The sequence below is a fragment of the Cricetulus griseus genome, chromosome 2, assembly GCF_003668045.3.
Source record: "Cricetulus griseus strain 17A/GY chromosome 2, alternate assembly CriGri-PICRH-1.0, whole genome shotgun sequence".
Classification (NCBI taxonomy): Eukaryota; Metazoa; Chordata; class Mammalia; order Rodentia; family Cricetidae; genus Cricetulus; species Cricetulus griseus.
In genome coordinates, this window is record NC_048595.1 from 411,752,071 (window position 1) to 411,824,159 (window position 72,089).

Here is a 72,089-nt window from a genome sequence, read left to right on the forward strand (position 1 = left end):
GAAGGAGTGAGGGTTTTGAGATGAAAACAAAAAAATGACAGGGACAAGAAGGACAAGGACAAGAAAAAGAGAAGGACAAGTCAGGTCTCTCCATTTGACTCTCCATTCTTCTCTGACTGAAGAAGATATATGCCTTTTTCTACTTAGCCATTTAGATTTTACTGGATAATTCCAGAGAACTTGTCAGGGTCTGGAGTGTTTCTGCACTGTGTGCCCCTGAACTGACCAGACTCAGGCCATCTGGGCTAAGATGGCACTTACCCAAACAAGCAGGCTTTTTGATGATGGGAGGCCCTAAATCTTCCCTCCGAAGTCTCTGTTGGGGCAGGGAGAAGTTGATTAGAGCCAGGCTGTTGTTGAGAAAAGACATTCTGTAACTGAGGAGAAAAGAATTGGATGGGCTTATGTTCAACCCCAAACTTAGTGATAGTAGCAGAAAAGAGCCCAGGAATTGGGCGAAAGTTATTGGTGAGAGCTTGTTTCAATGACATAGCCAACATATGACTCTGTGCTTCAGCAAAGAGGATGGAATGAAACCATACTTGGATCTGGAAAGGACCTGACTTGATCTAGATCTAGGCTTCTGTGCATGACAATTTCCCTAAGACTCCATGGTCTTGTGAGGTAGGTTTTCTCTGTCCCTTGTATCTTGTAGGTAGCCAGACTTAAGAAGCTCATGTCTAAGGCTGCCTAACTAGTAAATAGATATCTGGAATTTTAACTTGAATCTACCTGACACCATGTTTCATGTGTTAGAATGGTGTGCTCCAGGGTGGGCTATGAATGAGTGGTCACTGGTCCTTCAATGGGTTAAAAAAACAGGTGACCTAAGGCTGGAGAGATGGCTCAGCCATTAAAGGCTAGGCTCACAACCAAAACCAGGTGAGCTGTAGTGGAAAATTGTTCTGTAAAACAGTTTCCTAGGTGAGGTATGCTGTGCTAAGATTCAGCCTGAGTAGTGTGGTAGCTTGCTCCCTCTGTGAAAGAGCTGTGATGATGTTTTTCTTCACCTGGTTTGCTATGTGATAGAGTTCATAGACTCCTTGATGAGGTCCCGGGGAGTCCTTGAATTGTAGGACTAAAGAGGAGAAAGAGTGGAGAATCCCATTAGAAGGACCTGATGTGGTGGCCACTCTTGATTGTCAACTTGATTACATCTGGTATTAACTAAACTCCAAAAATTGAAGGCATACCTGTGAGGGATTTTTGATTAATTTAAAATAGGAAGAGCCACTTTAGTTCAGATCTCGAGACAAGAAGACACATGTGTTTAACCTGGATCTTGAGGCAGGAAGACACACCTTAAATCTGGACCTTGCCTTATGCTTGAAGCCTATGTAAGAACATGGAAGAAGGAAGACTTTGCTCTTTGCATGGAAGAGGAAGCTTCTGCTCTTCACCTGCTTGCCTTTGCCTGGCTACCAAGTCCATTCCTTCACTGGCATTACAGCCTATTTCTTTGGGATTCTGGCATATACTCAAGTCTAACTGAGACACCCAACCTAGTGGACTGAGTAACTACTCGGTCCCTAGAATTTTCATTCACAGGCATCCATTTTTAGATTAACTGGACTGCAACTTGCAAGTCATTCTAATAAATCACACACACACACACACACACACACACACACACACACACACACACACACACGTTCTGTAAGTTCTGTTACTCTAGAGAACTTGCCTATGGACAATACACACCTTGCTGATTATTTCTTTCTCCATCCCATTTAAATGCCTTCTACCTCCCTAGCTTTGTCACCTTGTGTTGACAGGATGCACAGCCACCCTTCCGGCCAGCTGGGCTAGGTTAAAGGCCTCTCAGGAGTCACCACGCTTCACAGGACTTAGCCATGCAGAGCACATCCTCCAGTGTTTACGTGTTGAATAGTTTATGATTTGCTCTACATCTGATCAGGCAGTCAACAACCAAAACTGCTGATCCGTGGAAACTTCACAGCCTTTCCGGGCATAATAATGGCTACAGCTACGGCTTATTCAAAGAGAGAAATAGCCTTTGATGAGCTGTGCAAGGACAAATTAAGACATGAATCTCACCCAATATCTAGAGTGGTCTGCTGCTGCAGGCTGTACCTGAGAAGAAAGGGGGCCAGATGGGGGCTTCAGCCACACCCTCCTAAATAGCAGTGAAGGGCCAGGACTAAAGCCAGGCATTGCCAAGGGCGGTTCATTTCAGGAGCAAAAGAGCATTCTGCAGTGGCGACTCTGCCAACTCTTTGCCTCCAACCTTTGGCACAGGCAAAGAATAGCCCCTCAAATTTCCATTGTTTCTTTAATATTAATGGAGAAATCCTTCATTCTTAAGGGGAGTAATGGTTAATTGGAATAATTCTATATTTTATACCTCTTCTAGTTGGATGTTGTCACGTGTCTAAGTTCAGGGTGATAAGACAGAAGTAGGACTGCCAAGAGAAAGTTCTGAGAAAATGTCTTAATTTTTTTCCTGCTGACTGGAATGTGGATGAGATGATTGTAACTTGGGCAACTGTATTGAACCATAAGGAGGAATCCATTATTCAAAATACATAGAGGATATCATTCAGACAGAAGGAGACTGGGTTATTAAAGTTTGTGGCATCAGGCTGTAGTTGAAAGTGCTATTACATGAGCACTCACTAATATATTTTATATATAATGTTGTCTAGGTACCTTCAAATGTCCTTAATGACCTCTAGCAAGCCAGCTGTTTAGTAAATAAGCCTTACCAATAGATGAAGCAACAACCTTTCCACCATTAGACACAGTGATTTGGGGGCACCGTGAGGCCCTGCTGTCTTTAATAACTTTCTTCCATCCATCAGCTGGTATGGGAAATCTCATTTAGTCCTTTGCTTTCTCTCAGCAATGCTCAGATTTGATCAAACCACAGTCCTGTTTGTAAGGGCCTGCAGTTCATCCGCTCATGGGTTTCTCTTGCTTCTTGCTCTCTACATGTCTGAAAGTCAGCTCCCTTCCCCTATCCTGCTGGAGCAAATTACAGAGTATCACCCACACCCTACTTTGGTACTCCAACCCCTGACCCCAAAGCAAGAAGTCCAGAAGAAAGAGGATGTCCCTGTCTGGATGTCCACAGCCTCTGGAGGTACCTGTCAGATGGTTTCCTGCTTGCTTCACTTCCAGAATTGGGGTACAAGGGGTGAGCTGTCAAGACTTGCTATTGCCTATCCTTGCAAGGTCCCTCACCAAAGACTGGGGCTGATTCTGCTGCCTACACAATCTGACATAAAACCCAGAGGAATCCAATAAATTACAATTTTAACTTGGGCCTCAAGGACACGATGAAGGTGTATTTGTCAAAGTGAAAGAGTAGGATATGTTTTATTTAACATTATCTTGGTTGAATGTATACCTTTAAAATATTTAGACTCATGGTATGTGAGCTTCTGTTTGGGCTTCTACCCAGAATGCTCCATATGTCACTGTCTGGGGCACAGGGGCTTGTTTGCCATGTGTTTATGTGCATATGTGTATATGCAATGTGTGTGTGTGTGTGTGTGTGTGTGTGTGTGTGTGTGTGTGTGTGTGTGTGTGTGTGTTGTGTGTGTGTGTGTGTGTGTGTGTGTGTGTGTGTGTGTGTGTGTGTAAGACCAACTGAGCTATGACTGGAAGATGACTGGCCAGATGTTCCAAGTGTGTATCCTAAGTACAGACTAAATGAAGCCAGAGGACAGAGGAGAGCCTCTGCTAGAAGTGGAGAGAAGCCAATGTGGTGATCAGGAGAGGATCAGGAGTTACCAGATGTAGGATTCCATGTGAGAGTGATGGAATTCAGGAGCTTCTGGTCACAAAAGCTGAGCACAGTGAACATCAATGCTGAAGACTGCAAGGGCAGAGGCCCCACTGCAGGGTCTATTTACACCAGAGCCTGTCTTCCCATTGTTCTGTTTGCACCTTGTCTGTCTCAATCCAGCAGGCCCAATTGCTGTCCAGTGACCAGGGCTGGAATCAGTGGAAGAACTCCAGAGTACACCCTGATCTTGCTAGGGAATGGGGAGCAGCTGTGTAAGACACCCATTGGGTCAGAGTAACACTGCTATAGAAAATATTTATCAGTGGACCGTTCTATTGATAAACACTGATAGGAAGGAAACTTGGAAGTATGTGAATGAATCTGTGAGATTGCCCCAGTTAAAGACACTGGGGTCTGGAAAGGGTTTCAATCCTAGTAAGTTAACTGAGGCATAGAGGTCACATGAGCTTTGCCAGTATAGCAGGGAGGGAGAGTTGCTAAAGATAAATACCAGCCTTCTACATGCCAGCATCCAGTTATGCCAGCACCATTTGCTGAAGATGCTTTCTTTTTTCCTGCAGATAAATCCATATCCATAGACATGCACAAAACTTAAGTCCAAATGGATCAAAGACCTCAACATAAACCCAGCCACACTGAACCTCTTAGAAGAGAAAGTAGGTGGTACCCTTGAATGGATTGGTACAGGAGACGGCTTCCTGAACAGAAATAACACCAGTAGCACAGACACTGAGATTGACAATTACTAAATGGGACCTTCTGAAACTGAGAAGATTTTGTGAGGCAAATGACACAGTCAACAAGACAAAGCGGCAGCACACAGAATGGGAAAAGATCTTCACCAACCCCACGTCTGACAGAGGGCTGATCTCCAAAATATACAAAGAACTCAAGAATCACCAAAATACCAACTAATCAAATTAAAAAGTGGGTTACAGAACTAAACAGAATTTTCAATGGAGGAATCTAAAATGGTTGAAAGACACATAAGAAAGTATTCAACATCCTTAGCCATCAGGGAAATGCAAATCAAAACAACTCTGAGATACCATCTTACTCTTGTCAGAATGGCTAAAATCAAAAACACCAATGACAGTTTATGCTAGAGGATGTGGAGATAGGGGAACATTTCTCCACTGCTGGGGGGAGGGCAAACTCATACAGTCACTTTGGAAATCAGTATGGTGGTTCCTCAGGAAAATGGGAATCAGTATACTATAAGATCCAAGAATTCCACTCTTGGGTATATACTCAAAAGATGCACATTCATACAACAAAGACATCCGTTCAATCATGTTCATAGCAGCATTATTTGTAGTAGTCAGAAACTGGAAGCAACCTAGATGCCCCTCAACTGAAGAATGGATGGAGAAAATGTGGTACATTTACACAATGGAGTACTACTCAGCAGAAAAAAACAATGGAATCTTAAAATTTGCAGGAAAATGGATGGAACTAGAAGAAACAATCCTGAGTGAGGTAACCCAAATCACAAAAAGACAAAAATGGTATGTACTCACTCATATATGGATTTTAGACATAGAACAAAGGATTACTAGCCTACAATTCATACCACCAGAGAAGCTAGGAAACAAGGAGGACCCTAGGAGAGACATACATGGACCCCCAGAGAAGGGGGAAGGGACAAGATCTCCTGAACTAATTGGGAGCATGGGGGGAGTGGAGAGGTAGCTAGAAGAAAGAGAAGGGGAGAAGAGGAGGGGAGAGGAGGGCATGAGAGAGCAGGAAGATTTAGTCAGGAGAAGAATAGAGGAGAGCAAGAAAAGAGATTCCATAATAGAGGGAGCCATTACAGATTTACAGAGAATTCTGGCACTAGGGAAATGTCCAGATCTAAAAGGTTGACCCCAATTAACAATCTAAGCAATAGTTGAGAGGCTATCTTAAATGCCCTTCCCCAATACTGAGATTGATGACTACATTATATGCCATCCTAGAACCTTCATCCAGTAGCTGTTAGAAGCAGAAGCAGACCCCCACAGCTAAACACTGAGTTGAACTCTGGAATCCAGTTGCAGAGAGAGAGGAGTGATGAGCAAAGGGGTCAAGACCAGGCTGGAGAACCCCAGAGAAACAGCTGACCTGAACAAGGGGTTGCTCATGGACCCCAGGCTGATAGCTGGGAACCCAGCATAGGACTGTTCTAGACCCCCTAAACGAGAGTATCAGTTTGGAGGTTTCTTGTAGTAGATCAGTATTTATCCCTAGTATACGAATGGACTTTGGGAGCCCATTCCACATAGAGGGATACTCTCTCAGCCTAGACACACGGGGAGGGTCTAGTCCCTGCTCCTAATGATATGGCAGACTCTGAAGATCCCTCATGGAATGCCTCACCCTCCATTAGGAACAGAAAGGGGTTGGGATAGAGGATGGGGGTCAGGGGAGGAGGGGAAGGAGACGGAACTGGGGTTGACATGCAAAAGAAACTTGTTTCTAGTTTAAAATTGGTCTAATTACAATTATAAAAATAAAATAAAAAATAAAGATAAATACCAGATTCAAGGCAATGGCAGCTAGAGGTGGGTTATGGCCATGGATGTTGTTCCTAAACCTGAGTCTGTTGTTACTCGTAGAATATCGTCAGGTGACTGGATGGCACACACTTCATGCTTATTTAAAAATATCTTTTAATGTCAGGCTGGAGGGATGGCTCAGCCGTTAAAGGCTAGGCTCACAACCAAAAATATCTTTTAATGTCACCCCTAGTTGTCAACTACATTGTGGTCATGACTTGCTTTGAATCTGGAAGGAGAGGGGAGAATCTGAGAGCTATAGTCTTGGGAACCCTGTCAGAGTGAAGGAGTTGGCAACACGAAGGGCACATGGTCACTGGCTTCCCTGTCCTCTTTTGGAGTCACACTCCACTGTACAGAGCCTTGGGAGCCTCTGCCCAGATGGTGTTGATCCACTTCTAGGGCTGGTATTTGGAACATACCTCTCTGCAATGTACTCTCCAGTGTGACCAGTGACAAAAGAAGGCATGTATTTGTGGGGCCTATGGACCTGGCAAAAGAAGTGTCCAACAGGTGAGCTTCTCATGGCGTGGTACAGAATAGAAAGGATGGACCATGAGCCACCACATCATGAGGGAGACAAAGAATTCTGAGAAGTCCTCAGTTGGAAATGACTTTTCCAAGTCGATGTGAAGGTAAATCTCCCGATGCAAGGCTATGATATGTTAGCCTCCTTAATATTTTCCCATACTGAGAAGTAAAAGGACATGGATTTTCATTTGTCTTCTTGCCCTGGGTGTCACAATCATTTATTATTGCTATAAAAGGAGCACGGGAGGCCTTTGGGTCCAGGTACGTCCTGTAGGTGTAGAACTGCTGTTTTCGGGCCCAACGTGACAAGTGTACACAATGCATACCGAGGAGTCCCTCCATAGCCCGTTCAGGGGCTGGGTGGGAGAGAAGTGCTTCAGCCGCCAGAGCACCAGGACGCGAGGGCATTGTGCCAGGGCCTTTGGCATCCTTTCTCCACGGTAAGCACCGCAGTTGCTGCTGGACCACCACATCCCCACAGCGAACCAGTGTATTTTGAAGCATGTGTGTCGGGGATAGGCAGCACCTGCTAGTGCTGACCTGTGCAGACCTTCCTGCTCTTCCACGAGCCTGTGAGAAGTGCTACCTGGCTTTTCCTCACATTTAGCCTTTGAGGAGAGGCAAGGCAGGTCCCATTATTTCATCTACAGACAGGAAAAGGCAGGCTTAGGGAGACAAAAGAATTCCAAGATCCCCCAGCAAGTAGAAGGGTCTGGGTGGGAACCCCAGTCGTCTAATTCCCTTTTCAGTGTCTCGTCGCTCCACATAGCCCCATCTAGTTGGAGAACAGAAATGTGGAAATAAACTCCCAGCCTCCCGTTTTTTGAAAGCGCCTGAGGCCTGTGCCTGGTCAAAGGTTGACATATCTATTTGTGTGGCTTATTTAGCTCTGGTTGGCTAATGATACTTAATCACACGTACCTTGCAGTTGGTGGGGAGAAATGCAGAGGGATCAACTAGAAACATGTAATTTTCTAACATCCCCAAGCTCCCACAGAGCACAAATGATCCATTACCAAAGATTTCAGAAACCAGACATAAAAATTAAAGTTATGGAAACTGCTAAAACTGTCAGGTGGTGCACAGGACTATGAAGAGCCTTTTTGTCAGGTGGTTTATGAATCTGATAACCCAAGCAAATTTGGAGACCCACTGTGTGAAAGTTACATGCACTAAATACATCACTAGTCAAAAAAATACATCACTAGTCAGAGGGGCTTTTTCTCAGGTTAAACTAGCACCTTAGATGTCTCCAGAGAATGAGAAGATGAAGCCTTATGTGGTCCTCACAGGGAACTTCCCTCTGATTGGGCTGTCCAGTTACTGTGGCAGAGTGCCTATCCTGTGTAACAAACCAATTTCTCCCTTTAGTTACTAAAACTGTAACAACCTGAAAGCCAGAGATTAAGAGCACTTGCTGCTCTTCCAGGGGACTGGGTTGCATTCCCAGCTCACAACCATCTGTAACTCCAGTTCCAGGACATCAGAAACCCTCTTCTGGTTTCCAAGAGCACTTCATGCATTTGCTACACAGACATACAGGAGGCAAACACCTATGCACATTAAAAACAAAAAAAAACCAGCATAGTAACAACCTCCTGTATTGCTAGTAATGTTTTGTGGAGATGTGAACAGACATGTATTTATTCCAGATAGGGCACCAAGGACAGACCAAAGTCATGATTCTATTCAAGTCCATTTTGATAAGCCATTGAATCTATTGAGTTTACATACAGGAGAATGGATGAGGAGTTATTTACATGAGTGTGCCCCAAACAGTTTCATTATTGAAAAGTTCAACTCTAACACTGGTGGTAACATCTCAAAGGCCACCTTCCCCTTCAAAGACACATCCTGGGAGAGCAGACTCGATGTGCAGGATTTTGTTGTCTCACTCAGGTTCCAGTGCATTGAGGAACCACAAGGGAGGTTTCCCAGTTACCACTTTTCAAAAAATAGCTCCCCATGTGCTGGCTGTCTATGAGCTAGAAGGATAAAATGCTCCCTACACACACACACACACACACACACACACACACACACACACACCATGCATTAGTATGACACAGGGAAAGAAGAAAGCAAGCACTCTCAGTTATTAGGAGGAGAACAGAAAGTGCATAGTAGTCACCCATTTACAGCAGTATTTCAATCTACCTGGGCACATGCTGCCATCCTTTCCATCTTAGAGACAGCAGACAGTCCTGAGAAGGGTCTGGTTTTGTTCCCTGGTTCTCCCACCCACTGTTATTCATTGGTATTGCTTACTTTCCTCACAGCTGTGACACAACACCTTACAAAAAAGCAGCTTCAGAAAGAGAGGGTCTGTTTCAGCTTACAGCTTGAAAGGATGAAGGACATCCTGGTGCAGAAGGCATGGTACTGGGAAGCAGGGGTCACATGGATCCACACCTGGTAGGGGAGGCAGGGCAGCTGTGAATCAGGAGTCCCATGGATCCACAGTCAGGAAGCAGAGAGTGATGAATGATTGTACTCAGGCAACTTTCTTCTTGTTTTCAGTCCAAGATCCCAGCCCATAGGGTGTTGCCACCCACAATTAGGGTAAGTCTTCTCGCCTCAATTTAACTCAATCTAGAAACTCCCTCCAGACTTGTCCAGAAGTCTGTTTCCATGGTGATTTCAAACCTCATAAAGCTAACAATTGGATCAACCACCAGCCCATTGCTTCCTGGAAGTATTTAATAGTCCATGGCCTTTTATCAGCTACTGATACATTAGATAAACTCTACTTACTACTTAGTCATGTAGAGATGAGAAATATCAGTAAATGTTTTGCAGAAGTGACATTATTTTGAGAGGACAGAAATGACATGTGTGACACATTAACACCAGATGGCATGTTAGTGGCTTATTAGGAAGATCAGGCAACTCCAATGATTGGTTATGCTCCATTCTTGGATTTTGGTTAAAAAAAAATCTGGTTGTTTGTATGTTTTCAGGATTGACCATTTGGTACTGATAACCAATTGATGTGCCCTTCCCTGAAGAGGATGTTGTCTCCCACTCAGTGTTTCCTGGTTGCCTATAGCTCTTTGTGTAGGGTTGAGGTCTTGATTCACATTGGCAAATCTATTGATGCTGTCCTTGTTCAGCTTATGTTTTGGCAGTCATGTATGTGAGACTTTATGGATGCAGCATCTGACATTCCTAGAAGACACAATCTCACAAGAGAATTCTCTGATATAATGGATTTTTCTGTAAAGATGGTTTTGTAGTCTTTCAGTCCCCTCTTGCTCAATGATCCCTGAGCCTTAAAAACAAGAGTTGTATTGTAGGTGTATCCAATGGGACTGGGAACTACAATTCTGTCTTGATTTGTTGCGATTTTCAGTAATGGTCTGTGTCTATTGTAAAGAGAAACTTTCCTAATGAGGGCTGAGGACTACACTTATCTTTTAGTACAAAGACAAATATTTAGAGTGTATTTATGGAGTATGCTGATTTAGTAATGTGGTGGTGTAGGCTTTCCTCCAAAATCCATGACTTGACTAGCCCTGGGTAGTAGGCTTGATTTCCATTTTTTGTTGGATCGTCTTGGACTCTTGGAGGGAGTATTGTCAACCCATATGGGAAATTTCTATTTAATTATATGTATGTTTATATACAGAATTACATATATTTAGGGATTTTAGATAGTTGATGGTATAATTCCTTTTGGCTTTTTCAGACTTCCTTATCTTCCTCTGTCCTCCATTTTCCCCTCCTCCATCCTTCTTGTGTGTGTTTCTCACTCTCTCCACTCTAGAGCCCTCTGTCTTTTCTATTTCCTTGGTCAGATCACTTGTTCCCTCAGATTCCTCTCTATTCCATGTCCCAGAAATGATCTCTTTTTATATTCCTGTTCTGTACTTACTGAAGAATATGTGCTCACATCTGAAGATCTGGAGCCAGAAGCCTGCACTGAGAAAGAACATGAGGTCTTTCTTTCTGGGTTTAGGTTACCTCATACACATGATCTTTTCCAGCTCCATCCATTTACCTGCAAAGTTCATGATTTCTTTTTCATTTACATCAGAATAGTGTCCTATAGTGTACATGTACCACATTTTCATTACCCATTTGTCAGTTGAAGGACATTTGGATCATTTCTATTTCCTAACTTGTGAACAGAGCAGCAGTGAATATAGCTGAGCCAGTATCACTGAGTGGTGTAAGATGCTGATTCCTTTGGGCATATGCCAAAGAGTGGTATGGCTGGGCCATACGGTAGATTTACTTTCAGATTTTTGAGAATTCCCCACACTGATTTCCAGAATAGCTAGATAAATTTACAATCCCACCAACAGTGAATGGGGCCTTACCTTTTCCCAACACCCCCTCTAGCATCTGTTGTAGGTTGCTTTATTGATCTTTATCAGTTTGACTAGAGTAATATAAAATATCAAAGTTTCTTTGATTTGCATTTCCCTCATTGATAGGAGAAAAGAACATATTTTTGGGGGGATTTTTCTTAGTCATTTTTTTCTTCTTTTGAGAACTCTCTATTCAGGTCCCAGGCACATTTTTTTTAATTCAAATGGGTCAATCATTTGTTTGTTTTGATTCTTTTTTGGGTTCTTTATATGTTATGGATATTAATCTTCTGACAAAATTTTCTCCAGTTCTGAGGGCTGCTTCTTCACCTGGATGATTGGTTCTTTATCTGTGCAGAAGCGTTTGGTTTTATGAAGATCCTCTTGCTAATTGTATGTCTTAATTCTTGGATAAGTAGAGTCCTCTTTGGAAAATTCTTTTCCTACACCTATATCCTGTAGAATACCACCCATGTTTTTCCCCAGCAGGTTCAGGTTTCATATTTAGGCCTCTGGTCTCATTTGGAATTAATTTTGTGCAAGACAATAGATACAGATCTAACTTCATTCTTCTCTCTGTGTACATCCAATTTCCCCAGCACCATTTGTTGAAGATGCTGTCTTTTCCCCTGCATATGGCTTTGGAATTTTTGTCAAATATTAAATGGCTTAAGTTACAAATACTCATGTTTGGGTCATCAAGTTTATTACATTGATCTACACATCTGTTTTGGTGTCAACACCATATTGTTTTTATTGCTATGGCCTTTTATTATATTCCTCCAGTATTATTCTTTTTGCTAGAATTGCTTTGATTAGCCCAGATCTTTTTTGCCTCCATATGCATTTTAAGATAGTTTTCTTTTTTCTACTTCTGTGAAAAATAAGACAGGAGTTTTGGTTGGGATTGCATTGGATCTGTAAATAGCTTTAAGTATAAAATGATAATTTTTTACAACATTAATTCTACCACTCAATGAGCATGGGGTAACTTTCCATTTTCTAATGTCTTTCTCTCTCTTTCTTGAGAGGTTTGGTGTTTTTATTATAGATGCCTTTAATTTCCTTGATTAGGTTTATTACTATATTTTTGAGGCTATTTTGAATAGGAGTATGTACAGGATCTCCTCTGCATTCTCTGTTGTTGGTGTATAGAAAATCTATTGATTTGGGCAATTGATTTCTGTATCCTGACATGTTGCTTAATTTGTGTATCATTTCAAGAAGCTATCGGGTAAAATTTTTGGAATCTCTAATGTATACTATTCTGCTATCTGCAAATGGGGATAGTTTGACCTATTTTCCTATTTGTATCGTTTTAATTTCCTTCTTTTGCCTTATTGCTCCTGCTAGTACTTCAAACACAATATTGAAAAGGAACAGGGAGAGTGGACAACTGTTTCCTTCCTGACTTCAGTGAGGTTGCTTCAAGGTCTTCTCCATTTAAGATGGTGTTGGCTGTGAACTTCTCATACACAGCCTCTCTTATGTTGAGTATGTTCCCTCTAGTCAAAGTCTCAGTGACTTTTACCATGAATACATGTTGGATTTTTGCAAAAGACTTTTTTCTGCATCTATTGAGATGATCATGTCCCCAAGTTTGTCCCCAGAAGACATCTATTTCAGTGAAAAAGCTGTTTGTCATGATCTAGGCTTGAATCCCAACTCTAAGTCTATATAAACATAAACAATGTTAAGTATAGCTTAAATATATGCAGAGTTTCTGTGAGTGTAATATAAATAGAGAGAAGATTATTTTTACTTTGTTGGGAGTTAACCAAAATTTGTTAGCCATGTATCTTAGTCACTATTCTATTGCTGTAAAGAGACACCATGACCACAGCAACTCTCATAAGAGAAAGCATTTAACTGGAGTCCGGCTCATAGTTTCAAAGGTCTGGCCCTTTATAACTATGGCAGGAGCATGGAGGAACTCATGGTGTTGGAGCAGTAGCTGAAAACTGCACCCTAATCCTCAGGCCAAGAGAGTAACACTGGGCCTTGTGTGGACTACTGAAACCCCAAAGCCCACTCCCAGTGATAACCTTCCTCCAACAAGGTCACACCCCCTAATCTCCTAATCTCATGTGGGATCCTGGACTTGCTGGCACTATGGCCCCCTCCCCCATCAATTGACTCAGCTAGAGAAATCATTACAGTTCTACTCACCAACTCAGACTTTTGACTTCATTCTTTCTTCAAATATTGTCATGTTTGGATCCTAGAATGCATTGTTATTTTGTTATAAATTTCCTTCATTTTATTTATTCTTTAAACAAAAGTTATGACACTGCATTGCTTAAAAATATATTACATGTGAAGGCAAGGTATGCCATCTGTGTGTGACTTTAATCAGAAAATAGTAAAGGAGGCACTATCAAACACTTTAAAAGGTGACGTGTCTTATAAAGACAGGATATACTAACTCTCAAAGGTAGAAGCAGAGCAGCTGGAGTGGAAGAAAGACTACTTATCCCATGAACTTGCTCCCAAGGTCATTGGTAGAAAGAAAGATGGACTTAATACCCAAGGACAGACGCCTGGTTTGCTAGAAAGTAGATGAGATTGAGACTTTCATAGGGCACTAATAAAGAAGGTGATCTCAGGCTTTATGGCTTTAGAAAGACCTTTCCTTGTTAATTTTTGCTCTACTCTGCTCTAGAGTTTAGTCATGTATTTATGACCTCCTCAGATTATTTCAGTCAATGGCCTTGAAGCTGGATGTGTGAGGCAGTTGTGCTATGCTCAATTCTTAACCTCTGGCTTGCCTTCAATTTTGGCCACTGTTCAATTGCTGTGAAGAGACACAATGAACAAGGTAACTCTTATAAAAGAAAGCATTTAATTGCTTACAGTTTCAGAGATTTAGTCCATTATTATCACGGCAGGGAGCATGGTAGCAATGCATGGACTGGAGCAGTAGCTGAGAGCTACATCCTATCTGCAGGCTGGGAGAGTAACACTAGGTCTGGGGTGGGCTTCTGAAACCTCAAAGCCCACCCCCAGTGACACACTTCCTAAAACAAGGCCACACCTATTAACATTTCTCAAATAGGTTCACTCCCTGATGACTAAGCATTCAAATATACGGGCCTATGGAGGTCATTCTTATTCAAACTGCCACACTGGGTTTGGTCTTACCAACTCTACTGGTGCTTGCCTTCACCAAAGTCCAACTTCTGAATATTTTGACATCGTCTTCTGCATAAAAGGAAACTTAAATAAATCCTTTAGGAGACAGATGATCAGTGCTATCTCTAGTATTGACCAGAGGAAACAATTTGGTTGCTTCCATTGGTAAAGAGGGAACCCCAGGCAATCTGAGTCCTCACATGCCTCCCTTGCCTGATGAGACTCTGTCATGATGGACAGCAGAAAGAAGCTGGTCAATGTGCTCACCCAGCCCCTTTTCATCAGTGTGAGTCCAAGGGGAACATTTTGCTCTGCTCTCCCTCCATTCTCATCCTGGCCCGGCAGAGCTGTTAATCTTTTGCAGATAGTAAATCTGCTATTTGACTTTCCTGACGCCTCCTTTCTCCATCTCTGTGGTGCTGATAGAGGCCGTAAACTAACCAGTTGGCATTTTAAAAGCACCCTTTTTTCTTACATCCTAAATTATATCTTTTCTGAAATGGATCTATCTTTCTTGGCTATAGAAGCTTTCCTTTTCAAAACTTTGCTGTCACATACATAGGTATATTTTAGCCCACTGAGAGACAGTGGCACAGTCAGACCTTTTCATCACTGTCACCAAACACCTTAGGAAAACACCTTAGGAGGAGGAGTCACTTTGGCTGACAGTTCTGAGTGTTTCAGGGTATGGTTTGCTCTGTTGTCTTAAGGTTATAAAAGGCCAGAACACCCTGTGTAAAGGAATCTCCAAGGAAAGCTGCTCACCACAGGGAAGCCAGGAATCAGAGAGCTAGGAGAAGTGGCCAGGACAAGACACCCTTTAAAATCACATCCCAAGTGACTTCTTTCCTCCAATGAAGCCATGCATCCCAATTCCCACCAACTCCCAATAATGTCTCAATGAGGGTCCATTCATGGATTAGTCCATGGGTGAAGTCCAGGTCTGTAACATCCAATCCCTTCACCAAAGCCTTACCTCTGAACCTTGTGATGAGGACTATACATTCACCACACGAGCCTTCAGGGGCATTTCATACCCCAAACACAACCCTTGTCTTTGCATTCACTCTACCATTTCAGGACAAGAGCCTCCTGATGTCTTTTAAGCCATACAAATACTTGGACTTAAGAACATGCCTTTTGGGGGGATGAAGAGAAACCATCCGCAGCCATTGATGAAAGTATCGCGGCAAAATATAAAGGAAATGCTTTCCATGCATGATTCTGCTCAAAGCAACAGACACAGAGAAAAGTTTCATCTTTAGATGTCACCTTCAGTTACTGGCCATTTCTCCTTTGGTGACAGGGCACTGCCCCAGTGAAACAAAGGAGAGATCCTGTGTGGCCATGTCTCACCCTATGACTTTGGACACCTCATTTAAGCAAGCATTCAGATTCCCTCCACAGTGTCCAGTTTGGACTTGTGACTTGAGGCATGCACAGTAGGTATCACTTGGAGCTGATCAGCGTCCCTGCCACTACCCAGCTTACTCCGGCCTCTGAGGCTTCGCTGGCTCCTCCCCCATCGGTGTTTCTGCAGGATGCCTCTGCTGCCCTTCGATAAATTGCATCTTTTGCTTAACATAGCAAGAGATCCCTTCTATCACTTGCAACCAGAAGAATGTGAACTAACATAGGGACCACACAGAGAGTATCAATGTCATGCCACAATTAATAGCAGGGGAAGGAAGACAGAAAGTCCACGGAGAAGACATATGGGTCTACTGGTGACCTTGGCTCTCAAGTTAAAAATGAGGAACCCAATCTGACTGATAGGAATGTGAGACTGGGGGAAGTGGCAGGGCCTATTTGAAAACAGTGTGTCTACATATATGTATGATGCTTGGTGACATCACATGGAAGTGTACACAAAGCACAGAGGGAAGCATTATGATAGGGGCACATAGAGCAGAAGAGTAATACAGGTCTTAACCAGCCACTCGAAAGTTGAAACAAAACAGAAAAGCCATGTGGCCTCCCCATGAGATAGTGCTGTCTTTTCCTGGTAACCCCAAATTCTGTTTGCTCTCAGAAGCAAATCGAGAACAGCATATTAACAAGGGTTCAACTTTACATTCTCATGGACACCACCAACTGCCTAATGTTGTCTCCAGCATGCAGGCTTACTTTCCAATGCCATTTATTTGTTGTAAATGCACCAGACAAGCTGCTTTGTGGCCACTTCTGGAGTCACTGGCTCCAGCAGCGGCAGGGAGGGGAGGATGAAGGAGACCCCACATCCTGCAATGACTTGGGATGCACCTTTGCAGTGTGAAGGCAGCATGGTTCTCCATGGCTAATGGTACAGAGTCCTATCCAGGAGAACACTGCTGCCTATTTTCCAGGTCACCAAAAAGAGTTAACTTTTCTCCCAATAACTCAGTGCAATGGAGTGCCAATAAGTAAGTGTTGTGGCAGTATTTATGATTTGCTAGGCGATCCATTTGTGTTTGTACGTTTACTGTTTCCAGTTCGATAGGTGATAATTCTGATTGGATTTATGCATCCAATAATCAACTGAGAAATACAGGTGATTCAATAAGATGCATTATACAGCAGCATCCATTTCAGTAAGTAATGGCTTTGGGCTGCTGCAGACTACAAGGGAATTCATCACATTTTAAAAAAGAGGTCTATATCAAATTTTTAGGACAGAGTGTTTATCTCAGAACAAAGACAAACTATTGCCAGTAACGCAAGCTGGCTAGGTTAATCTAGTTTGCTGTAATGCAGTCATTTTGAAGTCTAATTCATGGGTGTGTTGGTAAAATCTACAGTGAAATGAAGATGCTCATACCCTTTGATCAAATGAGGGACCGACCGATGAGTGCAGATGGGCTGTTCGGTATTGCCCTCACATCCTGACTACTCGTACTTTACATAACTGAGGGGAAATAAGCAGATACAGTAGCAGCCATAGTTGGTTAATGGAATGCTCATTTTGTAAGCATTGGTATGAGAAGAAAGCTACAAGAGAACCTTTACCACCTGACTTCGGTAGGCATGACAATGGAACCTTTTCTAGAATGTGCAACCTCATGATTCCCTGAAAACAGCCTCATTGAGTTCAGAGCTGCTTCTTCCTTGAATAGAAATCATCACTGCTGGATCCTCACAAAAGTGCCAATGACATTTTCAGAGAAGTGTAAGGCAGATTCAAGTTTTCAAAGTCTTTCTCTTCTTGGTTATCTTGGCACTTGCACAATAGCAAACCTCTGCACTTTGGAGTTCTTACCCACTTTTCTGCAAGAGAACTCCAAGATATTAATAGTTATGTGTGCATCAAACATGTCAAAGAGCTTTGCATGTTAAGTCATTTAATCCTCAAGGTAGCCCCCACTATTGGATGATATTATTAGTACTCCCACTTTACACCTGAGAGGAAAACTGACTTGCCTAAGGTCTCACAAACAGGGGTGGAGCTATACATTGACCAAATAACTCACAGAGTAGCTATTGGGATGTTTAAAACATACATCAGAGAAAAAAAGCTCTGCACAACAGAATAAATATCATGTAGTTATACATAGGTGACATTCAGTGTCCTCAGATTCATAAGAACAGAGGTAGAAGAACAGCTTCCTTCTGTCTTAGACTGTGGTGCATTCTGTGATAATAAAAAGCACTGGAAAACCTTCAATTCATTGGGAAAAAAGAAAATAATCAACCGTGCTAAAGAGCTAGAAACATTACCCCAAAACAAAACAGAGGAAAAACAAAAGGACGAGTGGCAACTGGATCATTCAGCAAGGTCAAATTCAAGTTGAAAGGGATTAAATGAAGGAAAATGACAAAAGCAGCAAATTAGAAAAAGCTTTAAGCACACTGATCTATAAGCCTTGGAATACTCAAGACATATTGATTTGGAGCTATTCAGATTTGAATAGATTCAAGAGATTGAGATGGGAGGTGGATTTTTGGCAAAAAGAAATGATACAGTTAGTGGTCACAAAGGGAAATAGCAAGCCATTTTGACAAAAACTGAGTTGTGTTTGTGTGGAGGGAAGCTGAGGATGAAATAAGATTGTAATGATGGAGTAGTTTGGCTATTAGAAAAGGACATCTAGGTCTCACCCCCAGGAAAGGTGATGAAGAACAGGAGAGATGTGATCCAAGATGCTATCTGAGGAGATCATCAGATCACAGCTCTCAAGGCTGATTGGGGAAGAAGGGAGTGTCAGCAGAGCTGGCCAAATGGGTCCTCACGTCCTGAACCACTACACATTCTTAGGTCATCCTCATGATATAAGATGAGACCCTGACAAAGGAGGGTTCGTAAGTTGAACCCAATGATGTATATTGTATTGCCTTCTGAAAATGGAAGTGCTATAACTATGCGGTGTCCTATTAATTATTCTCATTTGTTGTATAGTATTACATTTAAATACTCAGAGTTCTAAATTATGATCATAAATTGATGTCTGTAATTCTTATCCCGAGGTAATTGGAGGCTTTGAAGTTGATCAAAGTGAATTCTTTCACCAAGGAGCTGAGAACAGCCATGGTATGAGCAATTACAGAACCTATGCAAGCATATTTACTTTCTCTCTTTGCTTTGAACTGCATCCACTTTTCTAAGTAGAGTTTGATCTGGGGACCATGGAAAAGCCAGAATGATATTGTCTGTTATAGGAGAATCTGTCTTTTCAATGATATTAAATTAGTTTTATACTTTTAAGACAGTTTTGATAACTTAAAATTTTGAGGAAATGGGAGTCTTCTCTATGTGGTTCTTAGAATATGCAATGGAGTAAACTGAAGAGAATGGATTTCCCTGGTTGTTGGAATTGCTGTTAGTCTGCAGTCCCCAGTCACCCGCACCAGTACAAGAGAGCCAAGATACAGATAATCCCATAGCTGACCAGGGAAGAACACATTGCTCTTTAGTTTGAGACTGCCTTCAATTAGCTTTTCCCAGAAGCCATGCCTTCCTAATTGTGTGCTCTCTAAGCTGGTGTTCAGAGCAGTTGACTGTCCTTGGCCACACTAATTTGTAATGGGAGAAATGGCCCAGGTATGCTGATGGGTAGTGGATCACCAACCTGAGATGAACCAGTAGCAGTAGGAAATTACTAGTGGGTAATGTATAGACAGATCATTGAGGTTTGTGTGTTAAGAGCTAACTGTACAATAATTTTTATGACTGTGTGTGTGTGTGTGTGTGTGTGTGTGTGAGAGAGAGAGAGAGAGAGAGAGAGAGGAGAGAGAGAGAGAGAGAGAGAGAGAGAGAGAGAGAGATTCTGTGATAATTTTATGGTAATTTGTTAAAACCCTGAAAAAAATCACAAAGGTGTTGCTTTTAGGAACTGAAGTCTCTTTAGTCCCTTTCTAGCTTTTAATATGTGAGAATTTTACTTCTAATGGGGAAAAATCAATCCTGTAGGTTCAGTAAGTGATTTGAATGTCACATAACAAGAAGAGAGCATATAAAGGTAAGACTTATCATTTCTATAAGATGCATGAAGAATTATGATATTTAACTGAGAGAGTCTGGGAAAAGACATCCAGATGAAGTTGTCTTAGTTTTAAACACTATGATCAAAAGCAAGGAATAAATTCAGTTGTAGGTAGTGATCTTTCTGGCTTCACCAAGCACCCTCTTGAGGTAGTGAGGACACCTCAGAGACAGAGATGCCATTGCCATGAAGGTTGCCTTCCAAAGGTGAGGCCCATTCAGCGTGCTCTGTCTGTCCTGACCCTGGCAGTCTGCAAATGTGGGAAACTTCAGTGCATAATCTGTGGTAGTTAGTACTGTGTTTACTCAGGCTCCCCCTCTTTTTAAAAATGAAAAGAGAGACCAGAGAAATAGCTAAGATTTCCAATTGCTCCCACAGAAGATGCAAGTTTGGTTCCCATCTCCCACATGGTGGTTCACAACTGTCTGTAACTCTAGTTCCTGGGGACCTGACACCTTCTTCAGACCTCTGTAGGCATCAACAGTACACACAGTGCATATACATACATGCATGCAAAACACCCATATACATAAAATAAAATTTAAAAATCTTAAAAAAGAAAAAATTACAAAAAGAGGGAGACATAGATTTTTATAGATGAAAGGAACCTACTTATATTCCATAACATCAATAAAATAAAGTAGAGGAAATAAAACAGAATGTATGAACATTACCTCTCTCTTAATAGACAGGGGAGAGACCGAGTGGTCTATTTGTAGGTAATTCTGTCCTACTTTACAAAACCAAGGATTAGGTTACTATTGATACTTGGTAATAGCAATAGTAGGTAAGTCAGCTTGCCAAAACCTTGTATTAGAGATGAGTGCCATTCTGTCCAGCTGTCTCTTGAGGCCTGTATCCCCTCATACAAGGGCATACTTGGCATTAACTGGCATCTGAAATAACATGTTCTTGCCTACTCAATACTAGGAGCTGATTATAGCAAAGCTGAAATCTTACCCTAATCTCCCATTTTCTTTCCTGGTTAAAGGTATGCAGGGTGAAAGAGCACCTGTAAACAGAGCTAGCAATACTTGAAAGATGTGTGTTCTCCAAGACAAAAGAGTGGGCAGTTGCAGCAGAAACTAGGGATCTTAGGGCCAGAAGGACAAGGATGGGAGAGAAGTAGGAGCAGAAAGAGGGTATTGGTAACATTCTGGTTCTGCAAATTTCCCCTGTCCTTGCTAAAACTGGATTCCTTTGGGATGCTTTAAGTCCTCACAACAACCCTCTCTTTAATTAGTCCATGCCACATGGATATTTTTCCCTTGTAGCCACGCATAATTAAACTGTTCACAATGTTAATTTTCAATAATTCTGAAGAAGGAACAGCTTATATTTCCCTGCCAGTTTCAAAGGTGACATCAGAAGTGCCATTGCCACACCTTTGGCCTAAATTCCAAGACAGTTTAGACAAACAGCACAGACTTGGTTTGTCCCACCCAATGGATGTGGTTAAGAAACTAAATTATGCTCTTTTTTAAAGCTTTAGATTCTACATAAAATAATTAGTAAATAAAAGTCCTTTGATCAATTATGATTTTGATTGACCAGTAGAGAATGAGGAAGGCAGTCGACCAAGAAAGTAAACACATTGTCCACAGCATTAAGGAAAGTGAGAAGCTTCTTGGACCCAAAAGATGGTCTGTTACTGTAATTATATTACTGGCTGCTGTGTAAGAGCCACAGATCTTTCATTTGACCTGTTAAGACAAAGTTTTAAAGAAAATAGTGAATGGTTCAAGGCATGAACAGTTAAGCAAACCTTGAATAATGAAAACAATTAGGAGTTGTGTGTATAATAAGCAAGTTAATGTGTAAAAACTGGTTAGTTATATTGTCAACCTGATACCACCTAAAGCCAATTGGGAAGAGAAAACCTCAACTGAAGAATTGTCTTGATCAGACTGGCCTGTGACCATGTCTGTGAGAAATTGTCTATTGATGATTGTTGTGGGCTGGTCCAGTCCACTGTGAGCAGCACTATGCCTAGGCAAGTGAGCCTGGCCTATATAAGAAAGCAAGAAGACAGTAAATGAGACACACACACACACACACACACACACACACACACACACACACACACACACACAGAGAGAGAGAGAGAGAGAGAGAGAGAGAGAGAGAGAGAGAGAGACAGACAGAGACAGAGACAGAGACACAGAGACAGAGACAGAGACAGAGACAGAGAGAGTTTGAGAGAGAGAGAGCAAAATGTTTGTCCATAGTTCCCACTCTGAGTTTCCTCAGGGATAAACTATTCCCTGGAAATACAAGCTGAAATAAACCCTTTCCGCCTAAGTTGCCCTTGGTCATGGTCTTTATCACAGCAACAGAGAGCAAACTAGAACTGAAAGACCCCAACTCAAACCCAACCTGATACCCACCAACATGAATTTGAAAATCACTCTGGCCACACACACACAGCTCTGGGAAAAAGAGCACATGAAATGGTCAGTCATGATGACCAGTCTCTGGAAATTGTTATTATTACTAGTTTCCAAGGAATGTTATTATCCTCAGCAACTGTCTGGTTTCTAAAAATTGTTATGGGTTACCCTGCTCCAGAGCACCCAAGTTTTGAAAATAAGTACAAGTCACTCTGTTCCCAGAAAAACCACTAGGTGTCCCATGGCCTAGCAGGTATAAAAACCAAAATAACATTCCAAACCCCGCTTGGGCAAAATTGTAAGTTTAGTTCCCAACCAATCAGTAAATGACTCATGTATGTTATAGCCAATCAATATGTTGTCACACTCCTGCCTATGACCAAAAAGATATAAAAACTGTTTGCTTTAGAAACTCAGGGTCATTCTCTTCTCAGAGAAAGACCCTGACGCATTGGAATAAAATCCTTTTGCTTTTGCATCGAACTTGCATCCTGTGAGTGACTCTGTGGGGTGCGTCTCCAGAAGTTGGTCCCCCTTTCGGGCCCAACAGAACACACTGAGTGTGAGGGAAATTGGGAAGGAAGAGAATAATACAAATAACCCAAGGGGAGAGAGTTAAGATACAAAGGGCTCAGATGACTCCTCAAGACAATACCAGCAATGTTCAACTCATGTGAAAGTCAGACAAAGGGAATGATAGAGGAGTGTTGGCACAAGGAAACCCCAATAAATAAATGTCTTACACAGAACTTCACAGGTGAATAGTAGTTCCAGAGGCTTCCAGAGTAAATCCTGAATTTGGATACTTGCAGGCTGAGAAGACCCAAGCGAAACTTGATAGATTTATTTGAGGAAGGGCCAGCTAGGCTATTGAAAATGGTGGAAGGCCAGCATTACAACCTGTAGCCCGAAAGGCCCTTGGAAACAACGTGAATTTGTGGGTGGGAAGTGACAGTTTTCTTTTCTCCCTCCTCCCACAGTTGGTCTGAGGAAAGTTAGACATATCCCATTAGGTTATGGAAGGGGGTAAATAGGATAGTAACCTGAGAATCTGTGACAATCTGGCATTTGAACCATTTAATGTTTGCTGGAGGCGTAGCCATTCCTCTTGCATTTCTGTTGTTCTTTCTCACCTTGACTTTAGATGATCACAAATACTTCTTTTCAAGGAGAACTTTGTGTCCCGCGCGCTGTATGTTCTCGCCGGCAAGAAATACACGCAGGACATTCGGATCCTTCTGCAGACAAGCTTTAATGCATCTTGAGAGTTGGGAGAGCATAAGTTTACCAGAGCGGAGACCCTAAATCAAGAAACCCATCCCTTAATAAAGGCTGGCAAGCAGCCGCCTGGGACGTGTTACCCTATGAATGGCTTTAGCTCCTCAGGCCAAATGAGCCACGGGATAGGCAGAGATCAAAGGAATGGAGATTACCCAGCACCTGTGAAGTAATCTACATTTTGGTGTCTTCAGGCACCATTATTGTAATGGAGAATGCAGGAACGGCTCCCTACAACTTTGTGTTACACTCTTAAGGCTGTGGTACACTATTGTTATACTAGAAACCTGGTAGTGGTGGTCAACTGTTTCTGGAAAAGTCTCTTCCCTGGCTAACAGGCCATCATTGTAGGGAAACTTCTGGATGATTTTCACAGCAATTATCCTTTCTCTCCTCCCTTCACAGCCACCAGGAGATGTTTCTTAGCTTTCCACTGTTAAGAGTTCCAGGAGACAGCATCTACCAAGGCGGAAGGTCCCTCTCAGACTGTGGATCCCAGGAATTGCTCTGCTAGTCCACACTCAGCTCTAGCAATTTATCAAAGTGCTATTTAAGTGGTTTCTTCTAGCTTGTACCTTGGGTGACTTCTGTTTCAAACATGCAGATCTATGCTGTGCATCAGGAAATCTGAAACACCTAGGAATGAAGTTAATAAAGATACACAAGACTGCTACCCTGACAGCTATAAAACACTGTAGAGAGGAATTGGGTAACACCTAAATAAATGGAGAGCCACACCATGGTCATAGATTGGAAACTTCAATATCACGAAGATATCAATTATGTCGGTTCCTGTGACTGTCGTGACAAATCACCACAAGCTTAGAGGTTTGAAATAACACAAATTTATTTTCTTACAGCTCTGTAGGTTGGAATTCTGATCTGGGCCTCATCAGATCAGGACTACATTCCTTTTGTGGCTCTGAGGAAGAATCAGTTTCCTTACCTTTCCCAGCTCCCATAGACCACCCACTCATTCTCTTTCACAAGTACCTATCCACCTTCAAAGACAGTGACAGCTTGCCAAGTTCCTTTTGCATTGTATCATTCTGACTGCCTCTTTTCTCACCTTCTTCTACATTTAAGGAACCTAAATGTCAACCCTGAGCCCAACCAGATGAGCCAGGTCAACCACCATGTTTCAAAGCTGTCTGAGTAACAAGCTGATTTTGCTCTTTGCCATATACTCTAGCATATTTATAAATCTAAGAATTAGGGCATGGATAGCTTTACAGAAGGAAGGAGAAAAATCAGTTCCACTTTCCTAAATGGTATACAGATTTAATGTAATTTCATCACAAGATACCAGCATGTCTTGTGTAGAAAGAATGTTAAACATTTTAGAATAATAGATGACAGAATCTTTTAAAGGATCCTAAACTGACAAATTTACACTATTTGATTATAAAATTGTTTATAAAGCCAGAGTTATCAAGACAATGAGTATTACTTTCAGAATAGACTGAGTGATCAATAAATGGTGTTGGAACATCTGAATACATGTATATAGAAAAATACTGAACCATGATGAACACCTCACAACATATTCAAAACCAACAGAAGACTTACATACTTACAAAGGAAAGAATAGAGGTTTGGGGAGATGGCTCAAGTAGGTAGAGGATCCTCTGTGCAAGCATGAAGACATGCCTGAGTTGGGAACTGGAGCACCCACATTAAAAAGGGGGTGGGGCAGGCTGCATGCATTCATGCATCTGTAAACCTATCGGGCAGGACAGAGACCAATGGATGGATCCTGAGACTCACTGGCCAGCAAGTTTCACCCAAACAGCATCCTCTTGGTTCAGTAATACCCTCTGGGAAAAGTGGGGTAAACAGCAATAGGAAAAAGATATCAATGTCAACCTCTAGCTTCCACACAGGCAAGCATACTGGTGTGTGTGTGTGTGTGTGTGTGTGTGTGTGTGTGTGTGAGAGAGAGAGAGAGAGAGAGAGAGAGAGAGAGAGAGAGAGAGAGAGAGACAGAGACAGAGAGACAGAGAGAGACAGAGAGAGAGACAGAGAGACAGAGACAGAGACAAACTACAGAAACAGAAAGGGAAAAACTAGGCTATTAAATTTCTAGAAAAAAAAACTACAGAGGCATATCTTTGTGACCTTGGGAATTGTCTTAGGATACAAAAACTGTCATGTATAAGGGAAAATGATAAACTGGAATCAATTTTCAGTCTGCTTATCAAAAACCTCATGATGAGGTTGGAGTTACAGCTCAGGGAACTCGTTCAAGCACATGTACAAAGGGTGAAGAGGAAGAGCTAAAACATAGACCTGGAGAAAATCTTTGAATTATACATATTCAACCATCATGGATACATTGTGCACTCACAGACTTCTTTCAGACATTCATGTTTGTAACATATATCAGATATTTATTTCTTTATTAAATTTAAGTAAATATCCTTTTAATTTCTCTGTATGGGTAACCACATGTTGAGTACATGTTCAGCCATCTGTGGACACTTAGACTCTGCACCTTTTGGTTACCATAAAATGAGTGCTTGCATCCTTTGCCTTTAATTCTTTTATTTATATGCATCAATGGAATGTCTGGCTTCCATGATAATGTTTAATTTCTGAGTAACTGTGGTGGTTTGAATGAGAGTGGCCCCCATACTCATATATTTGAATGCTTGGCCCCTAGTTGGTGGAACTGTTTAGGAAGGATAAGGAGAGACGGCCTTGTAGGAAGAGGTGTCACTGGGTGTGAGCTTTGAGGTTTCAAAAACCCATGCCAGACCCAGTCTCCCTACATCCCCTCATTTGTTGCTGCCCATGGATCAGGACATACAGTTCTCAGCTACTGCTCTGGCACTGGGCTTCCCACCATGGACTAACCCTCTAAAATTGCAAGCAGGCTCCCAATTAAATGGTTTCAAAAAAAGTTGCCTTGGTCATGGTGTCTCTTCACAGCTATAGAACCATTACTAAGACGAAAACACACCATTGTCCTCAATGGTGGTACTGATATTCCCAGCATGCCCAAGGTAACAATTTCTTCATGCCCTCCCTAACACTTCCTATTTTATATTTTTGATTTTGTTTTTTTTTGAAATAGCAGCCCATCCCAGCTACCCTAACGCTGTATGGAACGGTGTCTCTGGGATTTTGATTCATGGTTCCCTAATGATTGGTGAGTCTGAGCATTTTCCTCCTCGTCTAGAACTCCAATTAGTTGGGTGTTGGACCTCCTGCATCTCTCTTTTCTGTCTCGATTCTGTATGTATTTTCAGCTCATTATTTTTTACTATACCCTAGGAGAATTCTTTGGCCACATATTTTAATTTACTACTTCAATCTTATGTTATTTAAATTTTGATCTTTAGGCCATCTGTTATTTAATTTGGGTGTTTTTTTTTTTAATTTGCAAGGATTCTAGTAGATTGTCCCCCACAGCCATCTGTTCATCTTGTGAAGTGAAAGCTCTTGACTCTTGACTATTAACTCCATTTCTTCAAGAATTAGTTCTTCTGCTCTTGGAGTTTGTTTCCTTGGTTTTCTTAAAATGATTGGCGTTTGCTGGTTATATATCCATACACTTCAGAGGTCTGTGTTGAATTGGATTGGTTGCTGAGTGCATTTTCTTAGTCCAGCTGAAAATCCCCTGCTTTTCTGGCTACAGTAGATTTTGAACCTTTTGTGGTCAACTTGATGAAGCAGGAAACACATATCACAGTAATTAGTCAAGTTTCTTGTTTTTCCAATGGGATCTTGAAGGACCACATATTACCTGGGGTTCTTTGTTTTTCTGATGCCAACAACCATCCTAAAGAAGCTCCATGTTCAAGTTTCCATTGATTTGGAAATGGAAGACTGATCTTTCAGTCAGACAGCAGTTCTGAAAGCAGGGCTGGAGTAGCTGCTCTCATCCAGCCAGGACTGTTGTTCATGCCTGCTGCCCTTGAACCTACTGCTTAAAAAGTCACTCCTTTTCTGTTTTCCCTTCCCTCTTCTTCCTTGTTTCCAGCCTTTTTAGTGCCTCCTTCCTTCCTTCCTTCCTTTCTTCTTCCCTCCCTCCCTCCCTCCCTCCCTTCCTCCCTCCCTCCCTCCATTCTTTCCTTCCTTCCCTGCCTCCCTCCTTTTCTTTTTCATCTAAAATGTTTTAATACTTGTGTGTGTCTGTGTCTGTCTATTTGTGTGTGTGCATGTGCCTGTGAGTGCCGGAGGAGGCCAGAAGAGGGAGTATTGGATCCTCTGGGGATAAACAGGCCAGTGTGTGTCACCAATATTGGTGCTAGGAACCCAATTTGGATATTCTGCAAAAGAAGGAGGCTGCAATCCATATCTGTAGCTCTCTTTTCTTTTCAGAGAAACAGCCAGAGGGAGGAAAAGCTAGAGGGGGAGCACAGAGTCCTCTTTGCTCTGTTCGGCTGTGTAAAATGATGTGTCTGGACAACATGGTGTGGGGTGGCTGCCTGCTTGTATCTCTCCACCCTCCTTTACTTGCTTGGAGGGACTGCATCTGATTGTTTTCCAGTACTGCAATGGATATTTTTCTTATTTAGAAATTATGTATGACATTTTAGGTGACTTATAAAATAGAAACATTTTTATTTGGTTAGAGACTCCTAATCTGAAGTTTTTGATTTACAATCGACACTTGCATTAAAGTCACCTCCATGATTCCAATCTTGTCCTTTTCCCAAAGTCTTTCTCATCAGTTGAGCCCATAGTCTCTGCCCCCTCGTGAGCCTTCCAGACTAGTTATAACAGAAGGAAAAATGTTATTGAAATGCAAGCTAATCATAGCAATTTCTCCTGTTTGTAAGCCTCTGGTGATAGATGGCAAGGTCAATATTAGAGAAAAAATATTTATATTGGTTCAGTGCTCGAGATCGATAAGAAAGTAGATGACCTAGAGTCTAACAGCTAGAGAGTGCTTGCATGTGTCCAGCAAAGGCAGGAGCCACACTGAGGAGAGCTGAATTGCTCTGTATGATCACATGGTGCAAACTAAATGGCTCGGAATGAAAGCAGAAAAGTAAAATACGTGGTAGTAGGCAAGGGCCTGAACTGCCTGGAATTGCTATAAGAATAATAAATAAATAAATAAACAAACCACATAACTTTGTATTTTTTTATTAGTTCAAATTAGGAACAAGCTCTTCTCACATGTCAATCCCTTTTCCCTCTCCCTCCCCTCCCTTCCACCCCTCCCCCTCTATCCCTGACCTACCTCCACCCCATCCACCCTCCATTCCCCAGCCAGGGTAGGGCCCTCGAGGGGGACTCCCCAAAGTCCACCACATCATCCTGAGCCAGGCCTAGGCCCTCTCCCATGTGTCTAGGCTGAGAGTGCATCCCTTCAGGTGGGATGGACTCTCAAAGAACCTTCTTACACCAGGGAAAAATCCTAATCCACTACCAGGGGCCCACTAGAGTGCAGAGGCCTCCTAATTGACATCCATGTTCAGGGGTGTGGATCAGCATTGTTTGTAATAGCCAGAACCTGGAAGCAACCTAGATGCCCCTCAACTGAAGAATGGATAAAGAAAATGTGGTACATTTATACAATGGAGTACTACTCAGCAGAAAAAAGCAATAGAATCCTGAAATTTTCAGGCAAATGGATGGAACTAGAAGAAACCATTCTGAGTGAGGTAACCCAGTCACAAAAAGACAAACATGGTATGTACTCACTCATATATGGATTTTAGACAGAGAGCAAAGGATTACCAGCCTACAATCCTCTTCACCAAAGAAATTAGGAAACAAGAAGAGCTCTAAGGGAAAAATGCATGGACCCCAGGAATGGGAAGGGGCAGGAACTCCTGAGCTAATTGGGGGCATGAGGGTAGGGGAAAGCTGCCAGAATGAGAGGAGAAGAGGAGGGAGAGGAGGAAATGGAGGAGCAGAAATATTGAGTTGGGGGACGAATAGAGGAGAGCAGGATGAGAGATACCATATATGAGTGAGCCATTATAGGTCCAAGGAGAGATCTGGCACTAGGGAGATTTCCAGAGACCTACAAGAATGACACAAACTGACAATCTAGGCAGTGGTGGAGAGGATAACCTAAATGCCCTTCCCCTATAATGAGACTGATGACTACTACTTTTTATGCTGTCCTAGAGCCCTCATCCAGTGGCTGATGGAAGCAGAGGCAGACACCCTCAGATATACACTGAACTGAACTCTGGAACCTAGTTGCAGAGAGGGAGGAATGAAGAGCGAAGGGGTTGGTACCAGGCTGGTGAAACCCAGAGAAACAGCTGGCCTGAACAAGGGGGAGCACATGGACCCCAGACTGCTGTCTGGGAGGCCAGTACAGGACTGATCCAGACCCCTGAACATATATATATATATATATATATATATATATTATATATATATATATTTTACCTGCTATCTTTTCTTTGCTGTGAAACTCCTCTCTGAAGTCTGAGCGAGGGTTGCTGTGTTCAGGGAGGGTGTTGCTAGTTTGGGACAGAGCAAAAGCAACAATTGTGAGGAAGAAAGAAAAAATGAAAATAAAACTCCAGGGGTAGCATAATCTACTATTCAAAAGTGACAACAGGAATAGAAATCTTTGGAATTCTTCAGGAAACTTTAGGAGGGAGAGGAATGTGAAGTTTCCTGTAACATCTGAATTACATATTTGTTCTTTGAACTGTCAGTCATCTTTATGCGTATGTGTGTTCATTACAAACTTCTTAGGTGTGGGAAGTGTTATTTCTGTGTGTGTATCTGTCTTTTTACTGTCCACAAATCTAGCACAGCTGTGTCCAGATCACATACTTTCAATAAATGGTCTTTAAATTGCTTAACATATTTAGTTGTCATGGGTCCATTTACACCTCTGCCTCTTTGTGAAAAAGACCCATCCTTTTGGGATACGTGGTTGGGATGGAAACTGAGGCTTCACAGTACCTCACTTGTCTGACTATTAAATCCACAAGAAATCCACCCTACAGCCAGGTGTTAGGGCATTGAAAACACCCCATTTTAATGGCATGGGAAAACGTACACTAAAATAACAAGTACAAACATTCACAGCAGAAAACACAACTAAGTGAGTCAGAGAAAATGTGATTTACTTGTGTTTAATAATTGTTGGTTCTAAGTATTGTAAGGCAATGAAATCTCTCTCTCTCTCACCCCCCCCACATGCACACACGTGAATACACACACACAAGCACTCTTGCACACACACACCAAGTCCCTCTTTTCTTTGTCTAAATAGCCATTTGATTTCCTTTGAGAAGCCATCTATCATCAGTTGCAGAGTTACTAGGATTTTCAATCAGTGGCACCTGTCTTTCTTTGGCCAGTACTAAAGCCAAGAGTCATATACTTTCTGAAATTTGAGTCTTAATCCTCCAAAATTCAGGGTTTAGAGTTAACTTATTTCTTCTAAGCTGCCCTCGATACAGTATTCATTAAATGCCAGAACTATAATCTGCATATTGTCCTGAGTGAGTTTTCATTCTTTTTTTTTAAACAATTTATTTATTTTGCATGCTGACTGCAGTTTCCTCTCTCTTCTCTCCTCCCATTCCCCCTTCCCACCTTGCACCCCCCCCAAAAAAAGTACTTCTCCTCTGTTTATATTCAGAAAGGACAAGTCTCCCGTGGGTATTAACAAAGCATAGCACATCAAATTGAGGTAAGACTAAGCATCTCCCCTTATATTTAGGTTGGACAAGACATGAGGAATAGGTTTCCAAGAGCCAGCCAAATCATAGAGCCAGCCCCAGCTCCTATTGTTAGAAGTCCCACAAATAGGCCAAGCTACACCATTGTCACATATATGGAGAGCTTAGGTCATCCCATGCAGGCTCTCTGGTTGTTGGTTCAGACTCTGTGTGTTCCTATTAGACAGACTAGTTGTTTCTGTAGGTTTTCTTGTGATGTCCTTGACCTTTCTGACTCCTACAATTTTTCTTCCCTTTCTTCAGCAGGATTCCCCAAGCTCAGCCTAATGTTTGGCTGTGTGTCTGATTCTGTTTCCATTAGTTACTGGATGAAGGCTCTCTGATGACAATTGAGATAGTCACCAATCTGATCACAGGAGATGGTCAGTTCAGGCCATGTATCCACTATTGCTAAGAGTCTTAGCTGGGGTCATCCTTGCAGATTCATGGAATTTCCCTTGCATCAGGTTTCTCCATGACCCCCAAAGCACCCCATTTCCAGTCATCTCTTTCAGTACTCCCCCCTCCACTGACCCCTACCCCAATCCTTCAGGTTCCCATCCCTACTGGCCCCTAGTCCACCCAGGAAATCTCTTTTATTTCCTATTCCCAAGGAGATCCATGCACCCCCACCTTAGGCCATCTTTGTTACTTAGCCTTTCTGTGTCTATGGATTCATAGTTATCCTTTTCTTTACAGCTAGCATCCATGTATGAATGAGTACATACCATGTTTTTCTTTCTGGGTCTGTGTTGCCTCACTCAGGATGATTTTTTCTATTTCCATCCATTTGCCTTCAATTTTCCTGATGTCATTGTTTTTGTCAGCTGAGTAATACTTCATTGTGTAAATGTAGCACATTTTCTCTATCCAATCTTTGGTTGAGAAACATCTAGGTAGTTTCCAGATTCTGGTATTACAAATAAAGCTACTATGAACAGAGTAGAGCAAGTGTCCTTGTGGTATGATTGAGTATCCTTTGCGTATATGCCCAAAAATGCTATTACTGAATCTTGAGGTAGATTGATTCCAATTTTCTGATAGACCACTATAGAGGCTGTACAAGTTTGCACTCCCACCAGCAACTGAGGAGTGTTCCCTTTGCTCCACATCCTCTCCAGCATGAGGTGTTATTTGTGTTTTTGATCTTAGCCATTCTGACAGGTGTGGAATCTCAGAGTCATTTTGATTTGCATTTCCCCCTGGTGGTTGAGGATGTTGAACATTTCTTTGACGGTTTCTTGGCCATTTGAGATTCTTTTGTTAAGAATTCTTTGTTTATGACAGAAACAGCTGACCTGAACAAGGGGGAGCTCATGGTCTCCAGACTGATAGCTGGGAAACCAGCATAGGACCAATCTAAACCCTATGAACATGGATGTCAGTGAGGAGGCCTCAGAAATCTATGGGGCCTCTTGTAGTAGATCAGTACTTATCCCTAGCATAGGAATGGACTTTGAGGGCCCATTCCACATAGAGGGATACTCCCTCAGCCTAGACACATGGGGAGGGCCTAGGCCCTATCCCAAAGGTTATGACAGACTCTGAAGACCCCCCATGAGGCCTCACCCTCCCTGAGGAGCAGAACGGGTATGAGATAGGAAGGGTGTTAGTGGGGGGCAGGGGAGGAGGGGAGAGAGAGGGAACTGGATTGTCATGCAAAACAATCCTGTTTCTAATTTAAATAAAAAAATTGAAAAGGAAAAAACAGAATTGTTTGTTTAGATCTGCACCCCATTTCTTTTCAATTGGACTTTTTTGGATGTTTAGTTTCTTGAGTTCTTTATATTTTTGGAGATCAGCCCTCTGTCAGATGTGGGGTTGATGAGGATCTTTTCCCATTCTGTAGGCTGCCATTTTGTCCTATTGATGATGCCCTTTGCTTTACAGAAGCTTTTAAGTTCCATGGAGTCCCAACTATCAATTGTCAATCTCAGTGTCTGTGCTACTGGTGTTATATGCAGGAAGTTGTCTCCTGTGCCGATGCATTTAAGGATGCTTCCAAATTTCTCATCTTTCAGGTTCAGTGTAACTAGACTTATGTTGAGATCTTTGATTCAGTTGGATTGAGTTTTATGTAGGGCTATAAATACAGATATATGTGCATTCTTCTACCTGCTGACATTCAGTTAGATCAGCACCACTTATTGAAGATGCTTTCTTTTCTCTGTTGTATAATTTTGGCTTTTTTTTGTCAAAAATAAGGTGTTCAGAGGTGTGTGGATTTATGTCAGAGTCTTTGATTCAATTCCATTTATCCACCTGTCTATTTTTATGCCCAAACCATACTGTTTTTATTACTATGGCTCTGTAGTAGAACTTGAGATCAGGGATGGTGATACATCCAGAAGTTCTTTTATTGTACAAGATTGTTTTAGCTATCCTGGGTTTTTGTTTTTCCATAAAGTTGAGTATTGTTCTTTCAACATCTGTAAAGAATTGTGTTGGAATGGGGATTGCATTGAATCTGTAGATTGCTTTTGGTAATGTGGCCATTTTTACTATATCAATCCTACCAACCCATGGATATGGCACATCTTTCCATCTTGTGATAATCTTCTCCAGTTTCTTTCTTCAAAGACTTGAAGTTTTTTCATACAGATCTTTCACTTGTTTGGTTAGAGTTACTCCAAGATATTTCATATTGTTTGTGGCTATCATGAAGGGCTACTTTTTTGAGTTAATCTTGTATTCAGTCACTTCACTAAAGGTGTTTATCAGCTGTCAGAGTTCCCTGGTAGAGTCTTGGGGGTCACTTATGTATACTATCATGTCATCTGCAACTAGTGATACTTTGCCTTCTTTTCTAATCTGTATCCTCTTGATCTCCTTTTGCTGTCTTATTGCTCTAGCTAGAACCTTGAGTACTATATTGAACAGATATGAAGAGGGTGACAGCTTTGTCTTGTTCCTGATTTTAGTGAAATTTCTTTGAGTTTCTCTCCATTTAATTTGATGTTGGCCATCATCTTGATGTATACTGTTTTTATTATGTAGTGTGAGGACATTCTTTTCTGGTCCAATCTATTTGGTGTTCTGTAAGCTTCTTGTACTTTATAGGCATGTTCTTCTTTAGGTTAGGAAAATTTTCTTCTGTGATCTTGTTGAATACATTTTTAGTGCCTTTGATCTGGGATTATTCTCCTTCTTCTATTCTTACTATTTTTAGGTTTGTCTTTTTATAGTGTCCAAGATTTGTGTTAAGAATTTGTGTTTTGTGTTAAGAATTTTTTAAATTTAATATTTTCTTTGATGGATGAATTCATTCCCTCTATCATATTTTCAATGCCTGAGATTCTCTCTTCCAACTCTTTTATTCTATTGGTGATGCTTGCATCTGTAGTTCCTATTCTGTTACGATAAATCTTTCAGCCAAAAGCCGCCGAGCCCCACTGCCACATGTGCAATTTATGCCAGCCGCCCGCCCAAGTTAGGCCCAAATGAATACATAGAAACTTGTATTAGGTTCAAAGCTGCTTGGCCAATGACTAGGATTCGTCATCTGTTAGCTCAGTCTTAATTATCATAAATCTATATATTTTATAAGACTTATCTTTTCGGACACCTTATTGGCGTCCCTCCTTGCTGGTGGATCACATCCTGCCGCTGGAGCAAGAGCGGAGGGGAAAAGGAAGCCCTTCCTGTTTCTCCTTCACTTAAATATGAGTCTCCTTGCTATGTCATTTCCTGCCTGGATCAGCACTTCTCTACTACATTTCCCAGAATCCTCTTTGACTCCTAGTTCTGTCTAACTTGCTGTCTCATTGGCCAAACAATATTTTATTTAACAATCAATGATAAACATACACAGTACATTCCCCATCACTATTCTCTTACCCAGGTTTTCCATTTCCAGAATTCCCTCAGTTTGTGTTTTCTTTATTGCTCCTATTTCCACTTTCAGGTATGAACAGTTTTATTTGTATCTGTCAGCTGTTTTTGTTTTTCATTCTTTAAGAGATTTATTGATTTCCTCCAATGTTTTGGCTGTCTTTTCCCCCATCTCTTTAAGGTTTTTTGTTTTCAATTTCCTCTTTAAGGACCTCTATCATCTTCATAAAGTTATTTTTAGGTCATTTTCCTGTGCTTCAGCTGCATTGGAGTTCATGTCTTGCTGTCGGAGGATAGTTGGGTTCTGGTGGTGACATATTACCCTTTCAGTTATTGATTGTGTTCTTACACTGGTGTCTAGGCATCTGGATTTTATAGGTCTAGGTATTGATTCTGGTGTTTGTCTTTGTTGGAATGATGTTTTGTTCCTTGATTTCTGTTTCCTCTCTGGTCTTCTGGCCTAAGTGACCAAGGTTCTGGTGACTGTCATGTCTTCAGGTCCAGTAGGGTGTCTCCACTGGGGTTTTTGGGTCTTGTGTCTCTGGATCATGTCTGGCCTCTGTAAAGCAGAAGTCTTCTTCTGGGGTGCCTAGCCTAGCCCCTGGTAGAGCTGTTGGTGATGTTCCTCCAAGGGTTGTGGACTGTGTCTGGGCCTATGGTTTTCACTGGAGTTCTACTTGTTAACTGGTGAGGCTGGTTGTGACTGGTGTGGTCTATGCCTAGGAGTTGGAAGTCTGCTGGGCTGGGGGCAACGCCCAGCAGATAAAAGGTCCAGCTGTGATGGCCTGGAGAAGGGGGGCACAGAATCCAGGGAGGGGTACATTTCTACTAGCAGTTAGGTCATTCACCCATTCTCAGAGGTGTGATCTGTGCCTTACTGACAGAAGCTTGCTGGGGTTGGGGGGCAGGGTTCCAGCAGCAGAAGGGCAAGGGACAATCTTAGATGGCATTGTCCTGGGGAAGGGCCACAGGGGACAGAATCCAAGGAGGGGTACAGTTCCACTGCAATGAGGATCACTGGCCCATTCTGGCTTGCATGTCCTGGGCCTGCTTGATGGGTTTTGAGGAGAGCCTAGCAGTGAGGCCAGGGACTAGGTGGGGCGGTGTGGGTTTGGGGAAGGGTCACTGGGGTCAGAATCCAATTGAGTTTTCATTCTTTAAGCTCCCCCTATCTTCAATTTTCAAGGTTTCTCAAATATGGCCCAACAATTTCCTGTTCTGCTAAAGATAAACAGACCCAATATCTGTTGCTTGCAACCAAAGAACTCTGACAAATTCAGTTTCTATACATATGCTCTGCATTTAGATTTTCTACAATACATGATAAATTAATAAAAAATGTTAGATGCAACATTTTCCCAAAGAAAACTTGGCTTTCTCAGTTAATAAACATCAAGTTACTGTGGAACTCATCAAAATGGACAGTGTTTCTCAAAGCATCAGGAAAGCTTTTATTAAAGAGGAGGAACATGTAGATTAGAATATGATTGGGACATAGAAAAGTCAAAACTAATGGGGATCCCTCCCTCCTTTTGTTTGTTCTGTTGATGAATGTGCTACTGTGGTATAATGTAAAGACTAGAAAAGCAAAGGCTCAAATGCTATGTTTGCTTTGACATCTCAAGCAAGTCAGGAAGCCTTAAATAGTCTAAGAAAGCAGCTGTCACTGTGGGTGAGGTGCCCTAGCCAAGACACCCTTGTGTAGGGCACTAGGTTCTTTCTCACCCCCAAGTCTTCAGTTCCCGCTCAACCTGTGGAATAATCCAAACGCGTCTATGGCATCCTTCCCTGGACCAAAGGGAATGCTTTTGTCTTAATTCTGAGAAGCTGCTTCCAATAACCCTTAAAGTTCACACCCCTCCCGCTGCAGCACCCATGTGTCCGTGCATGTTTGTTATGCAGTACCCATGTGTCCAGGCATGTTATGCAGCGTCCTTCTTTATGGGGCCATAGTCATAAGTGATGGGTAAGCTGTTGTCGTCTTCATCTGTGCCTTGTAAAGTAGTCCTGATCACTCCCATAACTCTAAGGAGGGAACGCCACTTTCAGCAAATGGTGACTAGGAGACAAATGAGACATTGGCCACAGGAGGAGCTCTCAATTTGCCCTTGAATGTGAGATGAAGTTACAACCTGAGTATGGTCATCCTTGTGCACTCGTTCCTTCATGCAGAAAACCATGCTGAGGGTTAAAGCAAAGCTACACCGGGGGAGACAGAGGCCTATGTTCTCGCTGTTTGTTGGCAGAGCTGAAGCGGCTGAATCTCCAACATGGCAGTGGGGAAGCACAGTGTTGCTAGCGGTCCTTAGAAAGGCAGAGCGAATGAAGGCTCGCAGGGCCCACACCGCCTCACCAGGAGAGACCACCTTAGCCTTTAAGGTTAGTCGGGTTAGGCAAACTGATTTGATTGGGGATCATAAGGAACAGTAAATCATACCTCTGAGCAATCTGTGAGAGTGTTTCCAGGCAGAATTAGTAGTGGGACTACAAAAGGTGGGGCTAGTGGAGGAAGTGGGTTGCTGGGGCATGTCTTTGAAGAACAAGTCTTAAACTGGTCTTTCTCCTCATCTGTCCACTTGCTTCCTGACCACTGAAACAGGCCGCTGCCTCCCTCACTTGCCCCCGCCTTACCTACTCCAGCCTTAGAGCCGTGTGACCATGTCCTGAAATTTCTGAAATTCTGAGATGAAGACATCTTTCTTATCATGTATTTTGTCTTAGTGACTTAGTTTGACTACTTCAGGAGAAAGCACCTTTCTTGTTTTATTAATGTTTTACATTCCAATCCTAGTTCCCCTCCATCCTCTCCACCCACTCCCCCCATTCTCCCCTCCTCCCATCTGCTCCACAGAGAAGGTAAGGCCTCCCTTAGGAAGTCTACTAAGTCTGTTCCATCATCTGGTTGAGGCAGGACCAAGGTACCTCTTCACCCCCACACCCCTATATTTATATCTCCATATAGAATGGGTTCCACTAAGTCAGTTACACCTTTATTTTCAATGAGACCTGTGCCTGTGTGTCGAATGAAGAGTCAGCACCCAACCCATCTTTCTGTTGATCCTGGCAAGCATGTGGCATTTCAAATGGTCTAGAAAGAGGGACTAATTTCTTTTTACTAACACTTTCACTGATTTCCCCATTATTATCCCTCCGATTTCCTTTCCATTGGGTGCTAAGATGTACAAGAGACATGAACTCCCTTACTTTTCTCCTTTGAGTATTGTTTTGACTTCAATACAGTATGTCTTCTTAGGCACTTTAGTGGTTAAAAATGTAAATTGGAGCATGGAGATGGGTTTGAATCTTGGCTTGAAGGCCATAGGGAGGCTTAGGACACAGGCTTTCTCTCCTATAAACCAGGGATAATACACTTTCCTGGGGAAGCTCATGTGGGGATTTAATAATATCTTGTATAACAAGCTTGGCCAGCTCTTGTTGCACAGCAATCTCTAGCTAGAGCTACTCCCCAACCCATCCATCTCTTTAATTTGTAAATGGGCTGTTTACTCATCAAGGATCATTGAATGAAGATGAGTGAGATGACTGGGTATTAATGGCATGTTAGACTCAAAGAAGAATGTGGATGAGTTCATAAGGACCTTCTACAAGTACCAGTGGCATTAATCACGCTATAAAAGAATAAGACAGTGAATAGCATATCCTATATGGGTATAGATGCCTGGCAGGGGCGGGGGCAGAGTGTGATGCCTCCCCATCTCTTCAACCAGGATCTTGGTTGCACTACAGCTTCTCTTCAACCTCATTGTCTTTCTTCACCTCTCCCATCTCCTTTCCCCTGTTGTCAGGAAACCCTTCCTCTCCATTTTCTGACACGGTTTAAAGAGTCTGAAGATCTTAATGTCACTGGAATTGGTGTCTGGTCATAACATGCCACACTTTCCAGCGGAGAAACATATATAGCAAGAGGCTGGTGTTTTATTCAAAACGATGACTCTGATGGTAAAGAAGAATGAACGACTGAACATATGGTTTGGAGTTTAGAATCTGTAATTATGCATGCTGGCTTATATCCTGGATCCATCACTTAAAAGCTGTGAAATCCTGAGGAGGTTATTTCCCCTGTCTCAGCCTCACTGTCTCATCTGCAAAAACAGAGAGCACCACCTCCCTTATAGGGTTATCACGAAGAGCAAGGATATAACCCCACGGGGAGCAGAGCCCTGTGCCAGCACTTAGTAAATGTCAGTTGTTATTGTTACAATTGTTTGTGCTACTTGTTTTGTACCAGATCATTATAGACAGGCAGCCCAGTATCTGGGAACAGGAAGGCTCTGCTTCTTCTTTGCCGTTAGCTGGACAAAGTGGCAGATCTGGTCATGTGGGTCTCTGCCTGCCCTGGGCTCAATTCACAGCCCTTACAATGGATCCAGAACATTTCCTGCCTTCTCCGAAGTAGAGAAGCTTCATGCTTCACTCTTGAGGAATTTAAATTCTAAGATGAAATGTTTAACCTATTTAGCATATTGTTAAATTGGCCTGGCTCCCTATCTTCTGAAATGCACATTTTGGGATTGATGGATTTAGAATTTTTTCAAGTTTTTTTTCCACCCCAAGTTTAAGTCATTAAGTCGTTTCATCTTCTCTTCTATGGATAAACATTGGCAAAATAAAAGCAGTGAGTGTCTCATTTAAATAAAATGAAACAGTCAGAAAAGGGAGTAGTTCTTGGTTTGTTCTGTTTTTTTCAGGTTGTAGACAGCTGGATATTGGGGGTGCCAAATTTGGAATTTGCCCTTTGCAAATGAATAGACACATGGCCTTGCACTTGGCCAGGGGCTAATCATGTTGGTTAAGAAAGGGAGTGAAGCAACAATCCTTTGGGGCAGCTGTTCTGCAGCTTATGGGGAAGAAGGATTTCTGGCAACTCTTTAGTGTCAGCTTCAGCCTTTGTAGACTCCCTGCTCAGCTCCAGTTGGCGTTAATGCATTCCTGATTGTCTGTGGTCATTGCATGGCTCTCTTCATTAGGAGAATAGACATCTGGATCAATTTCCAAAGTCATGGACATCCAAATGTGTTCAGAATTTAGCTATTTTAAATACAAATACCTAAGCTAAAATAAAACCATCTTGATTGCCATATATCGGGGTAAAAATACCTAAGCTAAAACAAAACAATCCTGATTGCCAAATATCGTTGTGAACCTCAGAGCAGACAGTACAATTTCCAGGTATAGAGAAACCTCTTTTAAAGGGTCACCTTCAAGAACAAGCAAGGCCTCAACCAAGGGAGAATCCCAGATTCCAAGCATACATTAGAATAACTAATCACTGATGACCATTCCTGTTTCTTTGTCTGTAACATAAGGATAATGGTTCAAGCCAGAATCCCCAGCTAGTTGGGAGAATTCCATCAAATACATAATTTCATCCTATTGTACTTGAATTTTTAGAAGTTGAAAACAAATCTGGGCATTTACTCAAAGAAACAAAATCTTGCATTCTTTACAAAGATATCTATACAAATGCTCATAGTGGGTTTATTTGTAAGAATAAACTCAAACACTAGAAAAATCCCAGCTCGACCTCAGTGAACAATGGAAGAATAGCATGGTGTGTGGGTCAGAGATTTGTTACACACACCTGGGATGGTTTGCAAATGAATTACACTAAATTTAAAAGTCAAATTCTGCTAAGCCCATGCCATCAGGGCCAGCTCTCCCAAACCTATGGTTTGAGGCAGGGCCATTTCTCTTGAGTGCTGGGATCAGCTCTCCCATAGGGGAAGGACAGAACCAGCTCTCCTGATATAGTGACCAGTGAGGTACAGGGCTGGCTCAGCAAGGCCCTTGGATCTCAACACACATGGTTCCTATGACCCCCTGTGGCAGCTTGAGCCATGGATATCAGCCCAGCCCCTAGCTGCTCTTGAGCCATAAACACAGACATGGCCCATAGCATCAGCCTAGGCCTGGCCTCGTGTGGCTGTGCAGGCCACTGGGATTGGCCTGACCCCATGATAGGGAGGCCCTCAGACAAACCATGCTTTGCTCCTCACCTAACCCTAACCCTCAGGTATGGACCGACCAGCTCAACTACCACCCACACCTTGGGCCTTGGGTTGGCCCACCCTAACAGCCACTCCATCTGCTGGAGTGTGTGAAAGAACTGGTCCTGCAGAACAATAACTGTAGAATCTCCATGACTTGGGGCAACAACAGGATATCCAAGAGGAGTTTCAATGTGGACCCAGCCCAATGATGGTGTGCCAGAAACCAGAGGCCTTGAATCAGACCAATGACTCATTGTAATGAACATTTTTCGAGTAGGGCTGATTGGACAAAATGGGTATACTTTGTGACACACCACAGTTCCTAATGTCACTGGGATGAATGAAGAGGTGTTGGAAAGATGGAGAATCAAGGTGTTTTTTGTTTCTTTTTTGGTTATTTTGTTTTTAATTAATTTGGGGGCATACTGCAGGGGTGGGGGGCAGATAGGGAGGAGAGCAGGATTGTGGTGCATGATGTGAAATTTCCAATGAATCAATAAAAAATTTTGCTTAAAATGAAAACAAAAGTCAAACTCGGGAAGCTTAGGTACTGTATAATTCTTCCAGTACATCTTTGTGCAAATCATTCTTGTTTTATGGGAAAACTTTGAAAGGAATCAAATATGCAAAAGTAAAAGATAAAATTCAAAGGACTCAACTAATTTCTACTATGAATTTGGTTAGGTAAAGTTGTCATTTGGATCCCTGAGCCAAGTCATAATTATCCAGGTTTTCTGTTAAAAGCAGGACCTTTATCAAGCAATAATATGAGGGTCAACTTTACTTTTATTTGCATTTATTTACTTGTGTGTGTGCCCACACAACTGTGTGCACACTCATGAGCTCACAAGTGCCTGTGTGCACGTGAACACATGCCAGCAGAAGTCATTGAGTATCCTGCCCTATCACTTTCTGCTGTATTTCTTTGACAGAAACTGAAACTAGACTGGTAGCCAACAAGTCCTGGTGACTTTCCTGTCTCTGCCACCATAGAGCTCGGCATGCCCAGGGACATGCTGGCTTTTTCTGTAAACCCTGGGGATTTGAATGCAAGTGAGTCTGCCCACTGAGCCATCTCCCCAGTCCCCGGACTCAGCTTTTAATCTGCAATTAATTATTTGCTTTTCTGTCTTTGTTTTGACCCTCAAGCCCTCGAAAGTGACTAAAAGGAAGAATTTCCATACATCTAATGAAAATTAGTTCATATTCTATGAGAAAGGGCACAGAAATGTAAGCAATGGGAAGACGGTGGGACTAAATTTTTAGCGTGGAGAAATGTACAAAGGATCAGACATTTCTGCTGAGCCTCCTTCAGCTCTCTGAGCCTTGGCTTCCTCTACATAAGAAGAGCTGTTGGGCTTAAGGCGTGTGATCATATGGTGTTAGTTCCGAGGAAGCCCTGTGTTGACAACTAAGAAAGAGGTCAAAGACTATTAAAGATTTAAATGAGATAATCATTCCTTAATAAGTTCTTCTAAGACTGAAACATTAGGCCACTGGAAAAGAATCTGGCAAGCAACTGTCAGGTTTCCAAAACATTCACCAGTATTTATGCTAGAAGCAATCAAGTATGTGTCCAAACTCATCCTCACATGAGTGTGGGGACTAAAATGGCACACACAGTTTTGGCTAAAGGACAGATCATCACCCTGTGATAATGAGGTTGAAGTTAATGCTGATTAATGCAGATATATTTGGAAACTGAAGCAGGTGTTTCAGAAAAGGCTGCCCTATGATAAATCACTGGTCTCCCTGAGGGACACAAAGAGATGACCCAGCTTATTCCCTGAATGGTTGCTGGTATGCGGGCAACTGGTTCTTCAGGCATGTGCATGCAAGAGCTGTGTCAGGCAGCATTCCAACAGTCACCTTGTGTTTAGGTTCAAGATCCTCTAACATCTAACAGTGGTATAGTGGGTTGACAGCTGGAAGTTATCTCCTTTGTCTTTACTTACTTAAGGTCTAGGTCAGCAGTTCTCAAGCTGTGGGTTGCCAACTTTTGAGGGTCAAATGACCTTTTCACAGGGGTGGCTTATCCCATATCCTGAATATCAGATATTTATATTACAATTCACAGCAGTAGCAAAATTACAGTTATGACCTAGCAATGAAATAATTTTATGTTTGGGGATCACCACAACATGAGGAACTGTAATAAAGGGTCACAGTATTAGGAAGGGTGAGAACCATTGATCTAGATGCACAGAACTGCCAGTTAGCTCTTTTTCCCAGACCCCAGAATCTTGTTGATTGGGCCTTTGAGATGGGACGAAGAACTTCCTCAGCCAACCTTATATCCACTTTAAGGTGCCCAGGGCAGAGAAGGCTGGAGAGAACCAAAGAGAAGTCTGAACTAGGCTTTGCTGTCCCTTAGTCCTTTTTGATACTCTTAGAACAGATGAACTCTTATGTTTTCTTGAAAGCACTGTTTTGTATTTGTCCAAGAACAGTGGATTTGAAGGAAATAAGTCAGAACATTCTAGGATGCAGTATTTGACCAAGAGTGTTTGGGGAGGCAAAGTCTCCTCCATGTCCTTGCTGTATATCAACACTCAGAAGCAGGACCAGTCAGAATGCGATGCTCACTAGGCCTCCAGTGCCACAGTTGAAGTGCCAATCACTCTTCTTCAATGGCTCACTCATTGTCCTTTTGGACTTGCCTGGCTTCAGATGGAGCCACTACCTTAGATTTCAGCTTCAGGGAGAGTCTTCATTTGTCCAACTGGCTAATCTTACTGCTAGGTAAAATCAAATTGGAAGAGGAGATATAGTATCTCTGTGATGGGGGATGTCTTTCTGTAAATACATTTCTCTTATTGGTTGATGAATAAAACACTGTTTGGCCAATAGAGTCAGGAAGATAGGTCGTAATAGACGAGGAGAATTCTGGGAAAGGTAGTCAGAAGACACTGTCAAGAGACACCATGTAGAGACCAGGAAGATAGGACATGTCAGGTGTTCTCTGTAAGATAAGGCCATGTAGAAACACATAGATTAGTAGTTATTGGTTAATAATTAAGACAGAGCTAGCCAATAAGAAGCCCTAGCCATCATCCAACAGTTTTATAATTAATAGAGCATCTGTGTGCTTATTTGGGGCTGAAATGGTGGTGGGACCTGGTGGGGAAGAAACTTCAGCAACATCTCTGTACACCTCCCACACCAACTCTGCCAGCAACTTTGTTTCCCCCTTGACACCATGAGTCTATTTGTAAACCTATTAGGAACAGATAAATAAAGAGTGAATAATTAGCCTCCCCCCTCAGTTTTCAATGGTGGTGTCATTGAGTCCCAAATTTATTATTCAGTTTTTAGAAGAGAAATGGCCAGTCCAACTGGCGGAGGAAATTAATCTGGCTGAAAAATAAAAAAGGAGAGCATACACACACACTAGTGTGGTAGCTAAATTTTGAGAACGGTACGTAGATGGAACACCACAGTTAGGATGTTGGGGAATGAATTGGATGGGCTACCATCTCCCTATGACTCTTTATTTAAATGACTCTGAGGATATGAGGGAAAATTCATGCTAGAAGGAGGACTCAAGGCCTTTACTTTCAATCAGCTTGTGAATTCTTATACATGGACAGGAGGGACTCTGAGTACAGTGGGATGCTTGACCACTTAGGTTTGTCCCTTGGATGTATGGCTGAGTTTTTTACACCACTGCAGTACTTTACTTCAAAATAGTTTGGTATGGACCACCTGCTATGTGTGCACAAAGCTGGAGTTTAACCTTCACCAATGCTTACTGTATTCGTTACTTAGCAGTCACAATTCCACAGAGTTCAATCCACAATCTGGAAACGAACAAGGAAGAATTTCAGACACCCTTATTACAATCTAGCCAAGCACATATCTTGAAAAAACATGAATTTTACTACTGAAAAACTATGCCCAGGGTTTTGTTTGCCAATTAAAAAAGGTCAATATTGCTTTAGCATCCCTCTGAGTGAGCTTATACCAAAAGGCAAAAGGCATTCTTTCTCACTTCCCTAGCAGAGTGTAGGAACAAGACCCCTTTGAGCAAACACTGGACACCTGGGTGGGGTGGAACAGCAGAGCTTTTGGAATGGGTGAGACACTCAAAGTGGTGGTTGTTTCTGATTCAGGTGCCCAACCTAAGGAACAGAAACAATAGATCCCCTGGAAGCCCTGATGAAGGCCAACAGGCTTGATGGAGTTTAATGAACATAGCATCATCCAGAGAGGAAAGATAGCACAAGAAAAAAAAATCAGAAATCACTAATGAGTCACTTGAGAATTCTCAAAAATACTTAGAACAGATTTTGTTGAAATATGAGGGTCAAACCTGCAAACAGAGTGGGAAGTTGGATATTAAAATGCTTAGTTAGCATAGAAAGTGTAAAGGATCTTCCAAACGATGGTGCTAATTATATCCTTCACTCAAGCCGTAATGCTTGGCCTGAATCCATAGCTACATTTAAAGGTGACTGGTAGACACAGGCTTCCATAGGGGTACCAGGCTAAGATGACCACTAAAGGATGTGGCTATAACCTCAGGTTTCTTGTGAGTAGCTTTGAAATTGACCCGAGGAACACACATAGGTTCAAAGTAGTGATTTCATTTGGTAGGCATGAGGGAGTGGACCCTGTGAACACTTGAACCAGCTGGAGAATATTTCCACAGCAGAGCTCCCTGGGGACCCACTGCAGCTTACTGGATCAGAACTTTTGGTAATGGGATTGAGAGTGACTGTGGGACCCCAGATAGTTCTAATATGCCCAGCATGACTACTTCTTTACCTCAGTGGAGAACGAGTTTTATTTATAATTCACTGATATCCAAGGAGAAAAGGCTGTAACAATAGGGCACGGGAGAGAACAGTTTACAAGGAAAAAGTCAAATCATGTCAATGAAGGGCGAAAGTTTATAAGTCTATTATAAACAATCTCTAGAAAGCCTCTTATAAATGTGTTTGCCAAAAAGATTTTGTTTTTCTTCTTTCTTTCTTACCTTTTTGTTTTGTTTTGTTTTGGTAAAATAACTTGGCTGAATTTGTTTATTTTTTGATGCTTTTTCATTAGTCCTGAAATCAAAGTAGGAACTGTTTTCTCAGACTTATAAACAATAACAACAAAAAACTGAACTGACATAGAGGGATTAAAACGTGTTAATGCTCATGCAGCTTGTGAATGGTAAATTAGGATTGAACACAAATCTTCTTGGTTTTTATGATTGGAGAGGTATGAAAAATAATAAGTTACTGGATTTAAAGCACTTATCCAGACACTATTCAGAGAAGTGTTCCACAATCAGGAGAAAAGTGGAGGGTGAAGAACTTGTAAAGAAGAAATACAGTATTTGTTCATGTAAGTGGCACATGGGAAGGAAACTGGAGCTTTGAAGGGAACAAAAGAACGGACCCTTTATCCTTTAGAAGCAAGCAAGCAAAGATGTGACTTAGCTAAGTCCTGCATTAGCAAGAAGACTCAGCCCACCGTCTGAGGGTTATCATTTTCTCAACAATTCGACCATAAGGTGGGATGATTTGGGGAGTGACAGGAGTGGGCCTGGGGAAGGAAAGATTTCTCAGGCATCTCTCAGTGCACACTGAGGTCTGTCTCGGTCCAAAGTCAGGGCTTTATGTGGCTGGGGAGTCGACATTCTGCCTCTTCCCCTCCCACCACACTGTCTAACGAAACCCTGATATTATGCCTTTCTAGTTAAGTGCCCTCCTTGAAAAGTAATTTTTGTTGCAATTAATGTGATGGATGCTAGAGACATGACAGCTTTTTGCATTAAACTAAATTGTTTTCACTTCTTTGCAACCATTTCTTTGCTTTCTGGATGCACCCGGGATTCTCTGATTGGATAGGATCTCCTCAGCTATCTTTTTAGAGAGAGAGCTTATTTTCTCTTCTTCTGGGAGTCAGTCTGTTATTTGATTCTGACAGAATGCAACATGGAGAACAAAATTTCTGTTTCTGTCATCCTAGGCCTTCATCACACAAGGCATAGGCTCTCTAATCTGGGCCATCTTGTATCCAAAGACTCTGCTAGACTTCTGAATGCTGAGTTGCTATGCCCAGTCAGAGTTACTGTCTGCATGCCATCTGTGTGACAGTAACACTGCTTTCACAGCCACAATCCCATAAGAGACACGCCATCCAAAACACACTAAAGAAAGAGCCCACAGGTGGTCAGGACAGCATGCAATAATCCTTGGTTGATTAATTTAGTATCCTTTGGAGACCTCTCTAGATCTCTGGGCTACTGTTTCATTCTGGAAGCTACAGTTTCCACCACAGAAGCCCCTATGATGTCTCATTTTAATTCATCTCAGCAAAAAATAGAAGTATTGCTGCCTCCCCAATAGAAAGTTTCAGTATCTAGGAAAGAAGTCTTTGAGAGCAAAGCTGGAGTGATGTATAAAAGAATGAGTATTTGGAAAATTGAAAAGTGCTTCACATTTTGAAAGCTTTTGTGTATCTGTGAATATTTTAAATGATTACACCTGTTTTTAGTCTTATGTTATACATTTACGGAGAAAACAGACCTTCTGACTTTATTTCCTGATAAACAAAACAGATGTTTATCTAAAATGTGGTGTTACTTCATCAAGGAAGAGTATCTATCTCAGGAATTAACCTTTTGATAAAAATTCAAAGAATAGATAATTTAGGCTTTTTAGGCCACATGTTTATTTTTTTATTTTTTAAAATTTATTTATTAGTTCTAGTTAGGGAACAAGCTTGTTTGACATATAAGTCCCTTCTCCCTCTGCCTCCCCTCACCCCCATTCCTCCTCCCCACCCCCAGCCTACCCCCACCCCATCCACCCACCACTCCCCAGGCAGGGTAGGGCCCTCAACGGGGGCTCTGCAAAGTCCACCAAATCTTCCTGTGCTGGTCCTGGGCCCTTCCCCATGTGTCCAGGGCCAGAGTGTAACCCTTCACATGGGATGGGCTCTCAAAGTCCCTTCTTGCACCAGGGAAAAATACTAATCCACCACCAGAGGCTCCCTGGAGTGCAGAGGCCTCCTTATTGACATCCATGTTCAGGGGTCTGGATCAGTCTTGTACTGGCCTCCCCGACAGCATCTGGGGTCGATGTGCTCTCCCTTGTTCAGGCCAACTGTTCCTGTGGGTTTCTCCAACCTGGTACAGACCCCTTCGCTCTTCATTCCTCCCTCTCTTCAACTAAATTCCCGATTTCAGCTCAGTGTATATCTGTGGATGTCTGTCTCTGCTTCCATCAGCCACTGGATGAGGGCTCTAGGATGGCATAAAGAGAAGTCATCAATCTCATTTTAGGGGAAGGGCTTTTAGGTTATCCTCTCCACCATTGCCTGGATTGTCAGATCATGTCATCCTTGTAGGTCTCTGGAGATCTCCCTGGTTCCAGATCTCTTCTCGGACCTATAGTGGCTCCCTCTGATATGGTATCTCTCATCCTGCTCTCTCTCCTCTATTCTTCCCCCAACTCAATATTTCTGCCCCTCCATTTCCTCTCCTCTACTCCTCTTCTCTTGCTCTTATTGTAGCAGCTCCCTCCCCCCCTCATGCTCCCAATTAGTTCAGGAGTTCATGCCACTTCCATTCCTGGGGACCATTTATCCCTTAGAGTCCTTCATGTTTCCTAGTTTCTTTGGTGAAGAGGATTATAGGCTGGTAATCCTTTGCTCTATGTCTAAAATTCATATATGAGTGAGTACATACCATGTTTGTCTTTTTGTGACTGGGTTACCTCACTCAGGATGGTTTCTTCTAGTTCCATCCATTTGCCTGCAAATTTCAAGATTCCATTGTTTTTTTCTGCTGAGTAGTACTCCATTGTATAAATGTACCACATTTTCTTTATCCATTATTCAGTTGAGGGGCATCTAGGTTGCTTCCAGGTTCTGGCTATTACAAACAATGCTGCTATGAACATGGTTGAACATATGTCCTTGTTGTATGATCATGCACTATTTGGGTATATACCCAAGAGAGGAATGGCTGGATCTTGAGGTAGACTGATTCCCATTTTTCTGAGCAACCACCATACTGATTTCCAGAGTGGTCTTACAAGTTCGCACTCCCACCAGCAATGGAGGAGTGTTCCTTTTTCTCCACATCCTCTCCAGCATAGATTGTCATTGGTATTTTTGATTTTAGCCATTCTGACAGGTGTGAGGTGGTATCTCAGAGTTGTTTTGAGTTGCATTTCTCTGATGGCCAATGATTTTGAGCACTTTCTTAAGTGTCTTTCAGCCATTTCAGATTCCTCTGTTGAGAATTCTCTATTTAGTTCTGCACCCCACTTTTTAATTTCATTGTTTGGTGTTTTGGTGGCTAGCTTCTTGAGCTCCTTATATATTTTGGAAATCAGTCCTCTGTCAGATGTGGGATCGGTGAAGATCTTTTCCCATTCTGTGGGTGGTCGTTTTGTCCTACTGACTGTTTCCTTTGCCTTGCAGAAGCTTCTCAGTTTCAGGAGGTCCCATTTATTAATTGCAGACCTCAATGTCTGTACTACTGGCGTAATGTTCAGGAAGTGGTCTCCTGTGCCAATTTGTTCAAGGGTAATTCCCACTTTCTCTTCTAGAAGATTCAGTGTGAGATCTTTGATCCATTTGCACTTAAGTTTTGTGCATGGTGACAGACAGGTATGGATCTATCTGCAATTTTCTGCATGCCCGAATCCAATTGTACCAGCACCATTTGTTTGAAGATGCTATCTTTTTTCCATTGTATAGATTTAGCACCTTTGTCAAAAATAAGGTATTTGTAGGTGTGTGGGTCAATATGAGGGTTTTCAGTTCGATTCCATTGGTCTATCTGTCTATTTTTGTGCCAATACCAGGCTATTTTCAGAACTATGGCTCTATAGTAGAGCTTGAAGTCGGGGATGGTGATGCTTCCAGAAGATCCTTTATTGTAAAGAGATGTTTTGGCTATCCTGGGTTTTTTATTTTTCCATATAAAGTTGAGTATTGTTCTTTCAATGTCTTGAAAGAACATTGTTCTTTGAATATTTGAAAAGAATATTGTTCAGTGAAAAACTGTGTTGGGATTTTGATGGGGATTGCATTGAATCTATAGATTGCTTTTGGCAGGATTGCCATTTTTACTATGTTAATTCTACCTATCCAAGAGCATGGGAGATCTTTCCATTTTCTGGTATCTTCTTTAATTTCTTTCTTTAAAGTCTCAAAGTTCTTATTGTACAGGTCTTTCACTTTTTTGGTTAGTGTTACCCCAAGATATTTTATGTTGCTTGTGGATATTGTGAAAGGTGATGTTTCCCTGATTTCTTTCTCATTGGATTTATCATCTGTATATAGTAGGGCTACTGATTTTTTTTGAGTTAATTTTGTATCCTGCTACCTTGCTGAAGGTGTTTATCAGCTGTAGGAGTTCCCTGGTAGAGTTTTTCGGGTCACTAATGTAGACTATCATGTCGTCTGCAAATAGTGAAAGTTTGACTTCATCCTTTCCAATTTGTATCCCTTTGATCCCCTTTTTCTTGTCTTATTGCTATAGTCAGAACTTCAAGTACAATATTGAAGAGATATGGAGAGAGTGGACAGCCTTGTCTTGTTCCTGATTTTAGAGGAAACACTTTGAGTTTCTCTCCATTTAGTTTGATGTTGGCTATTGGTTTGGTGTATATTGCATTTATCATGTTTAGATATGTTCCTGTTATTCCTGTTCTCTCCAAGATTTTTATCATGAAGGGATGTTGGATTTTGTCAAAGGCTTTTTCAGCGTCTAGTGAGATGATCAGGTGGATTTTCTTTTTCAGTTCGTTTATATGATGGATTACATTGATGGATTTTCGTATGTTGAACCATCCTTGCATCCCTGGGATGAAGCCTACTTGATCGTGGTGGATGATTTTTCTGATATGTTCTTGGATTCGGTTCGCCAATATTTTATTGAGTATTTTAGCATCGATATTTGTGAGGGATATTGGTCTGTAGTTCTCTTTCTTAGTCTTATCTTTGTGTGGCTTGGGCATCAAAGTGGTTGTAGCCTTGTAGAAAGAGTTTGGCAATATCCTATCTGCTTCTATTGTGTGGAATAGTTTGAGGAGTACTGGAATTTCTTGTTTGAATTTCTGGTAGAATTATGCAGTGAAGCCATCTGGCCCTGGGCTTTTTTTGGTTGGGAGGCTTTTGATGACTGCTTCTATTTCATTAGGGGTTATAGGTCAATTTAAACTGTTTATCTGATCTTGATTTAATTTTGGTAAGTGATATTTATCCAGAAAGCTGTCCATTTCCTTTAGATTTTCCAATTTTGTGGAGTACAGGTTTTCAAAGTATGACCTGAAGATTCTCTGGATTTCCTCAGTGTCTGTTGTTATATCCCCCTTTTCATTTCTGATTTTGCTAATTAGCATGCTCTCTCTGCCTTTTGGTTAGTTTGGCTAGAGGTTTGTCTATCTTATTGATCTTCTCAAAGAACCAACTCTTTGTTTCATTGATTCTTTGTACTATTTTCCTAGTTTCTGCTTTGTTGATTTCAGCTCTCAGGTTGATCATTTCCTGGCGTCTACTACTCCTTGGTGTGTTTGCTCCTTTTTGCTCTAAAGCTTTCAGTTGTTCTGTCAATTTTCTAATGTGACTTTCCTCCAGTTTCTTCATCTGGGCACTTAGTGCTATGAACTTCCCTCTTAGCACTGCTTTCAGAGTGTCCCATAAGTTTGGGTATGTTGTGTCTACATTCTCATTAAATTCTAGGAAGTCTTTAATTTCTTTTTTTATTTCTTCTTCAACCCAGGAATGGTGCTATTGGGTATTATTCATTTTCCACGTGAATGTAGGTTTTCTGCAATTCGTATTGCTGTTGAATTCTAGCTTTAATGCATGGTGGTCTGATAAGATACAGGGTGTTATTTCAATTCTTTTGCAACTGTGGAGGTTTGCTTTGCTGCCAACTATGTGGTCAATTTTTGAGAAGGTTCCATGTGGCGCTGAGAAGAAGGTATATTCTTTTGTGTTTGGATGGAATGTTCTATAGATATCTGTTAAACCCAGTTGGGCCATAACTTCTGTCAGATCCTTTGTTTCTTTGTTAAGTTTCTGTCTGGTGGTCCTGTCTAGTGGTATAAGGGGGGTGTTGAAGTCTCCTACTATAAATGTGTGTGGTTTGAGCTTTAATAATGTTTCTTTTACAAATGTGAGTGCTTTCGTATTTGGGGCATAGATGTTCAGGATTGAGACTTCATCTTGATGGACTTTTCCTGTGATGAGTATGAAATGCCCTTCTTCATCTCTTTTGATTGCTTTTAGTTTAAAGTCTAATTTGTTAGATATTAGGATTGCTACACCAACTTGTTTCTTGAGCCCATTTGATTGGAAAATTTTTTCCCATCCTTTTACTCTGAGGTATCGCCTGTCTTTAAAATTGAGTTGTGTTTCTTGTAAACAGCAGAAGGATGAATTCTGTCTTTGTATCCATTTTGTTAGCCTATATCTTTTCATGGGTAAGTTAAGACCATTGACATTTAGGGATATTAATGTCCATTGTTCGTTGGTTCTTCTTTGTTTTGGATTTATTGTTGGTGGTGTCACTGTGTGTGGATTTCATCCTCCTGTTTCTTTTTGTGTTTGGTAAACTTAGATTATCTATTGCCAGTGTTTTTGTGAGTGTAGTTATGTTCGTTGGGTTGGAGTTTTCCTTCCAGAACCTTCTGTAGTGCTGGATTTGTGGATATGTATTGTTTAAATCTGTTTTTGTCATGGAATATCTTGTTTTCTCCATCTATAGTGATTGAAAGTTTTGCTGGGTACAGTAGTCTGGGTTGACATCCATGCTCCCTTAGTGCTTGTAGGGTATCTATCCAAGACCTTCTGGCTTTCAGAGTTTCCATTGAGAAGTCGGGTGTGATTCTGATTGGTTTGCCTTTATATGTTACTTGGCCTTTTTCCTTTGCTGCTCTTAATATTTTCTCTTTATTCTGTAGATTTGGTGTTTTGATTATTATGTGTCGGGGGGGGGATTTCTTTTTGTGATCCAGTCTGTTTGGTGTCCTGTAAGCTTCTTGTACTTTCAAAGGCATATCCTTCTGTAGGTTGGGGAAGTTTTCTTCTATGATTTTGTTGAATATGTTTTCTGTACCTTTGAGCAGTGTTTCTTCACCTTCTTCTACACCTATTATTCTTAGGTTTGGTCTTTTTACGGTGTCCCATATTTCCTGGATATTTTGTGTTAGGGATTTGTTGGACTTGAGGTTTTCTTTGGTTGATGAATGTATATCCTCTAGCAAGTCTTCAATAGCTGAGATTCTCTCTTCCATCTCTTGAATTCTATTGGTTATACTCACATCTTTAGTTCCTGATCACTTATCCAGCCTTTCCATTTCCAGCATCGCCTCATTCTGTGCTTTCTTTATTGTGTCTATTTCAGCTTTCATGCTTTGAACTGTTTCAAGAACTTCCTTCACTTGTTTGGATGTTTTTTCTTGGGTTTCTTTAGATTCTTTAAGAGATTTGTTTATTTCTTGAATTTTTTGGTTTGTCTTTTCCTCCATTTCATGTAATTTTTTGTTTGCTTTTTCTTCTATTTCTTTAAGGGATTTTCTTGTTTCCTCTTTAAAGGTCTCTATCATCTTGCTGAGATAATTTTTGAGGTCCATCTCATCTTCATGCTCTGTGTTGGGCTTTTCAGATCTTGCTGGAGTGGAGTCCCTAGATTCTGGTGGTGTCATATTGGTCTTTCTGTTGTTGAGTGAAATTTTATTCTGTCTTCTTCCCATATCTTCTTTTAGTGGGTGCTGGTGGGGTCTCTCTATCTCCTCTTGTGACCCAGTGGTGTGTGGGGGCCAGGAATTCCATGTCCACAACTCTGGATAGTCTTGCCTCTCCTGGTAGTCTCCTCACTCATTGTGGATCGGTTGGCGGAAAGAGATGGAAGAGTGGGATGCTTCCAGATTCAGGGAGCTCCTCCTTGTCTGTGTGTGTCTACCCCAAGCAGGCAGGCACAGGCCTGGGGTGGTCGGGGTGAATGATATTTTGGGCAGGAGTTGGGTAAATGCAGAGACTCACTCACCTGGTTCCTGGGTCGGTCGGCGGAATGCTGGCCACATGTTTTTTTGTTGCAATTAGTTAACTCTGGTATTATAACATGAAACATGAAGATGACGTAAATTAATGAGAATGGTGGTGTTCAAATAAAACTTTATTTACAAAAACAAATAGTGGGCCAGATTCAATTTATGGGCTATAGTTTGCTTTCCCTTGGTATAAAGTATTTACAGTCTAATCTATGGACAAATGTATTTACAGCCTAATAATGGACAAATGAATTCCTGAACATAAAATATTTGCTTATGATCGATAGGGGAAGATACAGAACACAATATCTGGCAGGTATTGGGCTAAAGATAAGGAGCATTGTCTAATTTTCTAATGTCTAATTAGATCTCTGTTTTGTGGCTGGAGAAACTAGACTCAGAAAATTGAGTAACCTACTCAAGAACACAGAATAAAATTAATTGAGCCCTACAGCCTGTTTTCCCAATAGTTACCATGTGCAATGATTGTTGGCTACAAGGCCCTGACATACTAAATCAGTGTTTCTCAACCTGTGGGTTTTGACTCCCATGGGGGTTCAAACAGCACTTTCACAGGGGTTTCCTAAGACTATCAAAAAACCTCAGATATTTACATTATGATTCATAACAGTAGCAAAATTACAGTTATGAAGTAGCAATGAAAATAATTTTATGGTTCTGGGTCACCACAACACGAGGAACTGCACTAAAGGGTTGCAGCATTAGGAAGGCAGAGAACCACTGTTCTAAGTGATGATAGTGCTCAGACTCCTGACATCCTTTATGCCCCCCTCAGAGTTGAGTTGTGAGTATTCACAAGCTCCAGGTGCCTGAAATCAGACCTCAGTCCTGCTATTTGCTCAGGGTCTAGACAGGTCTGTGTACATCACATCTACTAAACAAACATAATGATTTTTCTACCTGGTAAAGCTGTGTGCAGATGATGCGACATGCTGGACCAGTGTATGATGTATGTCATTGATCCAAAGCAAAAGAGACATCCTGGCAAAAAGATGTGATGCCTTATGCAAAAGCTGGCTGACAGGACCTGTCCTCAGGACAAAGATGGAGAAAATAAGGGAAGAAAACATGAATGTCGACAGGAAAGTTGATCAAGGAGATAAAGTATAGAGGAATAAAATGAATAACATGAACATGATAAAGGAAGTGTTTTGTGTGCATGGTTGTATGAATTCATGTGTGTTCAGATGCTCCCGTGTGAAGGTGCATGTGTACATGTGTATGTATACACACAGAAGCCAGAGGTGAGCACTGAATGTTGTTCATTGGGATTCAGCCACATTGTTTTTGAGACAAGGTCTTTCTAGCTGCCCAGTAGGCTATGCTGATTGGCCAGAGACACCCAGAGATCCTCCTGACTCTGACCCCTCCCTGCTTCTGGGATTACATGTATGTGTCGTTATTTCTAGCTTTTTAATGTGTGTTAAGGATCGAACTCAGGTCCTCATGCTTTTACAGCAAACACATTACAAATTGAGCCATTCCCCAGCTTCAGAACAGGGCTTTAATGATAATGTATACACATTAAAGAAAGAATGTCTTCTCTTATAACCACATTTATCTTGAAGCAATTTTGGCTTCCTCTTTCCCATTATTTTGCATCTGTCTTTTTCCTTCTGTGTGCTTTGGAGACATGGCATGTGTCTCCCAGCTTTCTCTTTAGTATTGAAATAATAATCATTCGAACAACACCAAGGTCAGTGAAAGGAGACCAGTTCTGTCTTACTACTTCCAAGTGGCTTGTTGAAAGACCACCAGCTCCCATTCCCCCAACAAGCTGCTCCAACAAAGGCAAAAATGGCCTTAGTCAGCATGGTAACAACACCTAACAACTCTATGAGGGCAGAACTGCATCTGTGTTGCTTACTACTGCCCCTTCTTCACCTGTCACAGTGCTTCAGCACACAGTGAGGCTTCATCAGTCCCTTCTTCACCTGTCACAGTGCTTCAGCACACAGTGGGGTTTCATCTGTCCCTTCTTCACCTGTTGCAGCAACACACTGTGGGGCTTCATCTGTCCATTATTCACCTATCACAGTGCTTCAACACACAGTGGGGCTTCTTCTGTCCCTTCTTCACCTGTCACAGTGCTTCAGCACGCAGTGGGGCTTCATCTGTCCCTTCTTCACCTCTCACAGCAGCACACAGTGGGGCTTCATCTGTCCCTTCTTCACCTGTCACAGTGCTTCAGCACACAGTGGGGTTTCATCTGTCCCTTCTTCACCTGTTGCAGCAACACACTGTGGGGCTTCATCTGTCCATTATTCACCTATCACAGTGCTTCAACACACAGTGGGGCTTCATCTGTCCCTTCTTCACCTCTCACAGCAGCACACAGTGGGGCTTCATCTGTCCCTTCTTCACCTGTCACAGTGCTTCAGCACGCAGTTGGGCTCCATAAAAGCTTCTCACTCGAATGCACTGAGGAGGTTTGTAAAGGTCAGCATTGCCCATAATGAAGGCAGACCTTTCTAATATTACACAGAACACTGTTCGCAACTGAATGTAGATTATTCTGCTGGTTCATGGTTTCCCTAAATCTAGTGGCCTAGTGTCTTAGTTAGGGCTACACTGCTGTAAAGAGATGCCATGATCGCAGCAACTCTTACAGAGGAAAGCATTTAATTGGGGCTGTCTGGCAGTTCAGAGGTGTAGCCCATTGTCATGATAGTGGGAAGCATGGCAGGTGTACAGGCAGACAGGGTTTGGAGAAGGAGCAGAGAGGTCTACATCCAGATCTGCAGACAACAGGAAGAGAGAGACGAGATGTGGGACTGACTTGAGCTTCTGAAATCTCAAAGCCTGTCCCCATGCCTCACTTCCTACAACAAGGCCACACCTACTCCAACAAGGCCACACCTACTCCAACAAGGCCACACCTACTCCAACAAGGCCACACCTACTCCAACAAGGCCACTCCCTGTGAGTGTATGGAGCCATTTTCATTTAAACTACCACATTCCACTCCCTGTCCCTAAATCGGCTTGTAGACATATCATAAGGCAAATGAATTTAGTCCAACTTTAAAAGTCCTCATAATCTATAACAGTACCAAACCTATTTAAAAGTCCAAAGTCTCTTCTGAGACTCATGGCAATATTTTAGCTGTAATCCCCTATAAAATCAAAATCGAAAAGAAGACCACATACTTCTAACATACAATGGCACAGGATATACATTACCATTCCAAAAGGGAGGAAAGGGAGCATAGTGAGGAAATACTGTATCAAAGCAAGACCCAAAACTGACAGGGCAAACTCCAAACTCTGCATCTCCATGTCTGATGTCAAAGTTCTCTTCAGATCTTCAAGTCTTTTCATCCTTGTTGACTGCAACACACTTCTTTCTGTTCTGCTGGTTCCACTCCCTACTAGAAGCTTTCCTCAAAAAGCATCTCATGACTCTGGCATCTCTAACATCTTGGGGTTTCCAAGGCAATCCAGGCTTTACCTTCACGCTTCGCACAAAAGCCTCCCTGGGCCTTCATGCAGGGTCATACTCGACACACGCTTAGCCTCAATGACTTTCCTTAGAGGGAAATTCCATAACCCCTTCCTTCTATCCTTGACCTCAAAGCAAGAAATACATGGCTGAAGTTGACAAGTTCTGTTGCTCACTGGGGCTGAAATGTGGACCCCTAATTCAATTACATCTTCACTAGCTTTCTGTTTTCAGTAGATTCTTTCACTGCTTAAGCTTGATTATCCAGGGACTTTATTTGTAGGCCAGGCTGGCCTCTAACTCAGTGCTCTGCCAGCCTCTTACTTCCAAGTGCTGGGATTAAAGGTGTGCAGCACCATGCCCATCCCTAAGGTTTTTTAAAAACCCCTTTTCACTTTTCTTTAATTCCTTTTCATAAATTGGAAGCTTAACTGGGTGGGCTATTGCTCTGATGCCACCACTTCCTTTATTTGACTTAGCATCAGGCTTTTCTTTAATATGTATGTACTTCCTAGTACCCCTTTTCTCAAACTGTACATTTTATATTTTTCCTTGCTCAGCTTGTGCCGTTTAATTATAGATCTGCCTAAGTGTAGACACTAATAACAAAGCAATAACATAGTCAACACTAGGCTGTCTGGAAATCTCTTCTGCCAAAACTATTAATCCATAACTCTTCAATTTAACCTCAGGTAGAAGTTAAATTGGATGAAGGCTTATTTGGTTACAAAATGACTGGCCCCAAATATGTGACTATTTCTGTGGCTCTTGAACCTCTGACCAAATAGCCATCCAGAATGGTTGTACAGATCCATTTATTCAACCTAAGGCAGGAATGTGCTTGTTCCATCAAGTGTTACTCAATATTAAAGAATATGTCTTATCTTGGGGCCATCAAGAAAACTCAGCAGGTTTGAATCTGCCTTCAAACCTCATGCCCTGAGTTAAATCCCTAAGCCCACATGGTGAAAAGAGAAAGTCAACTCCCACAAATTGTCCTCTGACCCCTTCCCCCACAGGTACACAGTGGCAGGGGCAACCTCCATTCCCCCAATAAATGCATGCAGTTAAAATTGTATTCTCTTAATCTTATAGATGAAAAATAAATTGCCACTATTATTTTCCATTATGCTCCTTTGATTACTAGCAAGTTAAAGAATATTTCAGGAGCCAGGTTAGCAGTTATCACTTCTGGCTGGTAGGTTCTACAGCTATTAATATATGTGAGCTTTCTGCATATAATTTCCTGTAAGCCCAATGCCCCTGCTGCTCAGCAGAAGGCCATGATGGATTACGTAGCCCAAGCACTGCCATATGTTTGGTGCTTATTATTAAGCCCAACTACTGAGCAAAGAAAGACATAATTAGCCTTTTTGGGAATTATTTTAAGCCTTCAGCAGTAAAAAGGCCTGAAGTTGATTTATTTCCCAGAATCTATTTGTATTTGATGCCTTTTAAAAGTCTAGTCAGACTAAATGACCAGGCGTGTTTTCAACCTTCGAAGATAGAGTTTCTGAGTTCTAGGAGGCAGTCCAAAATAATCACCCATGCACATCTCTCAGATAGCAGTTGAAGACAAAAGATTGAATCATTTGGAAGGAGACAGAGCCACTTGGGCATTCACAGAGACAACATGAGTTGAATTCATCTCAAGTTGCCAGTGGTTGAAATGGAAGGGCTGATTTTTGCCTTGGGAAAGCTGTGAGCTCTGCTGGGGGCTGAACTTAGCCCCTGGTGCTGATGGGGGCATTGGAGAATGCTCTGTCATAGGCACATCTCTTTCATGAGACCGACTTCATCAAGAAAGCTTCTTCTGCGAGTAATTATCCTAGGCAAGACTTGAATGTGTACTTTCAAAACAAAACATGTTATCTGGTTCTAAAGCTATCTCACACATTATCACGCTTCCAGAAGCCTTGGTGTTTTATGACAGAAACAGATTTCTACCCCCAGAGCCCCAGAAACACATTATAATTCCCAGGCTTACTGTCCACCTAAATTGTTGCCTGGTTGATTTTGTTCGTTTGTGCTGTTATTTGTTGATGGCACATTTGGAAATAAAATCCTGAGGTTGTCACGGGTCTGCACATATTTACATAGTTCTCAAATGCCAAGATGATGAACACTGTGCAGTTGTTCCCCAGGACAGTAACCCAGCTCGCCTTTGGCAGTTTCACACACAGGCGACTAAACACATCAGCTCTGGAAATAGATACAGCAGCCTGAGCTCACTGACTCTTCCTTCCATGCAACAGTCAGGGCTGAGATTAATTAAAGCCAGGAGCTGGTTATTTTGAAAGATAACATAATGTAAACTGGTCCAAAATGTTCCCCATTCTAGCAAAAGCAGCCTATTGGGGGAAGCCAGGGAGTAAGAATAGCAAAAGAACCCCATGGAAATCCTTGGCTAGAGGTCTGCCTAATATTTTCTTTGTTTTTTGTTTTTTGCTTTTTTGTTTCTTGAGACAGGGTTTCTTTGTAGCTTTTGGAGCCTGTCTTGGAACTCACTCTGTAGACCAGGCTGGTCTCAAACTCACAGAGATCTACCTGCCTCTGCCTTCCAAGTGCTGGGATTAAAGACATTCAAAGTCTGCCTATTTTTATTGTATACTCAGGCAAATATATTTGTTGGTCAGAAGTCATATGTCCTGGATGAATAACTGAGGCCTATACAATGAATGATTGGAACTTTTACAGTTCTATGTTGACTAACTTTGGGATGCAAGTTGCAGCAGTTAGCAGAGCTGGCTGGCTCCAAGGAATGGTGTTCCCATTATGTGCTTAGCCCTATGTTCAGTGTCCCTCTGGCCTCTTATTATGCATTCTGTAGGTCAACACACTGAAACTTCTGTTTGTGTTCTGCCTCAGGGAGGAAGATACAAAGGCTCAGGGAGGAAAACACAAAGTTGTGGAAGAACCCAGATTCAGGCCTCAGTGTTCTGCCCTAAACTCCTACCTAACACTGGAAGTTAATTGTTCAGCAGTAATCACACTCAGTGCAAGGTTCTCATCTTTTTGTGATCTTAACTGTCATTCTTTCAGCAACAGAACCCGCTGATAGTCAGTTTTGAAGGAACCTAAACGATCACTCAGTGTATAGGCTGGGAATCAGGTTCTGCCTGGTCCATGGTCATTCCACCGGCTGCTGCAAGTGAGATGCAAGCTTCAATGGTACTAGTGCATGCCAGCTAACACTCGCCCAGCACTTTGCTGACATTATCACGGAGATGCAATCAAAACGGGAATCAAATGAGCTGAAATAATGAATTTTGGATCATTGCAGAGTTTCTAAAAATCACTTAAACTGGCACCATGGAGGAATTATCCTTGTGTCTATAACTCCCACAGTAAAAATAGACATTAAGAGGACAGATGTGTGAGAGGCACTTTTCACTCAAAAACATCATTAGAATGTTGAGAACATGATGAACCTACTAATTGTGTGATGTCTTCAGAATATTTGAATATAGCATTAAAAACATCAATATGTGTGCTCTGGCAGGTTCCTGACAGCATGGAAACTGATGATATGGTATCGGTTAAAGTTTGAAGCAAGAGTCATAGGTGATGCTAAACATGAGCAATCAATCTCCAACACTTGCTGACTTGCTTCTATGAGCTATTTAAATGAGTGTCTTGCCCTTCATCCCTTCCCATCCTCCCTTCCCTTCCTCCCTTCACTACTGCTTTGGGAGCCCTCAGTATCACGTTGTGGCACTAACACCACTCCATTGCCATCAAGCTATTCCCTCTGGTCTTGTACCTTGAGGCATCTTCTCTATGCCTCTATGAAACTTAGTCCAACCTGCCCATCCTTCCACTTGGGACCTTAACTTGCTCCTCAGAGTAATGCTCTTTCACACTGCCCCCTCCAATCCTACCCATCTCCTTCTTCATATTTCTCCTTTAATTCCCTAAATGCTAAGTTCATAAGGACTCATCGCCTAGACATGACCATGCATCGAATTCTTTGCAGTTTGTCTACAGTCATAAATTAGATGAGATGATTAGACAGGACTTCTGAGCCTCACGTAAGTTCTGAGATTCTGTGCTATCGATGAATCCCACTGTTTGTATCCACAAGATAAACCAAGCTCTAAAGTTTCAAGAGCTTACAGAATAGGTATAGCACCCAGGAGGAAAGTTATGAAGGAGTTTCTCAAATAGAATATAAAAAATATAGTGACTTCTCCACCCTTCTAAGCTGGGCCAAATTTCTATGAGGATGCCATGGTTTATCTGCTCATGCCCACTATAGTAAGCAACAAGGCAATGAGGACAAGCAAGTGTTTGTGAGGAAACTATGTAGCAAACCACAGTGGTTATTAATTTTTCCCCATAGAAAGCTCTGCTACATAGGATTTCCTTGTTAAATATGGGTGGAATTTTAGTTTACTGTGTCTGGAAACCTTCCTCTCCAACCATTCCACTTTCTTCTTAAAAGATGTTATCTCCTTGGCCACAAGAGTAAACATGCACCCAATTCTCATTCTAATATACTGTTTGATGTATGTATGTATGTATGTATGTATGTATGTATGTATGTATGTATCAGCCAGGACTTCCAGATAAAAGTATAACATTTGGGTTATGATTGCTAACTGGGAGTTTCTAGAAGTCACATACCTTACCGCAAGATAATGAGGTCCCAGAGGCACAGAGAAGAAGAAATAGCAATGAACAAAAGGGACACAGACCACAGTAGCTTCAGGTCCCCAGTTAGAGTTTCTGAGACCTGATTTCTTTAGTCTTTTTGTCAGTGCAGTACATCCACCCTGCATGTGCAGGAACTGACCTGATCTTCCTTCTTAGTTCATTAAGCTAACTTGAGCTAGGTTCCTGCCACTTGCCATACACAGGGCTCTGGTCCTAGGCTCTACCATTTCCTTAAGTGACATGTGTTGAATCAGGAGGGTGTTCAGGGCAGAGGGTATGACCTTATGGGCACAGTTTACCTATCTGCCCACTAAGAGATCATTTTGGCAAACTAGAGCCTTTCTTCCAGTCTCTCTGGTCTTGGGTTATCTCCTCTATACTTTCCAAGATCATAAAGTCAAAGACCTCATTTTATAGATGAAAAATTGTCAACAAGAAGAAGTTAAACAACTTGTTTTAAATCATATGGCATAAACCTAGGTTTTGAATCAATTATTATATACTAAGTTTAGGGAAATTAATTTAATGCAAGTACAAGATAATAAAAATGAGAAAGAACATTTTATGTCTAAAAATCTAATTTAGTCAATAGGGAAATGTAAATGCTTGTGTAGCTTTTATGATTATTGATTGTAGCAAATCACAGATTGGAAAGACTATCTTGGTGACTGTCTTGGCAATCACAACCTTAGTCATATTTCTTCTGCTGCCACCCAGCCTTCTTGGTCAAGATTGGATCTCCCTGGTCACAACCTTAGTCATATTTCTTCTGCTGCCACCCAGCCTTCTTGGTCAAGATTGGATCTCCCTGGTCACAGAGATGGATCCAGGAGTGAGTGGTTCATGGCCTGGTGAAGGAGTAACCAGAGACTACTAGGCAGTAAATTAGGCTCTTTGCTGAGATTTGTGCTATCAGATGTGGCAGGAAGCACTTTGGCCTTCCTCATTATTGAACTGAGAGGACCTGAGTCTGCAATGCTGTCTTAGTTGGGATTTCTATTGTGATGAAACACAATGACCAAAATGACCAAAAAGCAAGTTGGAGAGAGAGACAGAGAGAGGGGGATGGAGAGAAGGGAGAAAGGGAGGGAGAGAGGGGGGAGGGGAGGGAGGAAGAGAGAGAGAGAGAGAGAGAGAGAGAGAGAGAGACTGATTTTAATTTCTCAGTGCAAGGAACAAAGTTGGAGGTTTAAAGCAAAATTGGAAAAAATATTGGAAAACACAGCATTTTCTTTGAGAGATGTCCCATTTGTTGGTAATGCTTTACCATTCTTTGCAGGCTTGAAGCACTAATATATAACATTTCTGTCTCACACTCAAGCATATCCCATAGAAATCCCCTTAGTGCTACAGAATAACTAACACATCATACACTTCCCACGTCCCTTCAGTTACTGCCTTTGGTATTTGCTTTCCTGAGCTCACCCTGGCCTGGATCTATTGCTTTGTTTTTGTGTCTGAGACTCACACTAAACCTTACCTAAAATATATCCACAGACCAGACTTTCAATAGATGCTTGGCAAGTGGATAACAAGTATACGCTAGATTGTTGTGGACATTGTTGCAATCAATACTTAGATTCTGTAGAAAGATGTCTAACTTTCTATCTCATTTTGACTGGAGATATTGAGTGAGACACATCATTTTATTCATATGAGAAAGTGGAAAACCTGATGGAGAAAATTCTGTATTTTATCAGTAGTGACATACCAACATTGGCTGTTACTTCCATACACATCCCACTCCCACAGACTGGCAAAACAAGGGTGGTACCTTTTTTATTCAGTCAGTGAACAATTCAATATGGAGAAAGAACGTTCCTCTAGCTGTTGGATGAACACAGTACTGATTCAACATTTCATAAGGTCTGGGAAGGATGAGCATGGTCTCTTACAAGAAGGGTGTCAGTGACTTCAAAGATGAGCTAGTATCTGTGAAAAGACCACCAGCTATGATGTGTCAAAAGCCATTTATGGGGCCAGGGAGATGGTTTCATCATCAAAGGGCTTGCCATACAAATATTAGGACCTGAGCTCAGATCCTTAGCATCCACATGAAAAAACTGAGAGAGCGGTAGGTGATACAACCCTAGTGCTGTCAAGACAGAGATAGGAGGGTCCCTGAGGCTTGCTGGCCGGCCAGCCAAGCCGAATCAGTGAGCTCTGCATTCAATGATAAACCTTGTTTCAAACAATAGAATAGAGAGTAATAAAGGAAGACATCCAGTGGCTACCTTTGGCCTCTACACACATACATACACACATGCATGTGCACTTGTACATGCGTATGTACACATACACACACATTCTCACTCTTGTTCACACAAAGTCAATAAGGGGTCAGAGTACGAATGCAATATTAGAAATATATTCATTGAGTTCTTTCACTTGCTGCTTTCTTTCTTCATACGCCTAAAGATGTTCTATGGTAAGAATCTGCTCTCATCTAAGCCTTTCTTCATAAATGTAAAATAGAAATTCTAAGAATGTGATATCAAAAGAAAGGCCCCACAGCTGCACAGGTGGCACTTGGGGACTTGTTTCTTCTTTCTCGGCTGTGTATTCAATAGTGGTGGTGCATCTTGTGACCCTTGGCATGCTAGAGTTGAAGACACAGATGTGATAATCACAGCCATCATTTATGGAGTCCTTACTTCCTCCTGGGCACCACACAAAGAACCTTGGGTGCATTGCCTTGCATATCTTTACATGATCTTGTGTTGCTTCTATAGTGGACTATAGGCAGAATATAATTTGCCTCATTTTTCAGTTAAGGAATCTAAGACAGAGAGGTTGATGACCGATAGAACCAGAATTTCTGAGCCTGTGCTATTACCCACTATATAAAGGAGGCTATGATGAAGAGGTGTGTTTGTAAACCCATGTATTCCACCAGGCAGAAAAATATGACAACATACCTTTGGGTGCAACAGATTCAGTCAAGTCATGTCCTGGAGAGTGGTGGCTCATAGTTCACTCCTTTCTCTACTACACAGCACCAAATGTCAGGCACCATCTTCCATTTCAGGGGTAATTCTGCTGTGTTTTAAAGTCTAACTCAGCAGCACTAGCTCACAGAATTAATTTGGCAGTAAATAATTCAATGTGGATGAGCTGCCTAATAATAAATATAAAGTCAAATTCAAAAAGCCCTGCAAGTGACAATCAGCTCCTGAACCTGCAAGTGGAAGCCATCTGGAATGAATCAGCAATCTCAGACAACGGGAGATTAACCCTCAAGGTTTCTTCTGTTCTCCAGCCACCTAGCAGATCGTTGGTTTTAAGCTCTGAAGATGAACTTGCGCTCATTAGAAAGCCATTTTTTAAACTGTTTTATTATCTACAGGATATTCTCTCAGATAGTAAGCATCAATACAGAAATAAGTTTGAAAGCCTCTTGTAGGTGTCAAGAAGAGTCATTCACCTGGACCCTGACTTATATAGTTTGTATCTGTGACAGTCTAGCATGAGAATGACAGCTTTGTCTGAATGTTAACTAGCTTGGAGACAAACACTCAGCTGAGTGAATTATCCACCAAATTTTTAAAGAACGTTGCTTATGTGTTCTCATTTTATCCATCCTGCATCTGTTCCTAATGCCACCCATCTCCAGGTGGAAATGCACATTTGCATTTCTTTTTTCTTTGCCTTTTCAGCAGCTTTCCTCAAACTCTGAAGGAACATTAGATTAGCCATTGAAAGCTCGAGGCAAAGTTCTTCGTCCATTCTCTGTTAAATTCTGTCAAACGCTTGACCATCGTGTCACCCAGAGGTGAATATTTATCACTGCTGATGTTCAGGCAAAAATATTAGATTTGATCCTGGGCCTTAGGGAACAATGGTCAGTGGGGTTTTGCATTGGAGGGTATGGGAGTCATGTGGTTCTCTGCATGTTCCTGGTGCACTTGAACTTTGCAGACAGTGCATGGGGGCAGGTTTCCTGTTTCTCTGGTTTGTTCCCCATCACTTCTCTTTTATCTCAGTAGAAGAGGTAGGATATTCTGTCCCCTGGTTCTAGCAGGAAGGACCTCCCCCCCCCAAAAAAACACACACCATCTATCTCCTAAATACAAATTTGGCTGGGTTACTAGAGTGTCAAACAGCCAGAGAATCTAATCTAAACCAGGTTTAAGTATAATCCTATTAAATGGTCTTCTGTGTCCTTTGAAATGTCCATTAGCTGGGAAAGTGTCCCTGTTGAAAGCCACAGTCTTGTATGGAAGGAATTACGCTCCTAGTTACAGTTGGCCTGTGGGATCATGCTTTTTGTTTTGTTTGTGTCTTGGAGCCCTGTTCCAAGATCATTTCTTTTCCCCTACTAGTGTTCCCTATTGAAGAGTTTTTGAAACCCTTTGAAAAGTGAAAAGGCTTTGTGAGTAACTCAGAGTAAATCAATTAGATTGTACCAGGCTAAAAAGGCAATCTTCCCATTGGGTTTCTGCATAGTAAATACTTCATAATCAGGGACTTTGTCGTTCTTGTTGATGATTGAATCCCTACTTCCTCGAACAGCAGCTGGCACATTGCAGGCATTTAGAACATATTTGCTGAATGAATGGATGGATGAATGACAGTTATTTGGCTAAACTTGAGACATTGACTATAATACACAAAAGATGGTCGTTCGTTTTCCTCATTTCGATCACATGTGCACAGGACAGAAGAACACAAGGGCGTTTTAACCATCAGAGTGTTAAAATGATGCTCACTGAGCACAGAGGCGTGTTGCTGTGGAAACCCCACGCTCACACTTGGCAAAGCCAAAGCACGTGATGAAGAATGACCATTCACACGTGGAGTCATCTTCACTGTTCTGCCTCAACCGGAGGGTCCCTGCACTGCCACATTTCTCTGTTATTTGTTGATTGGAAGAGGGAGGCTTGAGGAATCTTGAGCACTTAAGGGTTGTTACCATGATTGCTGCTTCCAGACTGATTTGTGGATGTTCCCAGAGAATCTTTTCAAGCCAAACGATCAGGATTGACTAGGCTTTAAGTCTGTTCTGGCCGCACAGGTCTTCCCAACTCCAGACAAGCACCATGTAAAGAGGGTAGTAGGCCAAGAGCCCACACCTGCCAGCAGTGAGGAGGATGAAGGCAGCGTGGGAGTTTGACTACCCTGTACAGTCCTTTCCACTTCTTGTTTCAATTTCCCCTTTAATTTACATCTCCATCTTTTTAAATTTGGCTCTGTTTTTATCTCCTTAGGTTTCCTTAATCTTTTCTTTTCTTGTACTTCCTTTCAATTTCTCTCTCTCTCTCTCTTTTTAAATCTACTTGTAAAAGTAATTTGTATTAACCTTATTTGAGTAGTTCCTCAGAGGTATTTTTTTTTCAACTACAAAGACCATAAAAAAATCTGTCTTCAAAATACCATGTTTAAAGAGTCTTTGTCTAGTGTCTCACTCAAGTAAATCTTCTGTCCTGTTAAGGATCACCAAAAGTGTATAACAGTCTATCAAAGTGTCTAATTGGCATGGCATCCTCAGTGTCAGTGAAGAAATCTTACCCAAGCAAAGGTACCTGCAACTCTGATGTTGTAAGTAGTTTTTATGAAGCCTGATTCTGAATCATCTTGTTCAGCTTCCTGTTGAGTTCCAGGTCAACCTGGGCTATATGAGACTGAACCCAGTCTCAGCAGAAAAGAAAAAGAAATAGGTCAAAGAGGGTGAGGACTTGAGTAAAGTGATACTCAAGTCTAGTCTTCCACAGGTGGCATTACTGGAGTTGGGCGTGGTATGTGACCTAATAAACACCTTAAATTTTAATGAAATTAGCCCACTAATATAAAAAAATTCTCATTTATCATGGGCAAATGTGTGAAGAAATTTGGTGCATAAAGTAATTCCAAATAGAGTTATGTCAATTGAATGTGTGTTTTCCAGCATGGTTAGTTCTAAAGGACATTGGGGGGGGGTAATAAGACAATATGTACAATCCAAAAACGTCTATTACTACAACAAATTATTTTGAGGAGGGCTGTGAGAAAATTACATCAATTTCTCTCATTCACAAGGATTCATGATTTAAAAAATACACAAGAATAGGATAGTTTTCACTCACCAACCCAATACTCTTTGCTCCAAATCTTTCAAATGGAAAAAGACATTGGATAAAAGGTAGATCTTTGTTTCAGTATATAGTCTGGCCATGTGACCTGCTTCACCTACATAATTAGGATTCCCCAAAGAAAATGTCTGGTGGAGAATATCTACCTCTGTTCACAGCAAGTTGCCTTTGGGTAAAAGTTTGAGTAAAGCTGTTTCAGGGCTGTTCTCCTGTACTAAGGAAGTCTGTAAATTCATGGTTTGGGCCCATATGTCACTCTTGATTCTATGTTTGTTGATTGGTTTGTTTCTGAACAAGAAAACATAATACCCAATGATCAACTAGAAAGTTCACTACCTAGGGACAGCAACATGGCTCAGTAGGTAAAGGAACTAGTCACAAAGGCTTACCCAAATTTTATCATCAGAGCCCATGTGGTGGAAGAAGAGAACTAACTCTGACCAGTTGTCCTCTGACTGCCACTCATGTCATGATGTGCATGTCCCACCCTATACAATAAGAAATATTAAGATTTTTAAAAAACACTCTCACAGCCTGTGTGACATACCTGTGGACTGAAGTAAGGCTAGAGGATTTTCCTAGCTTTTTTTGGCTGAGTCAGGCAAAGCTGTTGCTATTTAACCTTCATAATACAGGTAATTATAGCTTAATAGATTTTCCCCGAAGAACAAAATCTTGAATTTTATTTCAAAAGTATTATTAATAGATTTATATATTAGATTTGAATCATAGTAAAGACTAACAGAATAGAAATATATTTCCCATTTCCCTTTAATACTCTTTTCTGAAAAATGGGGATAATAGTAAAAGCTACCCCAGAGGGTGGCTGTGAGAATTACATAACTTAGTACAAAAAGTATGTAGAATAGTTACTGGCAGGTGGTAACCACTCCACATAGGTTGCATATTATACTATTTTTTAATAACTGCAAAAATAACCTTGTACAGTTATTAAAAAATACAGTAAGAGATACAGATTACCGGACAAAGTATGCTTTATGAATCTGTTAGATAATCTATGACAACAGTTTTTTTTAAATAAAAGTAAAAATTTTCTACTCAAAAATGTGTAGTCCATGGCCCAGCAGCTGCTTCATGCCCTGGCATCTCATAAGAATGCAAACGATCAAGTTTCAGCCCGAATTTATCCAGTGAGACCCTGCATCTTACGTAGATGCCCAGGCCATGCTTCAGACACATTCATTCTTCCAAGTCTCATTTGGTTACAAGAGGGCTTTGTTTTCAGGCTGTAGTGTCACACGCTATGCTAATATGTCTGATTTTGTTTTTATATCTCCTATAAAATTTGACTTGGGAAATACGCATGTCTCTTGACAATTCTCTTGACATTTTGTAGGAAAGGTGACAGAAACAGAACAACTCTGAGCACTTCATTGGCTGGATGTCCCTCACTGTCACGAGAACAAAGGGTCACAGCACTACTCACCATTGACCATGCTGTGGAGCTGATCCCCTCCACACACACTTCATATGGCCTTCCTTTAACTCATTGCTGTCTCATAAAAGAGGAGATGTGTTTCTTCTGCTTGAAGCTTAGTTTTCTTCTCTTGTGTGAGGCCAGTTCTTTCTAAGGTATCTAGAAAAGATACAAGCCTGTCCCCCAAATGCCTTGAATCACCTGCTCGCGTATCACCCCACCCAAAGCATGGTCATCTTACACTGTTCTTGTTTTACTTTCAGATTGAAGCAGCATATAACAGATACCAGAAGGCTCCTGGATGTCCACGGTCACAGCCTCAGTGGAAGATGTGAACAAAAGATGTTATTAACATACCGATTCCCAATCCAAGGAAATTACTGGGTTTGATGAAATCAATTGTGATGATGTATCACATGAATGGCACACACCACACAGGTATTACACAAACACGGAAACACATATACCATGCCATGCCATACACATGTGTATAGCATGCACACCACATTCAGTACAGATACTATTACAACAGGTATATCACCACACACACATTCTTCATGTACACCACAGCGTACACACAGGCTGTAAACACATTGCTAAATACACAGACACACATGGTTGCTTCCCTGCAAACAGCATTGATTCTCAGAAAAAGTAAACCAAGATCTATGAACATATTTTTCTTTCTTTAGAAAAAAAGAAGAGGGTTTAAATTGAGAAGCCCTAGCTTAAATCCATAGGAAGTAGAACCCCTGCCTAATTGCCTTGTAACTCTTCAAATCTGCCAGTCTCACAGCAGCATTATTTTATATGATTGCATTACAGCCTTATCCCCCTGAGCACTGCCCTACCCCATAATCCAAATGAACATCCATCTCCTAATAGCTCTTTCCTGGCCACTCTGCAGCCCTGTAAGAAGTTGCTTAATCTCCCAGACTCGAAACCAAACTCCTCTCTCTGACCCTGCCTGATTGGAAAAGCAAAGAGTTGTTTTCTTCCCATTGCCTGGCAGTCCACAGAGAAGTAGCCCAGGGGTCTCCTCACTCCTGTGGAGAATTATGGCCATGCTCTCCTTGTGGATCCCGGTGTTGTGTTGGCATTTCCTGTCTGGACATGGAGTTCAACAAAGCACTTCTGGGCCCTTGTAGAATTACAGTGCAATGGGGAGAAGCCTTTTCTTTACATGGTATCTTCTTTGGGGCTCTTGAAAACACTCACCCAATCTTAAAAGCAAGCCATCTACACGGTAGAGTGTGATGGAAACAGAGGACTCGTATCCAGGAGACCTGGCAGCATGCCTCCTTTTTCAGCCTCAAGCCTTCAACTTTAAAATAAGCCGAACTCTCCCACAATGCTGAAAAACAGTCAGTTGTTCTTAAATATATAGTGCATAGTTCATTTTATGCTTTTTTTTCATACTGCTTATTTTTGAAAACTTATAACCTACCTTGTCCCTGAAAGGATTTAAGGGGCTTTACAAGGATATATGGGAAAAATAGCAAGGTAGCATAAATTAGAAATAAGTGAAGAGCCAAAGAGGAAAACAAAGAAAGGACATAAATGGAGCCTGGGTGCTGCTGGAGCATCCAGGTGGCTCTCTGAGCCTTGTCCTCTCAGCTCAGAGAAAAAGGGTGCAGGTTGGTTTTGCATCCAGATAAGGCCTGGGAAGGGAAGCTACATAGCTCTCCCCGTGATCAGTGCAATTGCTAGCAGTGCCAGGAGCAAGCATGGAGATAGATACCTTCATGTTCCTGAAGACCACTGACTTGCCCAAAATTTAATCAAGGATGTTGTATAAGTCAAGGACAACTTAATTTACTGTGTGTTTTGTTATTTAAAGATGGAAAGATATAATCATCCCATACATATTCTTCATAAATTAAGTGCAAGCATGCTACATATAAAATATTAAAAAATTCAATAAATCAAAACAAGTAGGAATCAATCTATTCCAGTTCCATAATGTAGTCAGTTAAGCAAGGGGAAGAATTCAGGAGCAAGTTGGGGTTCTGGAACACACTACCAGGAAGAAAAGAATCACTCAGCTGCTGCCTTGAGACTCGTGCTTCTGGCTCCAACATGAGTTAGGACTCTGGCCTGATCTTGAACAAGGCTATTCTATTCAAAGACTGATTTTCAAACAAATCAACATTTGAAGCTGGTTGCACGCATCATTTGTCCACTGGGGAAGGGAGGTTGTTAATGGAAAGTATTCTGTTTGCAAAGAACTGAAACCACACCACACATGTCCCTCTAGGATCCAGACATCTTCCTTAAAACTCCAGCCTTATTGTTTGCTAGGCTTCCTGTTCCAAGACAGACCCCCAGAATATGTGTGCTCATTCTCTCTCTCTGTCTCTCTCTCTCTCTGTCTGTGTCTCTCTCTCTCTGTCTGTGTCTCTCTCTCTGTGTGCGCTCTCTCTCTTTCTGTCTCTCTCTCTCTGTCTCTCTCTCTCTGTGCACGTTCTCTCTCTCTCTCTCTCTCTCTCTCTCTCTCTCTCTCTCTGTGTGTGTGTGTGTGTGTGTGTGTGTGTGTGTGTGTGTGTGTTTGTGTG

The 72,089-nt window shown here is 41.7% G+C and overlaps 1 long non-coding RNA gene across 4 annotated transcripts; it reads left to right on the forward strand.

The window, feature by feature from the left end:
• Positions 1–6,200: 6,200 nt before the first annotated feature.
• Positions 6,201–25,836, forward strand: LOC103162461. 4 transcript variants are annotated; one of them, XR_004768671.1, is made up of 5 exons: positions 6,201–6,944; positions 9,361–9,402; positions 18,726–18,789; positions 19,669–19,717; positions 23,815–25,836. It is a non-coding gene; the product is annotated as an uncharacterized LOC103162461 (long non-coding RNA). The 4 variants fall into 4 exon arrangements; XR_004768673.1 differs by lacking the exon at positions 19,669–19,717; XR_003481493.2 differs by lacking the exon at positions 9,361–9,402.
• Positions 25,837–72,089: the final 46,253 nt, after the last annotated feature.